Source organism: Amia ocellicauda, chromosome 6, assembly GCF_036373705.1.
Source record: "Amia ocellicauda isolate fAmiCal2 chromosome 6, fAmiCal2.hap1, whole genome shotgun sequence".
Taxonomy (NCBI): domain Eukaryota; kingdom Metazoa; phylum Chordata; class Actinopteri; order Amiiformes; family Amiidae; genus Amia; species Amia ocellicauda.
In genome coordinates, this window is record NC_089855.1 from 13781533 (window position 1) to 13852926 (window position 71394).

General features: G+C 37.6%; 6 protein-coding genes across 7 annotated transcripts; 3 read left to right on the forward strand and 3 right to left on the reverse strand.

Moving 5' to 3' along the window:
• Positions 1-5583: 5583 nt before the first annotated feature.
• On the reverse strand, positions 5584-8174 carry dleu7 (deleted in lymphocytic leukemia 7). The gene is made up of 2 exons (XM_066707561.1): positions 7784-8174; positions 5584-7460 (listed from the first exon to the last, which is right to left on the reverse strand). Exons 1-2 carry the CDS (start codon positions 8147-8149, stop codon positions 7254-7256), a joined length of 573 nt encoding a protein of 190 aa, XP_066563658.1. The 5' UTR covers positions 8150-8174; the 3' UTR covers positions 5584-7253.
• Positions 8175-10716: 2542 nt separating this feature from the next.
• LOC136751003 (ribonuclease H2 subunit B-like) lies at positions 10717-16679 on the forward strand. The gene is made up of 8 exons (XM_066706217.1): positions 10717-10884; positions 11713-11784; positions 12163-12270; positions 12548-12624; positions 12881-12995; positions 13401-13465; positions 13855-13960; positions 16578-16679. The coding sequence occupies exons 1-8, from the start codon at positions 10821-10823 to the stop codon at positions 16661-16663; spliced, it is 693 nt and encodes a 230-aa protein (XP_066562314.1). The 5' UTR covers positions 10717-10820; the 3' UTR covers positions 16664-16679.
• A 1428-nt stretch (positions 16680-18107) lies between these two features.
• LOC136751004 (ribonuclease H2 subunit B) lies at positions 18108-28205 on the forward strand. 2 transcript variants are annotated; one of them, XM_066706218.1, is made up of 11 exons: positions 18109-18276; positions 19105-19176; positions 19555-19662; positions 19940-20016; positions 20273-20387; positions 20793-20857; positions 21247-21352; positions 23970-24051; positions 24408-24450; positions 25194-25271; positions 25644-25798. In XM_066706218.1, the coding sequence occupies exons 1-11, from the start codon at positions 18213-18215 to the stop codon at positions 25752-25754; spliced, it is 921 nt and encodes a 306-aa protein (XP_066562315.1). In that variant the 5' UTR covers positions 18109-18212; the 3' UTR covers positions 25755-25798. The 2 variants fall into 2 exon arrangements, with proteins under 2 accessions (XP_066562316.1, XP_066562315.1); XM_066706219.1 differs by lacking the exons at positions 25194-25271; positions 25644-25798 and adding an exon at positions 27277-28205 and having other exon boundaries at positions 18108-18276.
• A 1547-nt stretch (positions 28206-29752) lies between these two features.
• Positions 29753-40668, reverse strand: gucy1b2 (guanylate cyclase 1, soluble, beta 2). The gene is made up of 15 exons (XM_066707591.1): positions 40633-40668; positions 39957-40030; positions 39286-39380; positions 38202-38362; positions 37389-37488; positions 37081-37274; positions 36603-36714; positions 36069-36172; positions 35391-35607; positions 34815-35135; positions 31905-32053; positions 31552-31698; positions 31121-31275; positions 30564-30751; positions 29753-29911 (listed from the first exon to the last, which is right to left on the reverse strand). Exons 1-15 carry the CDS (start codon positions 40666-40668, stop codon positions 29781-29783), a joined length of 2184 nt encoding a protein of 727 aa, XP_066563688.1. The 3' UTR covers positions 29753-29780.
• A 1648-nt stretch (positions 40669-42316) lies between these two features.
• Positions 42317-44440, reverse strand: c9h13orf42 (chromosome 9 C13orf42 homolog). The gene is made up of 3 exons (XM_066707563.1): positions 44039-44440; positions 43429-43570; positions 42317-42549 (listed from the first exon to the last, which is right to left on the reverse strand). Exons 1-3 carry the CDS (start codon positions 44438-44440, stop codon positions 42317-42319), a joined length of 777 nt encoding a protein of 258 aa, XP_066563660.1.
• A 2771-nt stretch (positions 44441-47211) lies between these two features.
• On the forward strand, positions 47212-50054 carry LOC136751783 (TLR adapter interacting with SLC15A4 on the lysosome). The gene is made up of 2 exons (XM_066707564.1): positions 47212-47322; positions 49077-50054. The coding sequence occupies exon 2, from the start codon at positions 49079-49081 to the stop codon at positions 49976-49978; it is 900 nt and encodes a 299-aa protein (XP_066563661.1). The 5' UTR covers positions 47212-47322; positions 49077-49078; the 3' UTR covers positions 49979-50054.
• Positions 50055-71394: the final 21340 nt, after the last annotated feature.

A 71394-nucleotide genomic window follows, 5' to 3' on the forward strand; every position in this document is an offset into this window, starting at 1 on the left:
CACTTGTTAGGAAGAATTTGAACAGAAACCAGAGGGCCTGGTATGCTTAGTAAGTTGGTATAGCCCCCCACGATGCGAGCGGCCTGTAAATTGTACAAAAATGACCACAATTTGATCTTTGAATTCTCAAACACCATGTGCAAATATAAGAATGAATGAATCTCGTAACATTTATTGAATGACACCTAGCCAGATATAAAAGCCAGGAGGCTGCCAGAATCTGTTTGTTTTCAATGGTTTAGTGGTTTTTGCATGCAATACGAAACCAAACTCTTTATGAGTTACGGCCAAGTAGTGGTGTGATTATAGTACCAAAATGTGGGTTTTCACAATCTTAAGCACATCAGAGGCAACTCATAAACAGCGAGGGGCAGCAGTAAGTGAAGGTTATAAAGCACAGTCACCACCAAATGCAATATGCGTACCTATACCTCAGCGTGTCAGCAAACATCAAGTCCTGTGTAATTTCAGTTTTCTAAGAAGTATTTTCTTAGTTCATTTCTGATAGCATGTCTGCTTATATTGCTTTACACAGATACACATATTAAATAACTGTGTTGGAATGGTGTGGGTCAGCATCCTAAATACACATCTACAATCCAGTGCAAGTGTTATCATGGCTTTTTTTTTTCAAACACATATATAATAGGTGGCTTTCAACTCTGTACCAATGACCCTGCCTGAAAACGAATCATTGTCAGTAGTCTGATCGGTTCTGGAAATGTTCTTTCCCGAGCAGATTTCTCATAGCTGACTGAAAGAAAATTTGGGAAGTTGGGAAGTACATCCTTATTTCCCATGCTTCAGTGCAACATGTCAGAAATGGGCTTCAGATGATGGTGAGAGCATCATGTTCTTCCCTCACCTTTCTTAGCTGTAGGGAGTATTTTCAGAAGCTCCTTGTGCTGCTCAGATAACAGCAAATAAAAACACAGACCATAATGTTAAAACTAGTAACAAATGCAACAACAGGAAAAATGCGGAGGATGTGAAGTTCTACTAAAAAGTTGTGACATAATGCTTAGAAAATGAAGACTCATAACAGCATCTGCAGGAAACCAATATAGATAAGTGACATCATTATCTATTGTTACTTGGAAGCAATTTGTCCGTGATCGGGCTCAGGCACTTTCCTCTTTTCCCTGTCTTCCAATGCACATGTGCTCCTCTGTCCATATCCCTGTCTGTACTAGATAAGTAACAGCACTGGCCAAACAGTCTTGATAAGCATTTGAATGCTGCTTTGACTTGGTGTTACATCACTTATATTCCTTTCAAAAGCTTTTAAGCTATTAATTTCATCATACGTAAGCTGGCAATAATACTGTTGCTTCCTATTATTTATGTTTTCTCTCAGCTTGCTGGTACATCATCTATCTATTTTCCACCATTTTAAATAATGTTTGGTTTCTCTAACAATTCACTAAGGTATTTGTTTTCAATAAGAAAGTTATTAAGATATACTAAAATTACATATTCAGAAAATATTTATTTTCCAATAACTTTTTAGTTAGTTGAGACATGAAAATATATACACTCAACAACAGACTTCTCAATCAAAAATACAAAAAATAAAGAAATGTGGCTGTGTGTTTTTCCTTTCCTTGTTCACTGTTTTATCCTACAAATAGAGGTGTTAAAGTTAAGACCAAGGGAGGAAAAGAAAAACATATGTGGTTTTCTTTTTTGGTTTGTCTGAGTGTGGCAGTAGTTCTCTGGGGAAAAGTGGAACATAAGAGAGTTTATATGAGGAGGGACAGACTTAATTGATCTTGAGAGGGACATTACTGAATCTTGCCAGAGCATCATTAGTTTGTGGTGACAGATATCGCTATTCACTAAAGTGCCTGGGTAAAGAGAGTCAGAACACAGTGCATGTGGACAGGCAGCCACTGTTCTGTCTGTAATGATAGGAGGTTCAGGCTCACGCCATGTACTCGCTCCCCTGAAAGAGATATTGTTTTGAAAAAAGGGAGAAAAAGACACGTGGGCTGCCAGTAAAACAAACAACACTGTATCAACAGAGGCAGCTAATTGTTCTGGCTGCCCCCCCTCCCCCCTCATGTCTGTCATTTACTAGTTTTGTTACACATGTTCACTACTCAATTGTAGTCCTTCACCTCATTCACGGTATGTTTTTAATCTAGCACAGCATTTTAATTCCACAGTTTTTTGCATAACAACTTTACAATGTGTTATAGTTACACTCTGTATCTCGTTACAGTTCCCTTTTTAGCCTAATATCCATTTGATTGCCATGATGTTGTGTACAGGGGAAGGAAAATAGCGTTGCACCACATTCAGCCATTCAGCATAACATGAATATACTTCCCCAGCCTGTTTCCTTTCATTCAGCATTGTGCAAAGTCTATTCAGCAGATATCTGGATAGGGGGAAATCGGTTCACCGTGAGATTCGGTATCCTGGGAAAACTTGTGATGAGCTCCAAATTCCCCTTCTAATACAGGAAGTTGCCTCGCCTAAGCAGAACAAGTTTATAAAAAAATGTGATAACATTCATGTTGTAAAACAACAGTAGATCAAACCTGCAGTCATCAGGTTAATGACTGAAGCATGTCTGTGGTAGAATAAACAGAGTGAAATAAAGGCTTATAGTCCTGGGCTCGGATGCACCCCCGTCATGGACTGACCGTCTTACAGTAGAAAGGCTGTGGCGATTACTCATCTGGCAGAGACCTTCGGTCGAAGACATGTTTGTACAGGCCCAGACAAAAGGATATGACACAACGGTTCTGTTCCAAGACGTCTAGGTTATTGCTTAGCCTTTCAAGCACACAGAGGTTATCGAGGTTGGAAATCAGACACAGTGAATGTTAAAATTGGATACCCATAAGAAATTTGTCATCAGTTATTTAAAGCTATACTGGATGTTAATGCCTGGAATGACAGATGATGGTGTCCTCATGATTGCCAGACATTTCTGAATTCTTCTAATCAATTGTTATTGTCTAGGTGAAACAGGCTGCCTCTGATATTTTACTTGGCTTATCAAACATATGCAACGCTCTTCATTTATTTACTTTATTGCTGCAACTTAAAATTAGAGTCCTGTTTCACATCTCAGATCAATTAATAATCCTAACACCATCTTTTCTGGCTTTACAGTGTACTTCTTACAAGTATTTATAATGTATGCCATAATGGATTCCTCTGTGAAACAAGCAAGATGATTTCAAACATTTTGCTGGACTTAAGAAATGGGTGGATTTTAATTTTTTTAGCATTGAAATGTTAATGAAACCAAAATGTGAAAAATCATGCATTTGGTGGGTAAACATACATTTTTTTATAGATTGACAGGTGTTAACCACCAAATGCGCGACTTTTCACATCTGCTTAGTAGAGCAGTATAAAGAAAGCAAAATCGTTTCTGACAATATAATTGGTTTTATTAACATTAAATTAATTTCAAAGCTAAAAAAATCCACCCATTCCTTACATCCAGCAAAATCACACAATCAAACCGAGGATACAGCAAATGGCTAACCAAACAACAAACCTAAAATATCAAAACTATATTTGATTGCAAGATGGGTCCTTTCATCGCTAAGTAAGCTGCTGCAGGACACATTTTGTCCCTTTGTTGTGGTTCTGTGGTCCAGCAGAATGGCAAACAGCTGACGAAGACAGTTCTCTCTGACAGACAAGATGGAGGATACATCTCGTGAGGAACCCGGTTGTGACAACAATGACTGTGCCATGTCATTTCATGAGAGTAACAAGATCTTTCTCTGTGTGCCTGTTTAGCCAATGTATGCCCAGGATGTGATAACTGAAGCGGCCATAACGCTGTGGAGCCGGATTAATCCAAACTGCACCTTCGTAAACCTCAGGTGTCCAAAATGTCTGTGTCTAAAAGAATGCCAAACAAGAACAGGTCTTTACCATAGCAGCTCAAAAGGGGATTTGACACAACGCAAAAAACTACATCAAGCACAACAATGATATTGGGGTCACAACTGAAAATTGGGAATACATGCATTTCATACTGGAAAAGTATGAGTATGAGTATCTTTACATAAAGATGAATACACAAACAGCAGGCTGTAATAAGCTGTAATAGTAGCATAATATATGGGTTCCTTGAAGACCGAACTGGATGAAATTCTAGGATTAATTACTACTTCTCCTGTTAGTCAGTGGAGGCCTTCTCTTGTATGTCACATTTGTTTTTTGTTATGTTCTAGGTAAAGTTTAAAATAATTTGAGATTAAATCAGTTTAAGTTACATATAGTGTACATGGAAAAAAAAAAATTGCAAAGTTTGAAAAGCTTCACGGAAAAGCTTAGAAGTAGTATGGGGGGCCAAACAGGCCATAATACATTGAATTGTGTGCATACTATATTGGTTCACAACTTTGCATGCATACTATATTGGTTTGCATGTGTACTATATTGGTCTGTGCGTGAAAGCATATGATATGATATACTTAGATTTTCAGAAAGCTTTTGGTAAGGTTCCACACCAAAGACTGATCCTCAAATTGGTATTCAGGGTAATGAAGTAGATGGATTATGAACTGGTTGATGTCTAGGAAACAGAGGGTATCCAGGAGTTGCCTCTAACTGGAGTGAGGTTGCTAGTGGAGTTCCACAGGGATCAGTACTAGGGCCTGTGCTTTTTCTAATCTATATTAATGATCTGGACTCTGGGATAGTTAGCAAACTTGCAGATGATACTAAAATAGGTGGCTCAGCAGATACAATCTCGGCAGCACAGGCTATTCAGAGGGACTTAGATAACATTCAGTTGTGGGTCGACACCTGGCGGATGAAATTCAATGTTCAAGGTATTACATGCAGGCAATAAAAATGTCCACTATAATTACACTATGGGAGGAATAGGACTAGATGAAGTAATGAATGAGAAAGACCTAGGAGTCTATGTGGACTCCTCACTTTCTCCATCCAAACAATGTGGGGAAGCAATAAATAGGCAAACACAATGTTAGGGTATATTGTCAAAAGTGTAGAATTGAGAACAAGGGCAGTGATGTTCAGACTGTACAATGCACTAGTTAGAGCTCATCTGGATACTGTGTACAGTTCTGGGCTCCACACTTCAAGAAAGATATCGCTGCTCTAGAGGCAGTTCAGAGGAGAGCAACCAGACTTATTCCAGGTCTGAAGGGAAAGTCCTACTGAGAGACTGAGGAACTGAACCTTTTCACCCTGGAACAGAGGAGACTACGTGGGGACTTGATACAAGTCTTCAAAATCATGAAAGGCATCGACCACATCAAACCAGAGGAGCTTTTCCAGATCAGCAGGGACACACGCACCCGGGGACACAAATGGAAATTGGGCTTCAAGGCATTCAAGACAGAAAACAGGAGACACTTCTTCACACAGAGTCGTCACAATCTGGAACAAACACCTCAGCTATGTGGTTGAATCTGAAAATTTGGGAACATTTAAAAATAGACTGGATAGGATCCTTGGATCACTTAGTTATTAATGGACACCATACAAGCACGATGGGTTGAATGGCCTCCTCTCGTTTGTAAACTTTCTTATGTTCTTATATACAGAAATCTTTAAATTAATGCGTATTTACAAGGCTCAAGTGACCTCTAGTGGGCATCTTAGGAACTCATAGGAACCTTTTAAAGAAAAAAAGTTGAATCTACAGTACAATATTGTTTAACCCTTTAGAAAACAAATATATTTTTATCTGACTCAAAAAAATACAACAGACATTGTACATTTGCACAAAAACAAAACAAAAAATAACACTTGTTATGACTGAGTACCCTGAGTATTCACCCTCCATTCATTACACTACATAAAACCAGCCTTTAAGGAACTTAGGAATGTTTTTACAAGAAAATGCAAAACATTATGCATCCTAAATCTCATAATGGTTGAATGAAAACTGACTTAATGAACAATAAAACAGATATCATATGTGATATGGAAATAGCCCCAAAGACTAATTAAACGGCTTTTAAATCATAGCTCCTTCAACATACTAGTAAATACTAGCTAAATAAGAACAAGACAGTAGTGGATGGGACAGACAAAATATCTTATGGGACATTATATCATTACATTTGACTTCTCATACATTGCAGAATCACAAAGAATATTAATAAAGCAGATCACCATCATCTAATTTAATTTTTGGTGTAACGTTTTAGCAAATTTCCTAAAAGGTCAGATTCAAGTTAACTGTTCTGTAGGTTTAGCATTTATTAGCCCAATGAATCCAAAGACAAAAAAGTTCCAAGGAAGGCAGAGCACCATGACCTAAAGTATTATGTCAAATTAACTAACAAGTATCTATCCAAGTCATATCTGGATAAACGGTTATGATAGATTTAAAAATATATCCCCTGGGGAACAGTACATATTCACAATACAAAAGTACATATATATCCTGCTCCATGGACAATTTAATGAATGTAAAGTTTGTTAAAAAAACTGAAGAACCACAAGAAAGATAATTCACTTTAAACCACTGAAGGAATATAAGATACATGGAATAAACATAATTATTTCAGACCCATTTCCTTTGTTCAAACTTCCTCTCACCAAAGTTTACTTTTCGCTAAACATTTCTGGATTAAATTATATTTAACTCTTGGGTGCCCCCCAGTGATATTCTCCTTGCATAACACCTTTTTCAAACTAACAACTCAAGGGAGGCACTTTCTTACCCTGTAGATTTCACAATGGAGTGCTACATAAATAAAGACATAATTAAAAAAATCATGGAAATTTAGTTTAAAATTTGGAACTTTGGAAACATTGCTGGTGCAAAATAATAATAATAATAATAAAAAAACAGTTTTTACTTGTAACAACACTTAAATTACTAAACACTTTGGTGTTTATCACAGATAGGAACAAGGAACTCAGTTATTTATGTATACTTGGGATAACCACAACATAACAGAAGACTATAGTTTGAAAACTGCAGATTAACGATTCAACAAGGGGTGGTGGGGGTCGGGGGGTGTATAAATGAAGAGTGCATTATGCATTATGTAACACAGCATTACCAACACCCAATAAAATATATTCAAATGTGTAAGTCAATAGAAGGATTACTTACCCTCCACCCCCCAATTTGAACATAACTGCTGATTCGGGCTTTTTAACTGAAAGTTCAGGATCAGGTTTTTCAAGTCTGGAGGGAAAGTTACATTGTATAATGGTGTAGTGAAAATGCCTATCTTGAAGTTACAAAACTAAATGGCATGCTGACATACTGCCAGGCTATGGATGTCTTAAAGGTCAGGAAAAGACCCACATATGCCTGTCAGTTTCCCTCTTGCCTGTGTATGTAACAGAGACTTGCAGATTCTCAGAGACAGAAGCAGGCTATCAACAATGGCTTTCAAACAGTCTCTGAGCTCCTTTAAGGCCATATCTGAGTGGCATCCCTCAGGGCTGGTAGCCATGCGCCGGCAGATGTTTCGCAACTCAATACTGTCCTGAGAGAGAGAGAGAGAGAGAGAGAGAGAGAGAGAGAGAGAGAGAGAGAGAGAGAGAGACACTAAGCTTGGCATAGTATTGAAACATGCAGTGGCAAAGCAAACCTGGTACTGCAGATTAAACATACATTAAACAATCTTCAGTAAAATATAAATAAGTGGGACTATAAAACTATACCTCTCGTGATCTCTATTTACACAAAACCATGCGTTGATCTAGGAGTTAAAAAAATCCAGTTTTATTCATGCAAAAATCAACAAAACATGCAACAATGTATGAACTAGATCTTTATATTGAATTGTGTGCATAGAGAGACTCTTACCTTGGGGTGCAATATCATGCCATCCTCCCGAGAGACAAAGCCACACATGTCCTGCTCCACTGAGATGAGCTGGGAAAGTATCTCATGTAACCTTGTGAAAGTACCCTCCCGAGCTTTCTGTGCCAGTGTGCGCACTTTCTTTCTGCTGTCCAGCCCAGAAACAAAGCCCAAACCCCCACTGAAAGCACGCCTTTCCTTTACAGGACAGTCCTGCTTAGAAATAAACATATTCCGGACGTCTGCTTGCCTTTCCAAACCACCCTGGCAATCAGTCTTCAGCCTTTCCTGTAAAGGCACCTGCTTGAGCAACGCCAACGCTTCAATCTGATGCGCAATGGACACGTTAAACAGAACAGACGAGCACATTTGAACACCCCGAAGCTTGCTGGAAAAAAACCCAAATGAGCAAAACAAAGAACCCCTCACCACTTACTGAACCGCTCACTATTAGCACAGCAGGCGTGAAAGAGCGCCTCCTAACCAGATTAAAACTTGAATGGCAAACATTTCTAATGCGCCAAGGCAACAGCAATAACTTTCAATTTGCGCATTTGCATCGGGGTTCGTTTAACAAGAAAGAGGTTTTCTTTGAAAGAAAATTGAGTCTAGCTTGTTTTGAATTACCTTGTCTATGTAGAATTACATTGATAAAGTGATATGAAAATACAACATAGATAATGTTTATCCAGAACGCAAGTGACACCTGTATTATACCGCTTTCTTTGTGGTTTTTAACTACATTAGTCAGTCAAATTTGTTACTATACTATTCCACCGAGTGTTTCTGGAGAAGGAGTTGGAGCATTTTGTGTGCCAACTTTCAACTACTGTGGCTGGGATAATGCAAATGTTTTTAACAGCCCTTGAAGATAAGCTACCACTGAAGTATTGTGAAAAAGGGTTTATTAGTGCTTTTCTAATTGAAACTATATATAAATACTGTACCAATGTGTGTCGGTTTGAATCATGCAATACGTATATTGTTTTCCAAATCAACATCCAATATCCAAATATATTGATATATTTGCATTTACAAAAAAAATGTCATAAGTGAAAATGCATCTGACCTTTGTAATTTACTTTCTGATGTGTTATGTGCTCCATCATAGGCTATATGTCCAATCAAATCTTCCTAATTTATTATTCATAATATTTCAAATAAGTTCCATACTTCCTGTCCTGAATGTAATTTCCTTGATATTTGAACACGTTTAATATTTTAATCCATCCAATGAAAATTGATTCACATCAGAAAATGTGTTATGGTGAGATTGGTAAATTACCTTTTTATTGTTAACTGTGATTGCTTTTCTTAATGTGTGTGTCCTATATCTGTGTATTTCATGTGTTTTATTGTTAAAATTAAAATTGTTAAAGGGCTCAAGTATAAAACAGTCCTAGGTCTCAGTTTTGATTTCCCTATATAAATAAAGGTCATTTTCATAAACCGAGTTTGTAGAAATTATAAACTTTCTCAACTTAAATAAGCATGTAAAGAAAGTTGCAGATTTTATTTTCCTTGCCAAGGAAGCTCTTATTATTGAAATGCAAAACTGATATTATAATGACATATGACTTAACATCTGTTGTGCGCCAACATAAATATAATCTCACATGCCAAAGTTGATATTTAGTTATTAAAGGCACAACAAAACCAGGCCTTAAGTAGATTTACACTATATTTAGACCGTAAACAACCATATGACATGGGTCTGGGTTAAGAGACCTTGCTGAATTTCACAGTGCTGTGTAACTGAACATTTTAATTCACAACCAGCTCTAAAATCATCAATGAAGTATGTGGAATGAACTTGCTGAAACTGCTTATCTGTGTAATATACAGTAATCTCTCAGTTTCATATATTGGCCCAATTTAAACTTGTAATTAATACCTCTTAATTTATTATAGGAAACCTATAATTTTACTCTGCAGAATTGTAGTTTATTGTATTTGAAATACACTTGTTCATAACGGATTCCTTGTCATAAGTTAACAATGCTCCCTTGTGTGCAATTCATAGGCAAGCCTTGATAATACTTATCTTCTTTTTGGAAGTCATATATTTGGCTATAAATGTTTGTTATTCAGTATGAAACTGATCTCTTTTATTATGCTTATTATTAGGATAACAAAAATGCGAGCTGCAGGGAATTCAATGGTTTATTTTTTCAGCCCTGACATTACTTTATGATGACACGACCACCTTTGTCTGAGGAATCCATATTTGTCTATTGCAATGTAGTTTATTTTTTAACAAGTATTTCTAGATATCTGTATAATAAACTTTCCCTTAATAATGTTGTTCTGGTGTTCATAAATATTAAGAAGAAAACTTCTGGCACCTTAGGACATTTGCTTTCATTGAGATGTCAATGCAAATACATACGCATAAATATAGATTTGAATGGATTAAAAAAACAAGGAAACTTTTTGCTGTTTTACTAAAAAACATGAATCAATTAGGGTTTACTAAGGAAGGCCTGCTAAAAAGTACTACGACTAAACACAAGTAGTATAATTGTTTTAATGGCATTGTTATTTTAAAAACATCCTGATATCACATGGTAATAAACATGTTTTAATATTTCTGCACCGCCCCACGAAGAAAAAGGAAATAAGTCATACTGTGATCTCTGTGCACTGCGCTTGTACCTACATCCCTTTTAGCAGATTGACATGATCTGTATGATGACGGCCCCTTTAAAATGACGTCAGTGGGACATACCAACTTTTAAGGGGATAGAATAAGCAGGGCAATCTTAAATATTTTTATATGAAATAGTATACACACACATAGCACACAGGTAGTCAAGTGAGCCCCTTTAGTATCCTTTTCAAAACGTTGAATATGTGTTTATTGATTCATAACGAACGATAAACAAAACCACTGCAAATATGGACCCCTGTGTAATGTAGAACATATTTTACCGCCATTTTTTTGTCTTGTGGTGAAGTTTCATAGAGGAGGAATACATTTGCAACACGTTGTGCAGCCTTTAGTTTTTTCCCCCAATAACGTTTCCTTCATCTGTCAAAAATGACGACAAGAAGAAAGCGTCGTACAAATGCACAGGCAGATCAGTGGGTTGTTATTGCTGCAGGTAAGACGCACACGGTATGCAATAATACGCCCTAGCAAAGTTGTTACTACATATGATAAACATTCATCATACACAAAGCGTATTTGCGTCGGTGTAGCTTAAAATAAAAGGTGTACTGGCTGTATCACGGAAATAGTTAAGTATGTATTTCAAGCATATTATTATTAGTATTATTTTTTGATTTGTAAACAGGGTGTATTGGAGACATTTAACACTTCTTGGCGTGTTATTGCGTCTGCTGGTGTGTCTTTCGAGAATGTGCGCATGCGCAAGAGTCATCCGTATTGGTGGCGTTCTTGTAGCGCAGATTTCCGCAGATTTGCAGAATCCCAGCGATCCCATTGGTGGAGCAACGCAGGCACACGCAGAACCGAGGACATCTGCGCGATTGAGCTTAATACACAAGGCATATGCTGATTGTATATGTTTGCAAAATAACAATTTAATTTAATGAATTATCCAATTGTTTTTTTTTCTTCATGTGTATAATATCAGAGGAATACCGGTCATGAAGGTACCATGAATTTTTAAATGCAGGATTTCAGTAGAATTCAGTCAAGGGCCAATTTGTTTAAATACTGTATGAAAAACTACATAGTGTACATCTCTATGCTAATGGTGAATTAAAACACGAATGATACGACTTCATACAGGTAGCTCAGATAATGGTAATTTGGTTTTGTTCATTTGATGCCTAATTTGTATGACATACTAAAGATTAGGTGTGCTCTTGTCAATATGTGAGTTAGGTCAGCTAGATCAGGCTTTTACTGAAACAGTGCAACGTTGCCTATTAGTTTAAGTTAAATGACTTTATTCTGCTTACAGATTCGGTACTCGATTCAACAGCGAAGAAAAGCAGCGATCCTGTCTTTGTCAGACTGCGGAATCCAACAACAGGTAAACCGGCAGCCCGTCTCTCAGAGGTGTGACTGTTATTTCAGTTCATAATCTCTGTCTGACTCCAGATTACACTTGTACACTAATAGACAGGGATGCAAAAGGTAGCTTTTAAGATCAATACACATGTCAGCTTCAAAACAGAAAACACCCCAAAGCAAGAAAGCGAAACAGATGTTAGCAAGTTCTAAAATCAGTGCATTTGTAAATGTTAAAGGCTGGCCACACCACTTCAGATTTTCTACCCATTAGTTACTGAGTTACATATTTATACCCTTTTTCAAATACTTTCTAATCCACAGAGGGCAACATGGTGAGCAGTTACATTAATATATCAACCACAAAGAGGGTATGACAGTGACTTTGTTTCCTTGTCAGGCGATGGTTCTCTGTACATGTTTGGGAGTGAACCGCTGCAGCTGTATGAGGTGAAAGCTTTTAATGAAGACTATCACTCTTGGTTCATCGGTCAAACAGTGCAGCAAGGTGAGTACCGTGTCCTCTGTCTGTTCTGGGTGCTTCTCAGTGTTGTGTGTCAGAGGTCAAAGGTGAGACACTTTGACCTGCCATACTGTGGCCTCCCTACCTTCAATAATACTCTCCTATTTGAGGAAACTAGTGATTTGCATATTTGCTGACGTGTCTTGTTGATTGAAATTTCTATGTGATTAGTAAAGTAGTAAATAAATCAAATCTGGATGAAATACCTTTTTAATACCCAAGTCTTTTACTAATGCATATAAATATAAACGTACATTTGTAGATGGGAGACTGTTGTATATCACACCAATGGATCCACTCTACCTTGTGATGCCCTACCTGTTAAAAGCTGCAAAAGAGGTAAGTTCAGAGGGAAGATGCATTTCATTTCTGATCAATCACATTTGTCATGCTTTGAAAATCATACAACACGATCCTATGTAGTTTTAAAGTGTAAATACACCAAGAAAAAATGCCAGCTTTGGCCTGAACTTGAGCTGCACATAAGGTCCCGCTGCTAATTTTGATTGTCATATATGTGTGTCATGACTAGTATGAATTAGGGAGAGCTTGTGTGCTGTGGCTCAGATTTGTGCATGTTGTGCATCTTCCTCAGGGCAAATTCCAGCCTGTGCAGCAGATCGTGGTGGATGAAGATTTCCCAAATTGCAGCAGACTGCTCAAATGCTCACATATACTCAAATCCCTTTGTCATGTCACAGAGGAGAAAGGTAATTGAAATCAGTTACTTGGAAAATTATGTGCAGTTATGAGAGGCTGTTTCTGCCAGCTCAGGTTCTGGAGCGGGGGTGATTTGGAAATATAGTTTTAAATATAGTTTTTTTTAGTTATTACATGATGTGTATTTAGATGTTTGAGATGAGTTATAGTTCCTTGATTATTTGGGCATCTAGCAGTTCAGCTGAAGATCAACATAGATACCAGAAGTAAATTAAAATGAAATAATTGGTTCTAGTGTTCTGAATGTTTTATCGCTGTAGAAATACTAATATAAACCAGAATATAATTTTACATTCTATAGATGTAACTATGTGATATACAACAATAGCAAAATAACATTTTAGTGTTAGCTAAAGAAATATGAAATATTGTGCCCATCCTTTGATTCCTCTCAGAAGTGGGAAGCCAGAAGTTTCATAGATACAGCCAGGAGAAGACAATGAAATGGTTAAATAAAAAGGTAAATGTTTATGATGGTTTATTAATGATAATTAAAGATGTTTTGGTAGAGTTAGGTATTTAACTGAGCTCTGAATTTTTATTTTTGGTTATTCATTAGGAAACCTGAAATGGCATATTACAACAAAGATGCTTTTAACTGTCCGTTCCCTTCACTAGAAATAATGCTTTGAATTCAAATGTGTGTACGGATTTATGCAACAAAAAGTATTTTTCTGCAAAATTGGTTGTACTTAGAAATGTGTCCTTATAAGTGGCTTGGTATTTGTGCTCAATGGCAGCTATAGTGGCTGCCATCAGACTCAATGTAGCTAGTAAACAATCAATATAATATCCCAAAGTCCACTGCTGCTGTGTAATCACTGAAGAATGGCTTCTTACTCTTTTTAGGTGGACAGGACAGTGAAAGCTCTAAAAAGTAGTCAAACTTGTGTGGGTGGAGGAGTGAAATCTTCCACATTTATCAGAACTACTCAACAGTCAGATGCACAAGAAGGTTGGATTTTTCAAGGCTTCTCAGTTGGTTTTGTTTAAAATATTTAAATGTGAACATGCAATTCTTTAACACAATCAACAGTTGAACCAGGAATTGTCTTCCATACAATGTATTATTATTATTTCTTTCTTTCTTTAATAGACACCCTGTCCAGGGCGACTTACAAAATATAAGAGCAATAATAGTGCAGTTCAAGGCATAATGCAATGTACAAATTCCAATGTACACAAGTGAAAATATACAAAGGAAGCGAGATATACAGTAAACAATATATAAGTCTTACATCCTAGATTGTAAAAACTAATAAGTGCAGACAAAAGTCACAGTTAAGAGCTAAGGGAAAGGGGGCATAGGGGAAATCAAAATAAACAATACGAGTACCTGTGTTGCAAAACCAAGAAGCATGACAAAACGTTGTGTAAGTGCAATTTTAGAGGAGAATAAATGACTAAATTACAAGTACATTCTGAAAAGATGCATCTTGCAATTGGGTGCATTTCCTCTTAACCTAAGAATCAGGCTTGCCGTATTCTTAGCCACTGTGAAAATGGTACTAGTGTCTATAATATATGCAAAATATTTTTTCTTGTGTCTCAACTAAATTAGCAACCACCATTTGAAGAATGAGAGTGGCCTTCGATGGACAGTGGGGGAAAAAAGTATTTGATCCCCTGCTGATTTTGTACGTCTGCCCACTGACAAAGAAATGATCAGTCTATAATTTTAATGGTAGGTGTATTTTAACAGTGAGAGACAGAATAACAGCAAAAAAATCCAGAAAAACGCATTTCAAAAAAGTTATAAATTGATTTGCATGTTAATGAGGGAAATAAGTATTTGATCCCCTATCAATCAGCAAGATTTCTGGCTCCCAGGTGTCTTTTATACAGGTAACGAGCTCAGATTAGGAGCTTCTAATATCAGCTCGTTACCTGTATAAAAGACACCTGTCCACAGAAGCAATCAATCAATCAGATTCCAAACTCTCCACCATGGCCAAGACCAAATAGCTGTCCAAGGATGTCAGGGACAAGATTGTAGACCTACACAAGGCTGGAATGGGCTACTAGACCATCGCCAAGCAGCTTGGTGAGATGGTGACAACAGTTGGTGCGATTATTCACAAATGGAAGAAACACTAAATAACTGTCAGTCTCCCTCGGTCTGGGGCTCCATGCAAGATCTCACCTCGTGGAGTTTCAATGATCATGAGAACGGTGAGGAATCAGCCCAGAACTACACGGGAGGATCTTGTTAATGATCTCAAGGCAGCTGGGACCATAGTCACCAAGAAAACAATTGGTAACACACTACGCCGTGAAGGACTGAAATCCTGCAGCGCCCGCAAGGTCCCCCTGCTCAAGAAAGCACATGTACAGGCCCGTCTGAAGATTGCCAATGAACATCTGAATGATTCAGAGGAGAACTGGATGAAAGTGTTGTGGTCAGATGAGACCAAAATCAAGCTCTTTGGCATCAACTCAACTCACCGTGTTTGGAGGAGGAGGAATGACCCCAAGAACACCATCCCCACCGTCAAACATGGAGGTGGAAACATGCTTTGGGGGTGTTTTTCTGCTAAGGGGACAGGACAACTGCACCGCATCAAAGGGACGATGGACGGGGCCATGTACCGTCAAATCTTGGGTGAGAACCTCCTTCCCTCAGCCAGGGCATTGAAAATGGGTCGTGGATGGGTATTCCAGCATGACAATGACCCAAAACACACAGCCAAGGCAACAAAGGAGTGGCTCAAGAAGAAGCACATTAAGGTCCTGGAGTGGCCTAGCCAGATAGAAAATCTGTGGAGGGAGTTGAAGGTTCGATTGCCAAACGTCAGCCTTGTAACCTTAATGACTTGGAGAGGATCTGCAAAGAGGAGTGGGACAAAATCCCTCCTGAGATGTGTGCAAACCTGGTGGCCAACTACAAGAAACGTGTGACCTCTGTGATTGCCAACAAGGGTTTTCCCACCAAGTACTAAGTCGAAGGGGTCAAATACTTATTTCCCTCATTAACATGCAAATCAATTTATAACTTTTTTGAAATGAATTTTTCTGGATTTTTTTGTTGTTATTCTGTCTCTCACTGTTAAAATACACCTACCATTAAAATTATAGACTGATCATTTCTTTGTCAGTGGGCAAACGTACAAAATCAGCAGGGGATCAAATACTTTTTTCCCCCACTGTATATTGCTAAAATGTCTGACTTGCCCTCTGCGTGTGGGTACTGTTGGAATTGGAGCTCTTGTTCTTTATAGGCTTTGTCTGAACTGTTGGACTTATTCTTCCTCAGTTCCCTTCTCTTGCTCTCACTGTTTGCCTGCAGGTCTGACCTCGGCCAGCAGAGTGCACCATAACTCTGAGATTCAAGTTTGCCCCCTTCCTTCACCTTCTGTTTTAATCACATTCAAATCACTGGAACTGCAAGCATTTTTTATGTATGTTTATATTTAAAACATATCTTGCACATATGAGACTTGCATTAATCTACAGCACATTGAAAATACAAATATAACCCCCATGTATGCATTTTGCATATTCAGCTTATTGTTTTACCCCTTGAAAGTGATGCCATACTCCCCAGTGACAGTTAATGTCTGCTTATTCTCCAGAGGATTACCTGCGATATGCTCATGGTTTAATATCGGAGTATATTCCTGAAGATCTGAGCAAAGACCTCCTCAAGGATCTACAGTAAGTGTATCCCTACATGAAAACACTTGGGGACAGACATGTCTCACTCCACCTCCCTAATCCCTACACCTGCAACCAGGACAATGTCTGTGCTGAAAGGCTAGGACACAGACAAGGGCTTTGGGTTACTAATCCACAGTTCCTCTTACGACTCTGATCCGCTTCTCACTGTGATGGGTTCTCTTCAGCTGTGGCATGTTTTAAATGTAACGCCAATCTCTAAAATTGGGACGACAGTTGTAAACCTGACTGACTGCAAAGTGTTTCTGTGTTTTCATATAAACAGACATGACTTTCGTATCCCTACCAGCATCAGGTTCAATTGTCAGTTTATTCAGTTAATCTGTGTAATATACAGTAATCTCTCAGTTTCATATATTGGCCCAATTTAAACTTGTAATTAATACCTCTTAATTTATTATAGGAAACCTATAATTTTACTCTGCAGAATTGTAGTTTATTGTATTTGAAATACACTTGTTCATAACGGATTCCTTGTCATAAGTTAACAATGCTCCCTTGTGTGCAATTCATAGGCAAGCCTTGATAATACTTATCTTCTTTTTGGAAGTCATATATTTGGCTATAAATGTTTGTTATTCAGTATGAAACTGATCTCTTTTATTATGCTTATTATTAGGATAACAAAAATGCGAGCTGCAGGGAATTCAATGGTTTATTTTTTCAGCCCTGACATTACTTTATGATGACACGACCACCTTTGTCTGAGGAATCCATATTTGTCTATTGCAATGTAGTTTATTTTTTAACAAGTATTTCTAGATATCTGTATAATAAACTTTCCCTTAATAATGTTGTTCTGGTGTTCATAAATATTAAGAAGAAAACTTCTGGCACCTTAGGACATTTGCTTTCATTGAGATGTCAATGCAAATACATACGCATAAATATAGATTTGAATGGATTAAAAAAACAAGGAAACTTTTTGCTGTTTTACTAAAAAACATGAATCAATTAGGGTTTACTAAGGAAGGCCTGCTAAAAAGTACTACGACTAAACACAAGTAGTATAATTGTTTTAATGGCATTGTTATTTTAAAAACATCCTGATATCACATGGTAATAAACATGTTTTAATATTTCTGCACCGCCCCACGAAGAAAAAGGAAATAAGTCATACTGTGATCTCTGTGCACTGCGCTTGTACCTACATCCCTTTTAGCAGATTGACATGATCTGTATGATGACGGCCCCTTTAAAATGACGTCAGTGGGACATACCAACTTTTAAGGGGATAGAATAAGCAGGGCAATCTTAAATATTTTTATATGAAATAGTATACACACACATAGCACACAGGTAGTCAAGTGAGCCCCTTTAGTATCCTTTTCAAAACGTTGAATATGTGTTTATTGATTCATAACGAACGATAAACAAAACCACTGCAAATATGGACCCCTGTGTAATGTAGAACATATTTTACCGCCATTTTTTTGTCTTGTGGTGAAGTTTCATAGAGGAGGAATACATTTGCAACACGTTGTGCAGCCTTTAGTTTTTTCCCCCAATAACGTTTCCTTCATCTGTCAAAAATGACGACAAGAAGAAAGCGTCGTACAAATGCACAGGCAGATCAGTGGGTTGTTATTGCTGCAGGTAAGACGCACACGGTATGCAATAATACGCCCTAGCAAAGTTGTTACTACATATGATAAACATTCATCATACACAAAGCGTATTTGCGTCGGTGTAGCTTAAAATAAAAGGTGTACTGGCTGTATCACGGAAATAGTTAAGTATGTATTTCAAGCATATTATTATTAGTATTATTTTTTGATTTGTAAACAGGGTGTATTGGAGACATTTAACACTTCTTGGCGTGTTATTGCGTCTGCTGGTGTGTCTTTCGAGAATGTGCGCATGCGCAAGAGTCATCCGTATTGGTGGCGTTCTTGTAGCGCAGATTTCCGCAGATTTGCAGAATCCCAGCGATCCCATTGGTGGAGCAACGCAGGCACACGCAGAACCGAGGACATCTGCGCGATTGAGCTTAATACACAAGGCATATGCTGATTGTATATGTTTGCAAAATAACAATTTAATTTAATGAATTATCCAATTGTTTTTTTTTCTTCATGTGTATAATATCAGAGGAATACCGGTCATGAAGGTACCATGAATTTTTAAATGCAGGATTTCAGTAGAATTCAGTCAAGGGCCAATTTGTTTAAATACTGTATGAAAAACTACATAGTGTACATCTCTATGCTAATGGTGAATTAAAACACGAATGATACGACTTCATACAGGTAGCTCAGATAATGGTAATTTGGTTTTGTTCATTTGATGCCTAATTTGTATGACATACTAAAGATTAGGTGTGCTCTTGTCAATATGTGAGTTAGGTCAGCTAGATCAGGCTTTTACTGAAACAGTGCAACGTTGCCTATTAGTTTAAGTTAAATGACTTTATTCTGCTTACAGATTCGGTACTCGATTCAACAGCGAAGAAAAGCAGCGATCCTGTCTTTGTCAGACTGCGGAATCCAACAACAGGTAAACCGGCAGCCCGTCTCTCAGAGGTGTGACTGTTATTTCAGTTCATAATCTCTGTCTGACTCCAGATTACACTTGTACACTAATAGACAGGGATGCAAAAGGTAGCTTTTAAGATCAATACACATGTCAGCTTCAAAACAGAAAACACCCCAAAGCAAGAAAGCGAAACAGATGTTAGCAAGTTCTAAAATCAGTGCATTTGTAAATGTTAAAGGCTGGCCACACCACTTCAGATTTTCTACCCATTAGTTACTGAGTTACATATTTATACCCTTTTTCAAATACTTTCTAATCCACAGAGGGCAACATGGTGAGCAGTTACATTAATATATCAACCACAAAGAGGGTATGACAGTGACTTTGTTTCCTTGTCAGGCGATGGTTCTCTGTACATGTTTGGGAGTGAACCGCTGCAGCTGTATGAGGTGAAAGCTTTTAATGAAGACTATCACTCTTGGTTCATCGGTCAAACAGTGCAGCAAGGTGAGTACCGTGTCCTCTGTCTGTTCTGGGTGCTTCTCAGTGTTGTGTGTCAGAGGTCAAAGGTGAGACACTTTGACCTGCCATACTGTGGCCTCCCTACCTTCAATAATACTCTCCTATTTGAGGAAACTAGTGATTTGCATATTTGCTGACGTGTCTTGTTGATTGAAATTTCTATGTGATTAGTAAAGTAGTAAATAAATCAAATCTGGATGAAATACCTTTTTAATACCCAAGTCTTTTACTAATGCATATAAATATAAACGTACATTTGTAGATGGGAGACTGTTGTATATCACACCAATGGATCCACTCTACCTTGTGATGCCCTACCTGTTAAAAGCTGCAAAAGAGGTAAGTTCAGAGGGAAGATGCATTTCATTTCTGATCAATCACATTTGTCATGCTTTGAAAATCATACAACACGATCCTATGTAGTTTTAAAGTGTAAATACACCAAGAAAAAATGCCAGCTTTGGCCTGAACTTGAGCTGCACATAAGGTCCCGCTGCTAATTTTGATTGTCATATATGTGTGTCATGACTAGTATGAATTAGGGAGAGCTTGTGTGCTGTGGCTCAGATTTGTGCATGTTGTGCATCTTCCTCAGGGCAAATTCCAGCCTGTGCAGCAGATCGTGGTGGATGAAGATTTCCCAAATTGCAGCAGACTGCTCAAATGCTCACATATACTCAAATCCCTTTGTCATGTCACAGAGGAGAAAGGTAATTGAAATCAGTTACTTGGAAAATTATGTGCAGTTATGAGAGGCTGTTTCTGCCAGCTCAGGTTCTGGAGCGGGGGTGATTTGGAAATATAGTTTTAAATATAGTTTTTTTTAGTTATTACATGATGTGTATTTAGATGTTTGAGATGAGTTATAGTTCCTTGATTATTTGGGCATCTAGCAGTTCAGCTGAAGATCAACATAGATACCAGAAGTAAATTAAAATGAAATAATTGGTTCTAGTGTTCTGAATGTTTTATCGCTGTAGAAATACTAATATAAACCAGAATATAATTTTACATTCTATAGATGTAACTATGTGATATACAACAATAGCAAAATAACATTTTAGTGTTAGCTAAAGAAATATGAAATATTGTGCCCATCCTTTGATTCCTCTCAGAAGTGGGAAGCCAGAAGTTTCATAGATACAGCCAGGAGAAGACAATGAAATGGTTAAATAAAAAGGTAAATGTTTATGATGGTTTATTAATGATAATTAAAGATGTTTTGGTAGAGTTAGGTATTTAACTGAGCTCTGAATTTTTATTTTTGGTTATTCATTAGGAAACCTGAAATGGCATATTACAACAAAGATGCTTTTAACTGTCCGTTCCCTTCACTAGAAATAATGCTTTGAATTCAAATGTGTGTACGGATTTATGCAACAAAAAGTATTTTTCTGCAAAATTGGTTGTACTTAGAAATGTGTCCTTATAAGTGGCTTGGTATTTGTGCTCAATGGCAGCTATAGTGGCTGCCATCAGACTCAATGTAGCTAGTAAACAATCAATATAATATCCCAAAGTCCACTGCTGCTGTGTAATCACTGAAGAATGGCTTCTTACTCTTTTTAGGTGGACAGGACAGTGAAAGCTCTAAAAAGTAGTCAAACTTGTGTGGGTGGAGGAGTGAAATCTTCCACATTTATCAGAACTACTCAACAGTCAGATGCACAAGAAGGTTGGATTTTTCAAGGCTTCTCAGTTGGTTTTGTTTAAAATATTTAAATGTGAACATGCAATTCTTTAACACAATCAACAGTTGAACCAGGAATTGTCTTCCATACAATGTATTATTATTATTTCTTTCTTTCTTTAATAGACACCCTGTCCAGGGCGACTTACAAAATATAAGAGCAATAATAGTGCAGTTCAAGGCATAATGCAATGTACAAATTCCAATGTACACAAGTGAAAATATACAAAGGAAGCGAGATATACAGTAAACAATATATAAGTCTTACATCCTAGATTGTAAAAACTAATAAGTGCAGACAAAAGTCACAGTTAAGAGCTAAGGGAAAGGGGGCATAGGGGAAATCAAAATAAACAATACGAGTACCTGTGTTGCAAAACCAAGAAGCATGACAAAACGTTGTGTAAGTGCAATTTTAGAGGAGAATAAATGACTAAATTACAAGTACATTCTGAAAAGATGCATCTTGCAATTGGGTGCATTTCCTCTTAACCTAAGAATCAGGCTTGCCGTATTCTTAGCCACTGTGAAAATGGTACTAGTGTCTATAATATATGCAAAATATTTTTTCTTGTGTCTCAACTAAATTAGCAACCACCATTTGAAGAATGAGAGTGGCCTTCGATGGACAGTGGGGGAAAAAAGTATTTGATCCCCTGCTGATTTTGTACGTCTGCCCACTGACAAAGAAATGATCAGTCTATAATTTTAATGGTAGGTGTATTTTAACAGTGAGAGACAGAATAACAGCAAAAAAATCCAGAAAAACGCATTTCAAAAAAGTTATAAATTGATTTGCATGTTAATGAGGGAAATAAGTATTTGATCCCCTATCAATCAGCAAGATTTCTGGCTCCCAGGTGTCTTTTATACAGGTAACGAGCTCAGATTAGGAGCTTCTAATATCAGCTCGTTACCTGTATAAAAGACACCTGTCCACAGAAGCAATCAATCAATCAGATTCCAAACTCTCCACCATGGCCAAGACCAAATAGCTGTCCAAGGATGTCAGGGACAAGATTGTAGACCTACACAAGGCTGGAATGGGCTACTAGACCATCGCCAAGCAGCTTGGTGAGATGGTGACAACAGTTGGTGCGATTATTCACAAATGGAAGAAACACTAAATAACTGTCAGTCTCCCTCGGTCTGGGGCTCCATGCAAGATCTCACCTCGTGGAGTTTCAATGATCATGAGAACGGTGAGGAATCAGCCCAGAACTACACGGGAGGATCTTGTTAATGATCTCAAGGCAGCTGGGACCATAGTCACCAAGAAAACAATTGGTAACACACTACGCCGTGAAGGACTGAAATCCTGCAGCGCCCGCAAGGTCCCCCTGCTCAAGAAAGCACATGTACAGGCCCGTCTGAAGATTGCCAATGAACATCTGAATGATTCAGAGGAGAACTGGATGAAAGTGTTGTGGTCAGATGAGACCAAAATCAAGCTCTTTGGCATCAACTCAACTCACCGTGTTTGGAGGAGGAGGAATGACCCCAAGAACACCATCCCCACCGTCAAACATGGAGGTGGAAACATGCTTTGGGGGTGTTTTTCTGCTAAGGGGACAGGACAACTGCACCGCATCAAAGGGACGATGGACGGGGCCATGTACCGTCAAATCTTGGGTGAGAACCTCCTTCCCTCAGCCAGGGCATTGAAAATGGGTCGTGGATGGGTATTCCAGCATGACAATGACCCAAAACACACAGCCAAGGCAACAAAGGAGTGGCTCAAGAAGAAGCACATTAAGGTCCTGGAGTGGCCTAGCCAGATAGAAAATCTGTGGAGGGAGTTGAAGGTTCGATTGCCAAACGTCAGCCTTGTAACCTTAATGACTTGGAGAGGATCTGCAAAGAGGAGTGGGACAAAATCCCTCCTGAGATGTGTGCAAACCTGGTGGCCAACTACAAGAAACGTGTGACCTCTGTGATTGCCAACAAGGGTTTTCCCACCAAGTACTAAGTCGAAGGGGTCAAATACTTATTTCCCTCATTAACATGCAAATCAATTTATAACTTTTTTGAAATGAATTTTTCTGGATTTTTTTGTTGTTATTCTGTCTCTCACTGTTAAAATACACCTACCATTAAAATTATAGACTGATCATTTCTTTGTCAGTGGGCAAACGTACAAAATCAGCAGGGGATCAAATACTTTTTTCCCCCACTGTATATTGCTAAAATGTCTGACTTGCCCTCTGCGTGTGGGTACTGTTGGAATTGGAGCTCTTGTTCTTTATAGGCTTTGTCTGAACTGTTGGACTTATTCTTCCTCAGTTCCCTTCTCTTGCTCTCACTGTTTGCCTGCAGGTCTGACCTCGGCCAGCAGAGTGCACCATAACTCTGAGATTCAAGTTTGCCCCCTTCCTTCACCTTCTGTTTTAATCACATTCAAATCACTGGAACTGCAAGCATTTTTTATGTATGTTTATATTTAAAACATATCTTGCACATATGAGACTTGCATTAATCTACAGCACATTGAAAATACAAATATAACCCCCATGTATGCATTTTGCATATTCAGCTTATTGTTTTACCCCTTGAAAGTGATGCCATACTCCCCAGTGACAGTTAATGTCTGCTTATTCTCCAGAGGATTACCTGCGATATGCTCATGGTTTAATATCGGAGTATATTCCTGAAGATCTGAGCAAAGACCTCCTCAAGGATCTACAGTAAGTGTATCCCTACATGAAAACACTTGGGGACAGACATGTCTCACTCCACCTCCCTAATCCCTACACCTGCAACCAGGACAATGTCTGTGCTGAAAGGCTAGGACACAGACAAGGGCTTTGGGTTACTAATCCACAGTTCCTCTTACGACTCTGATCCGCTTCTCACTGTGATGGGTTCTCTTCAGCTGTGGCATGTTTTAAATGTAACGCCAATCTCTAAAATTGGGACGACAGTTGTAAACCTGACTGACTGCAAAGTGTTTCTGTGTTTTCATATAAACAGACATGACTTTCGTATCCCTACCAGCATCAGGTTCAATTGTCAGTTTATTCAGTTTTATTTCTGTTTTAAGGCTGCCCGAGATTACAAGTCCAGGTGTGGAGCCACCAATGAAGGTATGTTCACTTCATTATTATTTAGTTGTAGCAAAACAACATCTCTGACAAAGTGTACTTTTTCTTTGAAAGTACAAAACGGTTTTGTTTTAGGTTAGTAATTAACAGACAGTTGGAATCAAGGTCTTTGCAAGCTTTTTATGTTTCTCTGGATTTTTAATGTTATTTAACCTCTGCCTGCACATCTTACAGATTTGGTTTTATGTAGTCAGAACTGACGAGCATTCTTTTATATAGTTATCCTTAGTTTCCATCAATGTCTTTTGTAATACCAATCTGATTGTTCATCACAAAAAAACAGCAATGATGCCAGCACATTCGTAAACATGATATTTAAATGCATATTTAAATATGGCATAGGAAATATTAATTTTAATGGAATTTCCTCTGTTAAAATGATAGTTTTTAAATGTTTTTTTCCCCTAACTTACCATCATATGTTTGTGTTTAATTACTGCATTGTTGAAACTAATGTATTAAAAAAGCACTGGTTGCTATATTTTTTTGTGTATCGCAAGCTGCATGTCTAAACCACATCATGCATGTTTTAAAAATGGGGTAAAAGTATACATTGTTGCCTGAACCTATGGAGCATGCATCAATCATCTCATATCCTCTTTAACATTTTGTTTTAGTACAAAGTAATTTGTTCTTACAACTAACAGCATCCAGCTTAGATCATAGTTTTGTATTCATGACCGTTAATTACTGACGGGCGGCGCTTCCTGACTCTCGTGTTACAGAAAAGGAAATTATCAGATAAACCTGTGGAAGCGGAAGAGGATTACACAAAGTTCAACAGTGGGGACCTCAACAAAAAAGTGAGTTCAAGTGCAATATAACTGTATACAGCCATCTTATATTTAGCAATTTAATCATATATTACATAAGGGCTTCACCTGGGATATCTAAAAAAAGCTGCATTGCAAAGCTGAGAACTGCACTGATCTGCATACTGTAAATTATTCTGCAAATATGAAGTGTTGATTCTTGAAGGAGATTTAAGGAAGAAGTGTAAATGACAGATTTTCAGGATAGCTGGTCTATAATGAAATACAGCATGGAAGTAAAATACAGCAGTATGTAATGCTGTAATGCAGTTGTTTCTTATCAAGATTAATTGAAGAATGCAGAGAAGACTGACTGTTTACAAATGATTCCCTGTTTTATATATTTGTTTCTTTCATTGATAGCCTGCAAAGAAGCTGACTGCAGCACAGAAAACTCTGGCCAAAGTGGACAAGACCGGCATGAAAAGCCTTTCTGCGTTCTTCTCCCCCAAAGTCAAAGCTGAGAAGAAATAAGTCTCCGTGTATATATTATGTTCAATAAAGTATTTTCTCTGTCAGCATGTGTTCACTTTGTATTTCTTTTCTTTTCTAAATAACACATTTATATTGTGATTTCCCTATATTATGAAGGAATTATATACATAAAACATACATATAATATTAGAGGTGCTATATGAGCTTAATTACAAATGCAAAAAGTGTGTGTTTATTTATTGATACTAATGGGACAATGATGTTACTTTAAGTAGAAGTCAGTGCATCTGAGGAATGTGGAGTCAAGCCTAGCAACTGAATTTCACTCTAATTGAAAACCGCTGCTCAACAGGGACAGACACGGCAATATTGCTAGACATTTGGTTCCTTAATGGGAAAGTCTGGGAAGAGTAATTGAATCTGCCAGTAGTAGACTAGTAAGTATCAGTATAGTGTTTGCTGAATGTAAAACAGCTAAGCCTAGATGTGTCCTTATAGTCCACACATTAGAATCCATAAATTTAAAGTGATTCATTTGGGTTATTACCATGTTCTCAAGGAGTAGCACTTTCTATGATGTAGCTCACATCGGAAGCTGCTTTCAATATCCAGCTACGTTTGCTGCTCTAATTAGCACTCGGAAGCCATTATCCTGACATCATTTTTATCAAATTCTAAAACTGAAAAATGTGATAGTAATTACTTTAATTAATCAGGTACATGGTATAAATTACTATCAATGGGTGTATGCCAACATTCAACTCTAAATTGCAGCACAACTAATTCTAGCTGAACAGTGGGACACCTCCATAATGGTCTTCGGAAATGAAATTTACCTCAAGTCTGCAAACGTAGTCCTTCTCAAACAACCCCAAAACTCAGGATTAAAACTCTATAGCTGAGCTGCTGTTGAATAACAATTAATACTAATAGTGCAAAAACATTCCTTTAAGGGTTTAGAAATAGCCTTTCCTTCATGTTTTGGTATACTTCACATTTCAATTACAAACACTTTGTTCAAAGAAATACCGCCAAGCCAGTAGTACACCTACTTAAAAACGTATCAATAGGAGACATGTGGCATTCAATAGTATGGATTCAAGATCAGATCAAGCTTATCATAGGGGGTCCATTTTTTGTTGAGCCTTTTGCCCTTTTGCTGTACAGTTGTATTTTTTGACCTAATTTGTAGCACGATTATGTTCAATAGGCCTACAAGAAAAGGTTATTTTTATTTTTAATTGCTTCCTCTGGGAAAAAAGGTATTGGTTTGAAAATGCTAAACTTTGACGTTTTGCTTCAAACGCTGTCAAAAGAGCACAATGGCCTGATCGTTAAACGTGTGCAAATCCGTCTGGCCTGTCAGACCCACGCATCTAACTACTTTCTCCACACGTGCAAACCCATGCTTCCACCAGTGCATCTCACCATTGACAAATGCATGAAAAAAACAAACTGAAGTTCAAACAAGCGCCAGTGCATTCGAAGCTTTACATTTGGAAAGTTAGTTAACAAACAGGGCGAGTGATTATTATATGTTTTGTATTTATTTTTTCCTCAGATAGTTCAGAAAAGGGGGAGAAAGATGAAAGACTTGCCAAAGGAGGGAAGCGGACGAACCAACATTATCTTACATATTATTATTGTTATATGCTGTTTTTTGCTGTGGTGTCTTATTCGCTAATGAAAATATATATTTGCTTAGACAATGCAATTGCTGACAACAATCTATTTAGCACAATAAACCAGGAACATGTAGGGGTCAGCAGTCATGATTTGGAGTTTGCTGCAATTGAGAACATGTTTAATCCAGACCTGGGGACTGTATGGAGGTTCTTGGTTCAAAGCACTTGGTGACAACTAACACTTCGTCAAGTTCTGAACCACAAGGTCATCCGCAGGTGCAATTGATCTATCATGTTGTACCTGCAGAAACTACAAAATGTTATATTAATTCTGTATTAGCAGCTGTGTCTATGGGATGTTCTTGTCATTTCTGTCTATTTTATATTCATTTTACGACTGCATTTTTGTAATGTTTAAATTGTACTTTGTATTGATTATATTACTGCACTGTTGTAATGCTTAAATTGAATTTTGTATTGATTTGTATGACTGCACTTTTGTAATGCTTCTATAAACTATTCGTTGCCAATGAAACGTGGATCTGCCCAGAAATAAATACTAATATTAATAATTCCAGTGATTCCAAGAATGGAGTTTAGAGGACCCTGGTGGTTTAAAGTGGTAGTGTAGTGCAAAAACAGCAATCAATGCTGAGCATGCTTAATATCAATACAATTTTTTATTTCATAAAAGCATTTTAATGTAAATAGATACACGCATAACAAAAACGTATATAAAAGCATTTTACCCTATTTGATTTTGCAGAATGTCTATAGTGATCTGAATGTTTTTGTAAGCACAAATGTACTGCTTTTGAAGCTTTGTGTCTGCAAATGTAAGCACAATTATACCTTTTGATAAGTGTGTTGTGTGTCTGTGCTCTCTCAATACAGGGTGTTTCAGACTCAGAAGATGAATACCTTTTACTCTGGGAGGCTGGGGATTAATCAGGTCTCAGTGTTCAGAAGGCTATTTTGTGTGAAGAATAGCTTCCTGATTGCCTAAGCCACCTTTTTTACTGGTTTGAAAAACTAAAAGGCGTGTACATGTTACATTGATACAAAATATTTCTCATATGCAAATCAGAACTTGGGTTCTCTCTAAATATGACAGAAGAGACTAAATAACATGAAGTTAACAATAATATTTTTAACATTAAGTCTAATGTTAAGTTTGATCAAATAAATGAAGTAACAGGTTTGAACAAAGTATTCCTGAACTGTATGCTTTCGACTTAACTGGAAGAAACATATATAGTTTATCCCTTAACTGTTCTCAAAGTAGTTACTATATCTAATGTAAATACAGCTGTATGCCCCCCCCCCCCCCCGACCACCCTTGACAAATTACTCTGACTTTGGTGGCTATGAAATAAGTCAACACCAGGCTTTGCTTTTTCATATTTAAATGATGCTTAAAAAGCAAGAGCGTCTTTAATGACTTGCTTTGTGACTTTGCCATCGCCCGGCAGACCTCATACTGCACGTCTGTAAATCTCTATTCATTCGATCTAATTACTTGATTACCATTTAAATGCTGAGTCACAGTTTTGTAGGATCACCTGGGCATCGTGGTAATGTCTGAGACGGACATGTCGGATGACATACAGCACAGTCTGAGCCCGTAAGCCAGCTGTCTGCATAAGACACAAATGTGTGGCCAGCAGGTGCAAATGAAATATCCTTTTAAAAACTGTGCTATGTAGCAGCATGGGTTTCATCCAGGACAGATGGTTCACTGCAGCAGCAAAGCTAGTTATAAAACAGTCAAAATCAACACAAGCTTATTTTGTAGCCTGAAGGGTTCAGAGCTACAGGTTGGAAGAACTCCTATATTTATAGTGTCTTTGTAATTAGTAACTACACAACCACAGTTTGAATTTTGAGTTCAGTTTGAGGATCATAGTACAATATCCTCTCCCACAAAACAAAAGGTTCTGGATGTTTGGATAAAAATATCGAATTATGTCACGGATATAATGGTGTTCTTAGACTTAAAAAAACAACAACTGCTTGTAGCTCTTCTCGTTTGCTGTATTTGTTATGTCCTTAATAAGAAACACACAGAAAAACAAGACTACTGCAATGACTGCTCTACAATCATTTTATCTGTGCCAAATGTATCTTCATTTCATCAAAAGCTACGTTCCTCTGAGAGAATTTGCAATCACTTCCTTGTTCTATCTTAGCTATGTCAATGCAATTAAGAAACGACTTAATAAACGATGAGTCTATATGAGATAAGTAACTATTATTTCGAATTATCTTTAATCATAAAACGATGTGACAGGATGTTTACACTGTCAAACATCTGGACATAATAGAAATGTCCTGTTCTATTAGAGAACTAGAACAAATAAGTTAAATACTAGGTACAGACTGTTTAGAGAGTATATAATAGCTAATGTCAGAGAATTTATGTGCAGTTTTCAATAAATGTCTAAAATAAATTACAAAATCTGGAGTTTGTAGCTTCATGGGTGAGATGACCACCAGGTGGCAGCATTGTCTCTTGGTTTGCTCCCTGCAAAGAGGCTCTTTCCATTTTCTCTCTTTCAAAGTCTTCACCATCTGTATGTGTGGAAACATTATACAAACGGACTAGTTAAAGACATGCATATCTTCCAAACTTTAGCTTGTCAATATTCTGTAATTGTAAAGGTAAGATCGGCGGAAATCTAAACTTGTGCTGGATTAATCACTTATTATTGAAATAGACCTATCCATCCATACATCATCATTTACCGCTTCATCCAGTATGCAAATTTTATTTTAAAATCAATTAATCAAGTCTTTTAGCAAAAAACTGTAAAATATACAAATGTATGTACTGAATTAATTTTACAAATCAAAGAGTTAAAATTAAGAGAATTTTGTAAATAAAAAATAAATTTCACCATTACATAATAGCAATAATAATAAACAATCCAGCCTTAAATGCCACTTTCAGAAAGATTTATGGCTTTCATTAAATACATTCCCGTGATAAAGGCCACAAATTTGTGTTTAACAGGATGTTGAACCAGCATACGATGAAGACATATTATGCTTATATATTTCCTGAGGTACAGGTCGTTCTATCATTTGTGACTCATTGGGGAGTCCATTCAGTGGAATTAATCAAACTACTCTGGTATTGTGGGCTGTTCACTGCAATGTTTTAAGCTTTAGTTATGGATTTTTGTATGGATTTTTTTGTATGGATATACTGTATGCGTCTTACCTTTTCTGTTACTTACAGCCCCCTCCTCACCCTCTGTCTTCAGGGGTGATTCTTTACTATGTCTGTCCATGATCTCATCCTCAGAGAGCTGCAGATTCTGGATCAGAAAGTAAGTAATCATCCTCCCTTTGCCTTTCACCTCGATTTCTCCCCTTTCAGTGATCTCAAATCCTTTATTTTCAAGGGCTCTGCGCAAAGATTTGATGTTAGTAGTTAAGAGACACAAAGAACCAAAACTTCCTCTATTCCCACTTTTGGCAAAATCTGTGATAATTAACAAGTGGGTTCTGCACTAGTCTTGTCCCTACAGGAACCCCCAGGGGGGGGGGGGGAGATATGTAAAATGTGTTTTAAATAAGTTTCAACATGTTGTAAAACTGGAGGGAGTCCACAGCTACATTGACAAACACTACAATTCTACAGTCCCAGGGCAAAATAAACCATTGACTTACCAACATAGGTTTCAGATTATGTCTATGTATAAAAGGGTACGCTCCCTGTATTATGATTTATATAAAAAATATCACTGTGACATTTTAGAATTGACATCTTTGTACCTGTACGATGTGGGGCTAAGATGGATGTGGTTGGGCACTCCGTGACTCTCCATTCTGGATGCAGTGTTGACAGTGTCTCCAAATAAGCAGTATCTTGGCATCTTGTCTCCCACCACCCCTGCTAGTACTGGTCCAGTGTGAAGACCCACCCTGATCTAGGGGACACACAAAAAACTCTTTAGCCTGCAAAAGACAGCATGTAAAATAAAGAGATTCCTCAGAAAAAATAGTTTCCCTAAAACAAATTATGGTCAAAGTAATTTATTTTACTGTAAGATCAGAAAATATATTATTATTATTATTATTATTATTATTATTATTATTATTATTATTATTATTATTATTATTTATTAGCAACACCATTTTATAAATACGACTAAACATACTAGATGTAGAGAAAGCCTTGCGTTAGGACAAGACACTCTGTGTACCTGGATTGGATGCCCTGTGACAGGATTGGTGACCTCTCTGCTCGCAATTCTCATGCCCAGGGCAAAATTGGCCACTCGCTCTGCATGATTGTCCGCTGGGATTGGCACACCTCCAACCACCATGTAGGCATCCCCTATAGTTTCAACCTGGAAAAAGAAGATATAAGGATTGGTCGATCAAAATGCAATAGGCCTATTATTTGGAATGCTAGCATGGCACTAACCAAGTTTGGTAAATCATGCAGAGGTTTCAATGTTGATTTTACGTAATCTTCTGTTCAAGAATTTTGATGTGCAATTAATTACTGCACTAAATCATATCTTATATCGTATATATCACACAACTGTCTCACCTTGTACACATCGTGGACATTGGTCAGCCGGTCAAATTTAGAGTACATGGAATTCAACATATTGACAATGTGTATGGGCTCACACGCTGCACAGATGTTTGTGAAAGTCACCACGTCACTGAAGAGGATGGTGCACTCCTTGAACTCCCCTGTGGGAAGGAAAAGAAAAGAAAAGCCTTTGCTAAAACATGCAATCTCAGGACAGAAATGAGGGAGTTACAGTATCCACCGATCAGCCATAATAACATTATGACCACTGACAGGTGAAGTGAATAACACTGATAATCTCGTTATCATGGCACCTGTCCGTGGGTGGGATATATTAGGCAGCAAGTGAACATTTTGTGCTCAAAGTTGATGTGTTAGAAGCAGGAAAAATGGGCAAGTGTGAGGATCTGAACGACTTTGACAAGGGCCAAATTGTGATGGCTAGAGGACTGGATCAGAGCATCTCCAAAACTGCAGCTCTTGTGGGGTGTTCCCGGTCTGCAGTGGTCAGTACCTATCAAAAGTGGTCCAAGGAAGGAAAAGCGGTGAACCGGTGACAGAGTCATGGGCGGGCAAGGCTCATTGATGCACGTGGGGAGCGAAGGCTGGCCCGTGTGGTCTGATCCAACAGACGAGCTACTGTAGCTCAAATTGCTGAAAAAGTGAATGTTGGTTCTGATACAGTGAGGGAAAAAACTTTTTGATCCCCTGCTGATTTTGTACATTTGCCCACTGACAATTTTAATGGTAGGTGTATTTTTACAGTGAGAGACAGAATAACAACAAAAAAATCCCAAAAAAACGCATTTCAAAAAAGTTATAAATTGATTTGCATGTTAATGAGGGAAATAAGTATTTGATCCCCTATCAATCAGCAAGATTTCTGGCTCCCAGGTGTCTTTTATACAGGTAACGAGCTAAGATTAGGAGCACTCTCTTAAAGGGAGTGCTCCTAATCTCAGCTCGTTACCTGTATAAAAGACACCTGTCCACAGAAGCAATCAATCAATCAGATTCCAAACTCTCCACCATGGCCAAGACCAAAGAGCTGTCCAAGGATGTCAGGGACAAGATTGTAGACCTACACAAGGCTGGAATGGGCTACAAGAGCATTGCCAAGCAGCTTGGTGAGAAGGTGACAACAGTTGGTGCGATTATTCGCAAATAGAAGAAACACAAAATAACTGTCAGTCTCCCTCGGTCTGGGGCTCCATGCAAGATCTCACCTCGTGGAGTTTCAATGATCATGAGAACGGTGAGGAATCAGCCCAGAACTACACGGGAGGATCTTGTTAATGATCTCAAGGCAGCTGGGACCATAGTCACCAAGAAAACAATTGGTAACACACTACGCTGTGAAGGATTGAAATCCTGCAGCGCCTGCAAGGTCCCCCTGCTCAAGAAAGCACATGTACAGGCCCGTCTGAAGATTGCCAATGAACATCTGAATGATTCAGAGGAGAACTGGGTGAAAGTGTTGTGGTCAGATGAGACCAAAATCGAGCTCTTTGGCATCAACTCAACTCGCCGTGTTTGGAGGAGGAGGAATGACCCCAAGAACACCATCCCCACCGTCAAACATGGAGGTGGAAACATTATGCTTTGGGGGTGTTTTTCTGCTAAGGGGACAGGACAACTCCACCGCATCAAAGGGACGATGGACGGGGCCATGTACCGTCAAATCTTGGGTGAGAACCTCCTTCCCTCAGCCAGGGCATTGAAAATGGGTCGTGGATGGGTATTCCAGCATGACAATGACCCAAAACACACAGCCAAGGCAACAAAGGAGTGGCTTAAGAAGAAGCACATTAAGGTCCTGGAGTGGCCTAGCCAGATAGAAAATCTGTGGAGGGAGTTGAAGGTTTGAGTTGCCAAACGTCAGCCTCGAAATCTTAATGACTTGGAGAGGATCTGCAAAGAGGAGTGGGACAAAATCCCTCCTGAGATATGTGCAAACCTGGTGGCCAACTACAAGAAACGTGTGACCTCTGTGATTGCCAACAAGGGTTTTGCCACCAAGTACTAAGTCGAAGGGGTCAAATACTTATTTCCCTCATTAACATGCAAATCAATTCATAACTTTTTTGAAATGCGTTTTTCTGGATTGTTTTGTTGTTATTCTGTCTCTCACTGTTAAAATACACCTACCATTACAATTATAGACTGATCATTTCTTTGTCAGTGGGCAAACGTACAAAATCAACAGGGGATCAAATACTTTTTCCCTCACTGTAGAAAGGTGTCAGAACACACAGTGCATCACAGTTTGTTGCGTATGGGGCTGCGTAGCTGCAGACCAGTCAGTGTGCCCATGCTGACCCCTGTCCACAGCGGAAAGCGCCTACATTGGACACGTGAGCATCAGAACTGGACCACGGAGCAATGGAAGAAGGTGGCCTGGTCTGATGAATCACGAGTTCAAGGTGTTGACTTGGCCTCCAAATTCCCCAGATCTCAGTCCAATCGAGCATCTGTGGGATGTGCTGGACAAACAAGTCTGATCCATGGAGGCCCCACCTCGCAACTTACAGGACTTAAAGGATCTGCTGCTAACGTCTTGGTGCCAGATCCACAGCACACCTTCAGAGGTCTAGTGGAGTCCATGCCATGACGGGTCAGGGCTGTTTTGGTGGCAAAAGGGGGACCTACACAATATTAGGCAGGTGGTCATAATGTTATGGCTGATCGGTGTATTTGTAAATTAAATTGTATACAAGGATCTAACTATTAATAAAAGGACAAATCATGTATATATTTAATTGTCCTTCCCACCATTACAGTACTTTATTTCCAGTAAAATCAATGTATGTAGTAATTCAACACAACACTGGTGTACTATTTAAGTAGGTTAAGAGGAACCCAAAACCACATTGATGAACCTCCAAATGAAAGTTTGATCACACAAACTCTGATGAACTCTACCTGCTTCCACTTTCTTCCCCTCCTTGAGCTTGTTGGCCACGTGTCTGGGAAGCATGGCGTACAGCAGGGTCTCAGTCTTCTTCTTCTCCACCTCCAGGTTCCTAGACAGGATGCGCAGCTCCTCCTTCTTGCGCTCCAGCTGGTTAGAGAGCTCGATCTCGGCCAGCCGCTGCTGGTTGAGCAGGATGAGGTCACGCGTGGTGTCGTGCTGGGCGATGTCGGCGATGTGCATGCCCCGCTCCTCCAGCTCGCCAAGGCTGCGCAGCTTCGGGGAGCAGAGGTACACCATGCAGCCCAGCGTGTCCATCCACACCATCTGCCCTGCACCACACACACACACACATACTTTAGCCATCTGCTGTTGTGCCAATAAAACTCCTGGCAGCAGTCCGACATATTCCTGCAGGACCCCATCATTGTCACCTCCAGCATTATTTAGCGTTTGTCAAGCTTACACAGTGAAGCCTGAGACAAAACAAGTCCCAGAAAATGACTGAACCTTTTATAAAGTGTACACATGATGTCAAACGCCAGCCATCACCAATCCTACTCAACCCACTTTGATGTCTAAAGTACCTCTGAGTTTGAGCATAGGCAGATCCTTTGAGGCCTCTGGCATCATCTCTCTTCGAGTCTTCAGGACAAACTGGCTGTTGATGAACTTTCTGATGCTGTCGATGGTGAAGGTGACCTGGGGGTGCGTGATGCTGAAGTATTCATCCACCTGGATGTCCATGGTCTGCAGGCCGGGAACAAACTTCTGAATGTTGACCCCGGTCTGCTTCACCTTCAGCTAAGCACATTGAAGAGACAGTAAAATGCCAAGAATTAAACTGGCTTAAAACATATCATATTTATTCAAATAGAAAGTGTAGATTAGGTTTCTGAACACAAAGTTACTGTACACACTCATCGCTCAATCAAACAGGCTGATGCGCAACAGGAACTATCTTTATCAGGTGTAAGAGAAGATTATGAATACTCTATATTATAAGGTGAGAAGTGAGAGTAATGACATTGTAGATACAAAACATACAGACATTATTAATGTCTCATATTACATGTGAAAGCCCTTTTATATAGAAATCCCCTGACACTAAGTTGTAAGACTACACGGAATTAAATATATACATGATTTGACTTTAGGTTTGGAAATGAGACAAATTATCAGTACAAATAACTATCAATATTCATGCAATATTAAAATAGGACATCAAACCAAGAAAAGCACATAAGAGGCTTAGAAAGTCTTACTGCCCCGTCGAAAACAATGTGGAAAGGGAACACATTGCAGAATGTGGTCTCCTCCATCCACAACTTTTCGGGGTAACATGGCCTGAATGTATTTAACAAGTTGCCTGGAAAAGTAAAAGAAGAACCGCAGTGAACTTGAATTTCCTTCAGTCGACTCATCTAAGAAATTGTTTTACCACATACTGAGGGAGGATTTTGTTCACAGTGGAGAGAAATCTTTGAGGCGCTTTCAATGACAAAACTGCATGCATCAGCACATCTTTTATTCAGATTACATTAAGGGATATAGTTTGCTCCCTGTTGGGATAATAACTGAAACACATTCATCTTAATGATGTAACTATTGCCAACTAAAAGGTTGTCAACTATTGCACCTAAAAGGAATCAGAAACTTGTTTTTGCCAGTATATAATCCATACTATTGTCTGACCATAACAACAATGCTTCTTTTATGACTGAGTATATTGTTACAATAGCCCATGTCAATTCTTTCTCTTCTCTACAGACGCACTGTAGATGAGTGATAAGCTTCACCTTGTCCAAACCTGACAATGCTCCTCACAATCTCCCAGTGTGATCTTCTCCCAGGGCAGGGAGGGAGAGCAGCATACGTTGCCTTCATTTTCCTCAAGGTTTCCTCCATCGCCTAATTGTGGACCAGAATTACGATATTACAGTGAGAAAAAATCCCTGTAGGCCCGAATTATAAATATATATTATATACACAAAAGTGCAAAATGGTGTGGTGGTGTGGGACAAAGGTAAAGATTTGACAAGACTTAATACATTGTGATGAATCTGTTATAAGAGGTGCATTTTTTTTTAGTTTACTCTATTTTTAATGTGCATATATCTCTATATAAACACACCATTCACAGTTTCCTAATCAGTATAACCATGTGTGCTGTAATATATTTAAATTTCTGTATGCATGCCTAATTTGAAAAAGCCTGATTGGAAATTCAATCTCCTCCATCATATGAACCTAAACATTACAATACAAATAATGCACCTCCTTATCCCGCTTTTTGTTGTAGTTGGCTCCCCCGTCTGAACGCGCTTTTCTTTTGACTATGTTTGATTTCTGAATGACCAGAAACACCACGTGCTCCTTCTTCCCCGTCCGCTCTTCCTCCTCAGATTGGTTGAGGATGGTCATGTGCACTTGACTGTTGAAAAAGTCTTTGGCCACAGCTTCTATTATCCCTGTAGCAAAGTACAATGCAGATGTACTCAATTAAAGGAGGAGGTTAGGTTGTTTTAATTTTCCCGTGACTGTTTACCTGTGCCGATTCAACTACTGCTGTACTCAACCCTTACCTGGCACAATATGACAGAGGCCTCTCCTGTCAGAGTAGTAGTGAAGCAGCATTTCCCCATCCTTCCTCCTCTCCACTCGAAAAGAGGGGGCATTCATTTCCTCCACAAGGAAAAAAAATAAACCACAGCTTTATTGCTCTGTGGATTTAAAAACATCTTACAAAAATAGATAAATCGATAATTAAAATTCAGCCATCTGTGGGAGGAATAAAACAGACTTATGGCTTATCGTTTTTACAAGCTGAGCCTGAAGGAAGATTTACTCAGTGGGGCCTCTCAAGCTCAAAAGAGCAACTCATTTGACCTGATTTTAAGATCCCTTTGCATCAAGCTTGATAGAACATAATCCTTACAGGCAGTTAGCTTTCTTGCCATTGATAATGTATTCCATGCAATACACAATATATAAAGTGTGCTGTACACTGTTGTGGACTTAAATTGCCCTTATAAATCTATCAGTAACAGTTACCAGAGACAGTAGTCATAAAAACTCCTTATCAGACTGAAGGCATGGGTTTATTAGCACATTTCTGAGAGGGAAGTTTGAGTTTGCAGAGAAGTGAATGATAATTAATTTCCCTTTTTTAATTATTGTTTTCTGCAGAAAGGTAGTTCCTTTTGATGATTTTAAGTCTCAGTAATGATTGGGAGGTAACAGATTTTATTAACAAAATTCAGGCAAGAGGAGAATAATAAATGTTTAGTATTTGGTCTTCTGTAACACTAACCAAAATACAAGTCTGTATGTTTATACTGTTTATTCTATTTAGGTTTCCATATACTTTTGTGGTTGAGTGTTTGACACTGTGGTACCTGATAAGAAAGTGCAAGGTAGCTATGGAGAGCATCGAGGTTCTCAATGAACTCCATCAAATTTCCGCCCAGCGTCCGCAGCATCCTGTCATACCCTGACTCCTTGCAAAAGCTGAAGAAATACTCCCCGAAGAGCTTCAGGACCACTTCAGAAGACACGTCTGGTTTGAGAATGATAACATAGCAAAACATAGGAATCCAACTACCAACACTGGCACCATAGGATATTTTTACAGACGATTTATCTGTAGCTTTGACAGTCTGTTGGGTAAGCATACCCATGTGTTGCCATGGGATAATATCCACTGAGACAGATCAATGTTAGAAATTAATTAAAGGAGGGCAGTTCATTGGGGGCATTGTTAACACCTGTAGTCTCAGAGGTTCAGTGAGAATGTAGGTTTGACCAGGTATCTCACATAACTGGATGAATTCAGGGATTTCAGAGAGCAAGGTACTACAAATCAGGTGTTATTCAATTTGTAAATAAAATAGCTACGTGAAAACATAGCAGGTAATGTTCAAATTGTACCATTAAACAGGAAGACCCTGTTACTAATACCATGTTTGCTTAAGATCTACTCGCTGCATAAAGGATATTTATGCACATTTATGATGTGAAAAGATTGAGTGGAAATGTCGGAATAATATAAGTAACGAGAGGTATATCCTACAAGGACATATTATAAGGAGTGTGTCCTTAAAACTAGAAGATTTGAGTAACACGCCGAGTTGTTCAAATTGCTGAAAGGGAGTCAACTCAAACACGGAGAACAAAAGAACACAAATGAAAGAGCCAAAGACACAACAAACAGTACATTGAAATACATGCACAAATTTGACCAACAGTGTGTATTATTATATAATATTAATAATATAGCCTTATTGTCGGCTATGGAATTTAAACCTTTTTTTGTTTGCATATTTCCAATGTATGAAATCAATGATAAATCTTCAACGTGCAGCTGGTGCACTACATACATATTTTCTGTCCTTTTCTTTCTTTCTTTCCATTTTTCTTTCCATCCTTCTTTCTCTCTCTCTCTCATACCCTCTAGTTCTCTAGATTTTGACATTCACTTACTGAGCATCTTGCAGGCCTCGTTCACCAGTCTCAAAGTGATGACATCGTCATATACTTCGTATGTCATGAAAGTATCCTGAACCTCGGCCTGGATCCTGAAATATAAAAACAGCAGCGATGTGCTGCAGTACCACTGTACTGTGCTTGTATTTCATTTGTGATACAGGTCATTGTTTGTGATTATTTAAGGGTTTTTTAATTGTCAAAATATTTAAACACATTAATCCCACAATTTAATGTAAACAATTACCAACATTTACATGTAGTAACTATGTAATGATAATGTCCTGTAGAGATATTGCACTAAACTCTAATATCATTAAATGCCACAGCACATGCATATCTTATCAGATTTTATAGATTTTATGCCACCTGTACATAGTGTTTGTATGACGAATATCTGACGTCTGGCATCACATTCATTCTACCAGTGCACATCATTGTAAGCTCCAATTATATAAACATGGAAATGGTAATAAAAACATATTACACACACAAGGAAAATACATTAAATCACACAGTTGTTGAGGCTGAAATATATTTTATTTGTCTTTCACAGTGGTTCTCAAATTAAGTGAGTGAGAAAACTCAAGTGAAAGAGCAAGTCAATAATTTCAAGGAAAACCACCCTTTTCTTACCTTCCCTAGTATTTAATGGCAGTAATACACACCTTAGTTTTTCCCATGTTTCCTCCCCAAATTTTTCAACAACCAGAGACTTAAGGCAGGTATTTATGAACCCATACTGCAAAGAAAAAGTAGGTTGTATTACTCTTCTAATTGAAATACAATGTTGTTGTGAAGATGGGAATTCACAATCTGTCGTATATATGAAAACAGGCATAACTGGTCATAACATTATCTTGTGCTTTTAAGTTTTATCTTGATTTTGATCTCTAGAAAACAAATCACCAAATGACACAATAATTATAATAATAATAATTCATTTTTATTTAGGTTAAGAGGATGTTTCACAAAACCACCTGTATAGAATTGCCATATTGTATAACAATTGGTAGAAGTTTAATTAAGAAGAGGGATAAAACATTTCATATTATGACTTTAAATGTACCATTATTGTACATAAAACGTATTTCCTAATACATTTGTGTGATGTTTAGAAAAAATAAGAACCACTGCAAGTTTGAACATTAAAAAAAAAATACTTTTTACAATGGCAATTTGAAAAACATATCTGAATTTTATTGAAACATCATCACTCACCATCCTTCTAGGCCTCTCCTGTTCACTCTTCTATTTCCTCGTCTTGTTCTTTCTGTTGCTCTGTTGTTCTTTCATCCTTGATCTGACTTCAATCAGCTTGTTTTCTCAAAGGCAAAAATATACCCCATGGACTGTCCACACCCTCCAATGGGAACTCATGTATTCTAGTGTCCAGACAAGCGGTGTCGTTTCAGTCTTTGGTGACTTTAACCAGCCCTCTGTGAGGGGATTGGCAGATACGCAGGTTCCACACAACAGTAAATTGATTTTATAATTTCTCACATCATATGGCAGATGCCATCCTTGTCAACAAAATCTGCTACAAACACCATGACATTTTACACGCTGTTAGTCTTTCAGTACATCAGTGGATAGACTTTTCAGGGATTAATTTGTAAAGCAACTTTATGAATTGTTCAAGGTTAGAAAAACAATGGTTGGAATCAAAACATGAATTTCAAAAAGAGACAAATGGTATACACAAAATTTTAGATTTTGGAATACATTAGTCTGTTCACATAGGTTGAGGTAGAACAATTTCTTATTTTAGTTGCTGTTTTTATTTTGAAGAATGTAACAATTTATTTTTGATTTAAGATGGCATCTCTTATTAAACACTTTGTAACATATATGAAGCACAATGATTATAAATATAATGTTGTGATAATACTTGGAGGCTGAAATACTTTTGATTATATATACGTCTCATATTACCATATATATTAGATGAATAGAGACATGAGGAGAAATCTCTTTATGCAGCATACACAATCTATAATGAGGGTTAATCCACAGGTTTGATACACATAGAAACTAGAATTGAATCTATTTACATTTGATTCAATGCTATGTAATGCCAAACGTCACTTGTGTTGTTCAACTGAAAGCTTAATTTTGAGAGAACTATCACTCCAAAAACTAAAACCAATTTTGTCCACTCATCGGTAGGCTGGTAAATGGGGGTGTGCTGCCATCTTGTGGTTAATACTCAGCATTACTGGGAATGTCTACAGGCTACATTTCAACAAAGACCAGATTCTTACCATTGAGGGGCACAAGCTAATTCTGTACTTGTGTGTCACAGGAAAATGAAACGCATCGTACAGACATTAATAAAAACACATCACAAATATACAGACAATAGATCATGTACATTTTAATACTATAAGCAGCTGTAGTAAATATACACAATACAATTATTTGTTATTATAAAATCAATACAAAATTATTAGTTTTCAGATTATTCTCAAAAGAAAAAAAAAACTGTTTCTTAAGCTAATAACAAGCACCTTTTGGGAGTTATGTGAGTTTTGTATTTAAACTAAAACAGTGGTTTTCTACCTATTAAATGTGAATTGATATAATGTGGGACACTGTTGGAAATTTTAATAAATATAAAACCTTTCCAAGTTTCAAGTCCAACTCAATCACTTTGAAATACTTTCTGTACAATGATCTAGTGCTTCTTCTTTATTTATCAAAGTGTTACTCAGTTATCATAACAGATTACAAAATATTACTCCCATACCTGTTTAAGAGACTTGGAATGAAGCTGTAACAGATACCCCCTGAAATAGATATCTGTGGGCCAGGTGAACTGTTTATTATTTATAAGAAACTAAGGATGAGAAAAGCTCTTGTCAGGAGGCCAGAAAATAGACTTAACATTGGACAAGAAGAGCACTGTATTTTACTCTATGCTTTGTTAGAGATTGGCGCATCAATACAATAATTACGGCGACTACAATGTAGCACTATCCAGAGTAATTCGATATTGCTCATGAGTAATATTTAAAACTTACTTATGTTACTTCTTCTCTTTTGGTTTAAATCTAAGTGTTTGAAAGGCACTTTCCACCACTTTGGGTAGATGTATGGGATTTCTTTGCAGTCTTTTTTTGCTGCTGACTGTTCCACTCTCACTCTTCCTCTGCAATTTGCTGTCAGACTTTTTTAGCTTTGACTCATCCATTGAGAATCTCCTTGGATCTCGAAGCACCCAGTTTGAATGCAAGTCATGTTCACTGGTGCTGGTGGCAACTAGAAACAAAAAAATGGACACATATATAGTTGGACTGATGGTGGTTTTGCATTTGAGAGCACAATGTATGCATTTATTTTACTCTTTGCTCTAAACAACTGACTCAGGTACCAATACATAAAATAACAAGTGAAAGAGAATTTATTAATCAAATAACTTAATTTACTGACTCAGCAGTAATGGTCAATATTCATCACTTGTTTGAATGTGGGATATATATTATAGCCAGGTCTGACTGAGATACCCCACAGAGCCCTGCTAAACATGTATGGACTTGAAATCTGCCAGGATTTCCTTGACTCGTACACACCAGTGACGTCTGTGCCTTATGCTTCACATTGATAACCCCGCAGTGCCCGTAGGTTTGCAGTGTTGTCAGTAAGAACTGAATTAATGCTTCCCACCTCACCATCCCTGTGTGACAATTAGGGCATTTTATACAGGAATGTGCGTAATCAGTCAATTTGGAAGATATAAACAATAATAATAAAACTATTGTTAATTGTAAATAAAAAAAATAATTACAAAAAGGGGGAAAAGTGAATGTACTAAAGGACAACTGGTGGGTGTTTAGACTACTTTATCCTCCATTTTTCTCCCAACTGTTCTGTATATCAGGATGCAAAACACTGGAAACTTGGGATAAAAAGCAAATCTCCCAGCATAAATCAATGGGTTTTCAAGATGGATATTTTGAGGAAAAGGTATTTTTTTTATCTAAGAGTTATCTATACTTCACATATTTTGGGAAATGTTAAACATCAGAGAGGTACTTTCTCACTACACTGTACTACTACTTGAGAAAGATTAGGTATGCTTTTTATGTTAATCTTTTACAATTTAAAACAAACAGTTATAAACAAGGTCTGAAGACCTACCAATGAAATCAACATCTGCATGTCCATTGTCCACGTGAGGCTTGCTTTCCTTCTCTGAGTCACAACTAGCGATGATGGCATCAAAGTACTCCAGAGTGTTGACTTCATCGGGAATGGCAGGAGCCTGGGCTTTTGGTTTTATCTGTCAGTTATCAAATACATCAGGCGATAGATCTTATCAGCAAGGAAAAAATTCATATAGAAAAATAACCATATGAATAAACATTAACCAACAAACATAGCATAACTGACTGAAGCTCATGTTTAATGTACATATTTTAACAGTAACTATAGTACGCTTTGTGTGGGCTGGGTATGAGTAACAATGTTAAAGAAGATAATGTGATACATTAAAGGGTTTATTTATTTAGTCTTAGCAACATTAAAAGCTTTGCACTTATTTTACTTATTATCACTGACATGATAATTGCACTTCAAAACATTGCTGGTTGATGCCTTGGTTTAAATAACGCCAATAAGAGAAGTTTGCATGTTTAACCATTTAAAACGTCTTGGGTAACTAGGCTTAAACAAAGTACAGCAGAAAGGACAATGAGTCTTTTAAATTGGATCTCCAGTATGATCCCCTACAGACACTTCATCAGCTTACCTTGGTGTCTTTGGTGGGGGGTGCAGGGGGAACCGGCCTGGCCTGGGAAGAAGGGTTGTTTTTTCTCCCGTTGTTTTTCAGGTTGTTGACACTGTTGATATATTGCTTTCTCAAAGCCATCAAATCCTCCAGATACTGAAGGCAGTCCTGAGTCCTGGAATACAACCAGATCCGGTCCTCTTGTCTGTAGTAGTAAAATGACGTCGACTCGATACTTATGGAGCTTTTGCTCCTCTTTAAGGAAGCTTCACTGGTCTTTTGACGACTCTCCCCTACGATGAGCATCGAGGTGCTCCTCACCAGCTTCACTGCACATGCTTTCTGATGGCCGTTAGTTTTGTAGCCATCCCCACTTTTCTGTCCTTGGTTGGGCCGGAAAACGGCATTGATTTTCTTAAACATCGTACGCTATGATGTAGGCCATTCATGGAACCATTGTAATTATTATTATTATTATTATTATTATTATTATTATTATTATTATTATTATTATTATATTGTTATGTGAATGTATTAATCTAGTTAAGTACTTGATTATTCCAGTGGTCTAAATATATAATATATATGTAGTTACATTTTACTGCCATTTGCTTCCTGTAGTAGTAGTAAAGTTATTTATAGCTTTAGTATTCAATTGTAGGCCTAGTCGAAGTTCCACTAACGTTGTCCATGGTCCTGGAAAAGAAATAGTGTTGCTACACGCAATTATAAATACCTTCTTCTCTGGAGACAATTTAGTGTTACTCTTGGCAGCTCCTTCATGAGAGTATAGAATAGAAAAACTGCAAAGGGTTTCATCTGTTCTTGTCCGGTCTTTTCTGCACTCATGTTTTCATCTCTCATCTAAGCTGCTCCTGTGGTGCTGTATGTGTTTTTTCTACTATGGCAACGGCCCCCGAAATCCTATAGGCCTATCTTGCAACATCATTATTATTGAAGTACTAGGCTCAGGTGTCCTTCCTCACAACCTCCCAGTCTTTACACACAAACACACAGGTGATGTTGATGGAGTAGTAGTGTTATCCAACTTCGAAGCTCTAATCTGCGGTACATAAACCACCCAGAATCCTTCATTCATTTCCTTGTAGTCTCTGGAAAAATAAACTTGTATTTCTTCATGCAGATTTTCTTCTGAAAAAACTACTCCAATAGATGCATTATGGTCAGCCATATAGTGCAGCTTATAAACTGATAAAGGATTCTTGTAAATTGGTTAGTATAGGAAGTCTCCTCAACAAATAAATGATTAATTAACTATATCATGTTACTGTGAGGTATTCATCTGCATTGGTGCGTTACAATGAAAATTGCTCATCTACAGACAGGGGAAGCATTTCATGTACTTAACATTGTTTTTTTAACAAGGTGATGGACAACTGAAAATGTTCGTGACGTATGAAGAATGACAGGGACTGAAAAATGCATGAACATTTTCCACAAGCATACTGATGTACTTTACTTCCATTGACTGATGTACCAGTTACACACTCTTATAGTAAATAATCCCAGAAATGTGCTCCTCAATACAAAGATCCTGGATATACAACATTGACTTACATAGTTTGCTGTAGTGCTGAAGGGTACAAATAAAGTTGACAAAATTGTCTATTAAACCATTAAACAATATCTATGATTTGTTTGTATGCAAGCTAATTACGCTCAGGACAATTATGTTTGTAGAATCTAATATATGTTTGTAGAATCTAGATTAATCTTGGAAAAGAAGAATACAGAGTTATCATGTGTTAATTTCCATATGCACATACTCTACTTCCTTTTAATGTTAAATATATCTGTAACTCTTAAAATCAAAACTCAGTAGGTTCGGTGTGCATTTGTTTAAACTTCGGCGTCCAGCTGAAAGACTTTCACTTCCACCAGTGGAAGTTTATTCTTGTATTAGTTCTGCTTTGTGTAGCATAACCCTATGCCAAAAAATATATAAAAAGTCACCACAATTGACAAGTACAGAAATGGATTGCCCAAGTGCTGTACAGACAGTACACCTGTTCGAGACTCATATCTAGTCCTGCTTGGCATTTTATTAGGTTTACATGTATTGTATGTATAGCAAATTGACCTTTGAATTTCGAAATATTTTTTAATTCAATTATTTGAAAGCATCATTACTTATTTAGATTTTTTTTTGCTCCAGTGTGACACAAACAGGTTGAAGGAACATTACTTTGTTTGTAGGTCTGGTTGGTTTGTTGAGGAAGACAAACATGGAGAATATCCAGCATGGGAATAATATTCTCAGGTTTCCCCTTATAACAGAGGCTCTTCAACTAAAATCAGATCTATGACTGACAATGTTTCTGAAGATTTGCAGTGAACTATTTCCATTGTTGAAAATGAGATGATAATGTGTCCGATGTATTGTTCAGTCAGTGAAGCTACGCAAGACAGAAACCAGGTATGAAAGAGTTGGGAGGAATAATCTTCTACTGAGATGTAGGGTCAAGGGCAGCTTGTCTTAACCATGTGTTGATGTCAGATATTGAGAACATGATCCTATATCCAGAAATATATATAAGCAGAAGCAGAAATATACAATAACACAATAATTGTTAAGTTAAATTTAATCACACAAAGGTTTCCAGTCCTCGATGTAGATGTAAAACATGCCCACAGATGGAAATCTAAATGCAGAAAAAATGAGTCAAAGGGGATTTCCTCTGGAAGAATTTTAAAAACTGTGTTCATATCTATGCAAGGCACTCTGAACCCGATACACGGTAAGAAAATATATCTTCATATGTATTTACCTATACTATCAATAAAGTTTTTTGTTTTTAGTTGCACAGACATTTTCTTCTCTAGTAATATGTCATTGGAGAAGATGATCTTATCATTTTAAGAACCCCATCATACCATTACTATAGCTTTGATAGCATATATTTCTTTAGGTATTAATCCATGAACACACGGTAAAATATATAGTGGGTATGAACCTTGCCATACAATTGTAAACAAACAGTGAAGAATTCGGAGGGCTTCCAAATTCTTCAAGGACCACAATTACCAAAAAAAAAGAACATCCTTGTAACAAAATGAGGAACAAAAGGATTTTCATGTTTCTGTCTCAAACTGTGGACAATTAATCCAGTGGCATTTCACAATATTGTTTCTTAATCCTGCTTGGTTTTTCACAGATGTTAAAGGATCTTTTTTAAATTCACTCAGTTTATTCAAGACAACCAACTCACCCATTCAAAGGTCCATTCAAGACCCTGTACCTGAAGGACTGATCTGCTCAGAGCACAGGAGAAACTCGACTCCAAGTGAGGAATTAAGGCATTTTTAATTTTATTATGATATTTGTTTTAGCAATGAGCTATTTATACATTTATATACTGAAAGGTATTGTTGAAAATGTTATGGAACTGAAAATGAAGGGTACAACAAGCTAGTAAAGATAAAGAATAAACCTATGTAGAAGTTAAGACAGAGAAACAGTTTTAAGACACTGCAACTGTTTTGGGCTACCCAGGGGCGGATTAAATCAAAACTTTTACCCACATGCTAACAGAAAACTACAGAACTGTACTCAGTTGCGGCTTCATTTTTAGTAAGATGCCACTTTCTTCTAATCAGAAATGTAACCTCTATGATGTACAGTTCTGTAGTTTACTATTAGCGGGTGGGTCAAATTTGGATTTAATCCGACCCCCAGTCTGCTTAATGTGGAATGCCAAAAAAGTGTTTGTAAATAGTATAATGTTCTTTCTTGTGTTTTGACAAAGACAAAGACATATGAATGAGTTTAAAACTGGCCACAGTATAAATGATTCTGATTCATATCTATAATTCAGTCATTATATCTTTTGATAAATAACATATACAGGTTCATTTCCAGACTTATTATATTATAGTTATTATTAGACCTGATAAAAATAGAAATGAAAATAATTTACTCCAGGTTGCATACCTGAGCATTTACTTCCAAATGTGCTGAAATATTTTAATCATTATTTGTTTGGATGTCATGATAAAAAAGAATTAGCGAAAAACTGTTTAAATGGCCTTTATACAGGAACAATATCTGGAGATGTACTTAACTATTGCTACACTTTCAGCTGAAGAACAAACTACAATTTAAATATTGAGTTTCAACTCACAAGCTGCTCTTTATTTACCATGAATCTATACTGTCACCTACCCCCCCAACCATTCATTCCGACAGTGGCAAATTAGTGCCATGTTGTAAAATAAATGTGTTGTGCTTCAGTAAGGTCTATAATTGCAGTCATTATTTACAAGCTCAAATAACAACATGTGTGTGTATGCTTCAGAGCAGAATGAATCAAGTAAGTAACTGCTTAAAATAATAGAGGAGAGTGTATTGTATATGTGATTTTGGTAACACTTTACAATAGGTCTTAATAGGTATTAACATAGTAGGTACTCAGTAACTACATCTTAGTTACTTATACGAACAGTGTAATAATGGATTTGTTAACATTAACGTAATGTGTGAAAATGATTAATGGTATATGTAAGTACACATTTGTTTGGTAAGGATGCCTTTGGAGCTATACTGGGCATTGTCCACTTTCTACACAGTTAGTACATGTTAACAAATGCATAATAACACTTTTCTTATGAGTAACTAAGATGTAGTTACAGAGTACCTACTATGTTAATACACTGTGATTAGGGAGACCTATTGTAAACTGTTAACATTATTTTAAAATCTGCCAAGGTGCCCTGTAACAACTTGTTGCAAAATAAACTAAACAATTATGGACTGATTGATTGATTCAAAGGCAATCAGTAAATTAATAAAATTACCAACCATTTGCATTGAATGTACTTATTTTATATATTGTTTATAGTTTGTAAAAGTATGCTACTGCTATAGTTTTACTTTGGCAAAGTCTTCACCGAAATATATTACATTAATTATTATTATGTATATAAAGGTTCAATATATTTTAGCTATTTGTTCAAATATATATTAAGAGTTTATTGAAGGACATTGTTTGTTTGAAGTTTAAATAAAAAGTAATGTTATACTTGCATTTTTGACCTGCAGAGATGTTGTGTGAGAGTTTTCTTTGGACCATCCCCTATGGCAGTGACTGTGAGACACAGGTTCCTAGCAGTGCAAAGGAGGAGAAAGACTGTGGTCGTTCTGATATTACTTCAGTCATCAACCATGCATTACAAAGCACAGCGGACGAGGTTCTGAACGAGCCCCCACTGGAGACATGGAAGAGCACGGGGCAGTTCGAGAACAAGAGTCCGTTTTGGAACAAGAGGCCGCTCAGGAAAAGTGGGTCTAGAAAGGCTGCCCAGTACAACAGGCAGATCTCACCTGTGGTTGACATCCCAGGACAGTCGAGGTCCAACAAAGAGACATACCTGGTTCCTTCATCATGTAAGAGCATCTGCAAAGACTACAATGACCTGCACATCGCAGGGGACCAGGTGATGCCCATCAGTTCCAGCACTGTTGATTTGACCATTGACAGCGCTGTGGAGTTGGCAGAGGGTCCCTTTCTTCACTCTTCTGAGATTCCTCCTGCTATGGAGAGTCCCAGACCGTCCCCGGAGTTTGCCCAAAAGCGCAAAGTCGACTCCTCCTGCTGGAGAGTGGGGAGCGCGAAGGACAAGAGCTTCCTACAGCACTGCCGTCCACTGTCCAACTCCATGCTCAACGAATACCTGGAGCAGAAGATCATGGACCTGTATAAGCAGTACATGGTGGAGAGTATGCTCAACAGCAATTCTCCCACCACCATCTTGGCATCAGAACTCATCCTCAACAATGTAGACCAGATAACCCAGCAGCTCTCCCGGGAGCAGAACATGGAGACCACCAAGGCCAAGGACATGGTAATCAGCTGTCTGTTGAGGGTGGCCAGTGGTCTACAGTCTAGTGAGCTCAGCACCCCTCAGTTACAGATCTCTAGTAATGTTAGAATTAACTGTTAGAAGAAAAACGTATCTATCTTTCTATGCTGTCTTCTTTCATGGCTTTGTAGAAGAGCTTGTCTGAAGTACTTCAAGTAGTCAACACAATGTTGTGTGCTTTAATATGTAATTGTATTCTTCAGTTTCATTCCATTTACATATCATTTAATGTCCAAAACAATCAGGTTTCAGATTGCTCTGTTTTGCATTCTTCAATAAAATAATTACATGGAAACTCCCCTGTTGTATTCTTTAAAAGAGTGTCAACAGGAAGACATATAAATTGCTATTTTCTTGACAACATAAGTATTTTAAAAGCTGTATATGAAACTGTTTCTCTATCTATGTATCTGTCTATCTATCTATCTATCTATCTATCTATCTATCTATCTATCTATCTATCTATCTATCTATCTATCTATAAAACAATGAGCATAGTTCCAAAGTGGGAGGAAATAAAGCTGAAGCAGTGCCCACCAATGCCACTCTCCTAGATACAGGAAATAAAAGCAGGCAAGAATCAGATAATGCTGTGAAGGAAAGTAATAAGTTAGAAGTTCAGAGTTTATCAGGATCAATGTTGTGGAGCACTTGAATGTGACTAGAGAGCTGCTACTATAGACAAGCTTGTGCAATCATGCTGCTTGCACCAGGTACATCGAGCACAACAAGAGTATTAATTAGCACAGCACTGATAAATATCCAAGTGGTTATAGGTGAGCAATTTTACATCTCCAAAATGTCTGGGAAGCGTTTAAAAAAAACAAAAAACAGATGAGATGACAGTCAAAAAAAAAAGTGTAAATACCACACAGCAGACCAACACACATCATGGGCCAGATTAAATCAAAACTTTGACCCACCCGCTAATAGCAAACTACAACCCTGTACATCATAGCGGTTACATTTATGATTAGAAGAAAGTGGTATCTTACTAAAAATGCAGCCGCAACGAGTACAGTGTTGTAGTTTTCTATTAGCAGGTAGGTCAAACTTTTGATTTAATCTGGCCCCATGTTTAAAGTAATATCAAAATGTTTACATGTGAAAGGCAGTGCGTTGACTTGTATATGTGAACTACACAGGATGACCTCTAAGATACACACATTGCAAATTTAGGTGTTGACTTAACTCTTCCTTTGTCAACATAAAATGTAAAGATAAAGTAAAATCACTGTGTCTTTCGACCTGTACATGTTTGAGTATTCCTATGAAATCACAATGTTCTATATATGCTCTGTGCTGCTCATACTAATAAGACCATCCATAGGTTAATCAACGATCCCTTTGCCGTGTTTAACCCCGCAATGAGCAGGTCGGTAACATCCTTGTCATTAATGGCCACTTAGAGCTATTAAATTCTATAGCTTGTTTGATTAATCTCGCTATACATCTCAATTACAAGATTACATTTTCTACAATAAAAACCTCTCTGTGTTTTGGCTATATTTGTACAAATCTCTGGAGTGCTACTTTTTGTGGGTCAGGTACAAAGACAACTAGAATTTCAAACCATTTTCTACAGTTCTGATGATTCTAAACAGCAACAATCTGTTTCTGTTTGGTATGCAATTAATGCTGCAGTGAAGCTTTAATGGCACATATAACAGTAATGAACAGATTATGGCAGAAAATATCAGTGGTACAAATGCTGATTCCACGCTCACTAATGGACACACGTTCATCCTGAACTACAGGAGGAAATCAGATTGAAGCAACATGTCATACATTCAGCTCTATAACCCAACAAGAGCAAGATGACTTTAAACCAAATGATAGTGGGTGTGCAACAAGGAAGAGCCATACTAAATACCTTCCATTTTGGACTGTATAATTTTTCTAAATCACATAACCACTTTTTAGTGTACACTCACCTAAAGGATTATTAGGAACACCATACTAATACTGTGTTTGACCCCCTTTCGCCTTCAGAACTGCCTTAATTCTACGTGGCATTGATTCAACAAGGTGCTGAAAGCATTCTTTAGAAATGTTGGCCCATACTGATAGGATAGCATCTTGCAGTTGATGGAGATGTGTGGGATGCACATCCAGGGCACGAAGCTCCCGTTCCACCACATCCCAAAGATGCTCTATTGGGTTGAGATCTGGTGACTGTGGGGGCCAGTTTAGTACAGTGAACTCATTGTCATGTTCAAGAAAGCAATTTTAAATGATTCGACCTTTGTGACATGGTGCATTATCCTGCTGGAAGTAGCCATCAGAGGATGGGTACATGGTGGTCATAAAGGGATGGACATGGTCAGAAACAATGCTCAGGTAGGCCGTGGCATTTAAACGATGCCCAATTGGCTCTAAGGGGCCTAAAGTGTGCCAAGAAAACATCCCCCACACCATTACACCACCACCACCAGCCTGCACAGTGGTAACAAGGCATGATGGATCCATGTTCTCATTCTGTTTACACCAAATTCTGACTCTACCATCTGAATGTCTCAACAGAAATCGAGACTCATCAGACCAGGCAACATTATTCCAGTCTTCAACTGTCCAATTTTGGTGAGCTTGTGCAAATTGTAGCCTCTTTTTCCTATTTGTAGTGGAGATGAGTGGTACCCGGTGGGGTCTTCTGCTGTTGTAGCCCATCTGTCTCAAGGTTGTACGTGTTGTGGCTTCACAAATGCTTTGCTGCATACCTCGGTTGTAACGAGTGGTTATTTCAGTCAAAGTTGCTCTTCTATCAGCTTGAATCAGTCGGCCCATTCTCCTCTGACCTCTAGCATCAACAAGGCATTTTCGCCCACAGGACTGCCGCATACTGGATGTTTTTCCCTTTTCACACCATTCTTTGTAAACCCTAGAAATGGTTGTGCGTGAAAATCCCAGTAACTGAGCAGATTGTGAAATACTCAGACTGGCCCATCTGGCACCAACAACCATGCCACGCTCAAAATTGCTTAAATCACCTTTCTTTCCCATTCAGACATTCAGTTTGGAGTTCAGGAGATTGTCTTGACCAGGACCACACCCCTAAATGCATTGAAGCAACTGCCATGTGATTGGTTGGTTAGATAATTGCATTAATGAGAAATTGAACAGGTGTTCCTAATAATCCTTTAGGTGAGTGTATATTATACTTTTGATTGTACTGTTACCCAAGTTTCAGAAAAGTACTCAAATACCATGAATGATTCAGTGTATTTATCAGTGAGTTATGATCCGCCTGACTGACTGATAAATACACTGACTTGGTGCCTGTGTCGCCTGTCCAGGAGTTTTACTCGTCTGCACATGACAAAAAAACAAAATTCTGGTCTCTTTCAGGATGTGAATTATACATATTATTCTGTTTGGTCAATCTCTTTCTACTTTCTTTTGCACCAGATATACAAAACTTGATACAGTGATTCTTTTTCATTCCCACCAGGTTGCTCAATCTTTTTTTTAATGTTTTTTGGTAACCCCCTGGACCAGTTCTAATTGGTAGCTGTTAGCATGATTAATATCAAAATATTAGTAAGTAAGTATGTAAGTAAGTACTGTTAAGAGCATCTTGCATTGAGTACCAGTAGCATGTAAGACCTGCTCTAGGCTTTCCCAGCACACTGTACAGAGGTCACCCATTCTAAGACACTACTGAGACACACAATACACAATTTTATATTGAAGCACTTTAAGCTTCAGTTTTAGAACATTAGAAAGTAAGAACATATTAAAAGTATGATTAAGCATAAGGTATTTATCCTTACACTGCACACCACACTATCAGATTGTAACCTGCACTAACTACTATTACCAGTACTAACCTACATACTGTAGTACAACTGCTTCTGGCATACACATACTAACTTACATTGTACCATGCATTTATACAACCTCTACACTATCACTGATGCATACTTCTCTTCTAAATAAATAGTACTGCTTCAACTAACCTACAAAACATCAACAATTCTAACCTGTATACCATGAAGATATGTCATACTCGGTACTATATTATGTGAAAAGTATTGTCAAGTACAGACAAAGTATCTGCAGAAACTTGATAAAAATTCAGTTGGTCATGTGATTTCACATCATGACTCTTGTAGCAGCACCACAACAGGTGCATCCTATTAATACACCCACATACTAGACTGCAGTTTCTTCTTTTACTTTCTTCTTTGTATTACAAAAAAATCATTTTCAACTCCTACAGAGCACCGCATTTCAAGTGAAAAACATTTTACAGTTGAGCAAAATAATAGGCCTAGTAACCAACAGCAGGGCTGGAATGAAAACCTGAAGACACAAATGTCACAATGATCAGGAATGGGAAGGCCTGTATCAGTCACTGATTGGAACTCTTCCTGCTGAGGCCAAAGTCTGGTTGTCTCTGTCCGCAGGAACATCTCCCAAACATTCCTCGTCGATGTACATGTGAAAACCACAAATGAAATGGAATAATGGACAATTGTTAAACCGAGAACACTGGAAATCATCACACTTGAGCCCTTTGTGGTCCTCACTGTACCTTCACCAGGGTTCAGCGAGCTGAACTAAGGGCTAGCTGGCACAATCTGTTAGAACACTAAGCCAGCTACACAGGCAGTCATCAGCAACAAACAAAAACAAACTGTCTTTCCCCTAAGGGTTACAGTTAAATCTGATCCTAAGTGGACTCTCGTTTAATATGAAAAATAGGAACACATTACATAATAACTTGGGGGAATAAAACAAATTATTCTTATTTTGCCTTGAAACTGATTTTCCTCATATATATATATATATGAGGAAAACCAAAAACTGTTTTCTTACAAAGTGACTGTCTTGATTTACATTTGGACAGCCAGTCCATAGAAACAAATCATTTCAAATAAAGGGTGTAAATATGACTAAAACTGTATATGAAGTTTAATAATACATTTTCTCACATTTGCTCTTCACTTATTTCACCAGCAGAGGACGACAGAAAGCAGCACAGCAACAGACATCTGCAGGTAGCCTTAGACGAGACAAGAATCCTTAGACACTAGTGGCAGGGGACAGTTTTTAATTAAAAATCTCCAGGGAGATTGTGAATACAGCAGCAACAAAGTGAGAGCACTGCAACTATTAAAAGCAGTCAATTTCTTTCATAGATTTTTACTATGCTAATTAATTAGGATGCAAAATGAACACAGATTTCTTCTGTTCCTTTAATGAACCATGATCACAAGTATTCAAAGCATTATTAAAAAAAGATTAAATATTATGTGTACTATTATCAAACTCTTAAAAACAAAGGTTTAATAAGCCATTTAAAAGCCAGCAGTTGACAGAGAAAGAAACGTGTCAACAGTTACAAAAGGGATTAAGAATTGCTTTAACAAAAGACTTGGATTGTGATGGAGTTTGTCTGGTAATTTCAAGGCTGTGGACCATTGAAACAAGAAAGCTTTTTCAGTCCTAATTTGCATTGAAAGCTTGGTACATGGTAACCTTGGGTTTTGTGCACACTACCAAGCCTAATTAAATGGACTGTTTTTTGACAGTCACAGTAATTGGTCTATTTTGAGCAGCAGAGTAGCAATTTAATGCCTTGCTTAAATTCCTGAAGGATTTATGCCTAGTAAAATCATCCTAATCCCAATTTAGTGTATGAATGTCAAATTTCAGTGAAGCAAAACTTATTCCAAGTAATCTGTTTATTTCAAAGGTCACCCTGTACAGACCCATGAGTATTAATATACATTTAGGTATGAACAAAATGTTAGTAGGAAAACCTTTCAACTGACAGCATTATACATTGACAAACACAGGGGGGGCTGGGTGGATTTAAACCATTTGTTTTCAGTATTAACTCTATTGCAAAAATTACTATTTCTCAGTTGGACCCTGCCCTTTTAATATCCTGTACATGTTGTTAATTGTTTTGCTAGTTGGTTCATTTTAATACAGCTTATATGTATTAAGGCATTATATACTGGTAGTCAAAATTATAGGTCATTACATACTTGCACAAAAGTTTATTTTACATTTTTTTTTTTTTTTAAAGCAATGTTTGCTCCCATAAAATAAAGATTGCAAAATAAATCACCAAGGTTCCAGGGACAGAAATAAAATGATTAGTCTGTAGAAGGTAGAGTATTTCATTTAAATTGATCTGATAATATATATTTGTACATTGGTTTAGGTAGTTTCTGAAATTGTAAAGACGTTATGAAGGCCACATATGCTGCTGCGTTTTATTCAGATATCTGAGCTCTGGAGATCTCCAGTTTGTGAAGAATTTAAATGCTCAGTTTTACCTTCACCTCATCCCTGAAACCGACACGCGACGGCAGCAGATTGAAGCAGATGAGTGCTCACAGACCTTAACCCAGTCAGTGAACCCAATCAGCAGACGCGACTGAGCCCAGGAGCACAGTGTTCAACCTCCGATATCCGTCTGAAATCTCTGGGATCATAGATGCTTTCCTCAGTGGTCCTTAGGCATCCTGGATTTACAGTGCAGGGGTTGAATGAGACAATTTTCAATTCTAGTCCAGTACCCCACTAGAGAGCACTATGTCTGTGTTGTAACTGGAAAATAACAATCTTTATATCTGTTACTGTCACTCTCTCTACTGTAGAGACTCACAAAATGAGTCACATATGAACACACTGCTATTGTATGTTTGGTGGAATGTTTTTAATGAAAGCAATCAGTGTTTAAGATGGAGTCTAAATTATGTTAAAAGATATAAACAAAGCCCAGACTGGGTTTGACTTTAAATTAGCTCTTTAATCAGAAAATTCAGTCATACATTAAAGCTTACCATAAATAGATTAGAACAGGATGTAAGTGAGAGTCCTTTTCTTACTTCTGATTGGGTAACAATTGAATAGTTTCTCTTAACAGTTGGAACCCATTTGAAAATATTGGAGAAGGTGAAAGCTATCATTATGGCCCATGAATATGATCTGATTGGGCTGAAGGACCAAATCACATTCAGAGTTATTGTTCTGTATATTCCATTGTAGAGTAGGAGCTCTTAAGGTTTTGATTTGGTACATCCACAGAAAATTGGTCAGGCAGTGGAAGGCTTCTGTATTTAATGGCTGTGACATTATTTCAGAATTCTCCATCTCTGATATGTAGCCATGCTCTATGTATTTAAAAGGAATTTTGTTTAGACATTTTTTTTAAATTAGATTTACTAAATAATACAGTCAAACGGATTTAACACCAACTGCAAAGACTATGCCACGCTGCAGACGTGTTGAAAACAGTGATTGCGGGAGCAATACCTGGGTGCTGCAACCTGGTTCTGTCAAAAACAGACCTGCTGACCAAAGTTGCTGTTAAAGCAGTTTAATTGCTTTGCTTAAGAACATCTGTGAATGTTTAATGATATTTAAGGGAAAAATTACCTTGTTTCCTATATATAAAACTGAAAAAAAGGAAGTATCTCACCTAAATAATAATAATTAACAAAAAAACTGAATTCACTGGACCATAAAATAATTAATTTAATTCCCTGAATAATGTTTTTCCATATCTGAAAAACAATGGTGCTAATGACACTTGTAAGTACTGGTAAATTGATTTTCTTTGTGTAATCAAATGGTAGCCTTGGTTATGGTGTACTTTTATACTAAATGTTCAAGGGCTGTCTCTGAAGTGACAGTAAACATAAGAGCTCTAAGTTTATGCATTTAACCACAAAATTCCATGGGATTCAGTAACACTAAATTAACAAATATGTTTTCATAATCATGAATAAATAAAATCTAATTAACGAGAAAGCTTAATTTATTATGAAGTGTATATTTCGTAAGTTGAAAAGCAAAACAAAACAATAATAACAAGCCACTCGATAAAACTAATATCTTGAAAGGCAATACTGAGCCTCCTATAAAACCTAGTTAAGATACACCAGATACACAGTGATCTGTACAGATTTCAATGTAAAAACATAAAGAACTACACCTATGTCAGAACAGGTAACAGTGATGACAGATGGGAGTAGGATCCAGTTGTGGTGTAGAGGAAACAGACTTTGCAAACACGAGTCTGGCGAGCAGAACAAAGAGAGCTAGGCAAAAGGAGTAGTCAGGGTCACAGAAGGAAGGTCGATCGATCGGGCAAACCAGGCAAAGAAGGAATATCCGGAGACACAGGATGAAGGCTTGAGTTGAAACACAAATACACAGGGTACACTAGGAAAGACTGCTCAGTAATGCTGCACTAAGGCAAAATAGACTTTGCATCTTGTGAAGGGAACAAAGTAGTATATATGCAAGGGTTGATGAGTGGGGGAAACAAGAGACAGGTGGAAAGGGTAAACTGGGAATCAGGGGTGATGATTAAATGACTGATTGGGAGCTGATCAAAGTCTGGAAGGGGATCTGAGGAAAGTGTGTCTCAGATGACCTGTGGTGGCGATACAGGAAATAATCAGGCTGTATCAGTTACAACCAAACTAGAAGTTGCATGCAACTTTTCAGATTCCAAGCTTCATCTGCAGGTTACAGATTTTAGTATGCATTTGTAGTTTGCATGCTTGTGGTATTCAAGTTTTGCAATTCAAGTCAATGTATTTCAGCATATATTTGCAGTTTGCATGCTTGTATTATTCAAAACGTGGAATTACATTTCAAAAGTTGGCCACATGATGGCCATAGAGGTCTATAATGTACTATATAAAGAATGATTTAATGTGTCTCAATATGAAAAGTTGACATTACGATTGGTGTAGAGTAGCCATAATTTGTATTGCAACAGCTTGGCTAGAACAACTTTGAAAATGTGAGAAATCTAGGACTTACGGTTCTGGAGAAGACATCGACAGAAATAACATGGCTGCCAAACCGTGTGACAGATTGACTTCAATTGAAAATTGGACATGAGGCAATAATATACACAAAGTTTTACATATACCCTGGAAGTGGTTTTGGAGAAGATGATCTCTAACATTAGCAAAAACACTGTATATGGAAACACAATATGGTGACCCTACCATGTGACCAAACCGTGAAAGCTATGAAAGTAGTTTCAGCTCTTAGGTGTAGTCTATATTAATATGAATTGTTAAATTAAGCATCATGAGTTGGACATAATTCTGCTGAGAAATTGTACAATGTATGTATGCAATGCAATGCGTGACACTGGCAGTGAGAGATAACCACCAGTAACCACGACTACACCACTCCCTATTTACTTTAAAGTGAGGAGGGAGAGACTCACTAAACCCCTCTCTCCCCACACAGATTTGGCAGACAATCCAAGATAAACACAGCACGAACACCAGTAACAGAGTTACAGGTTTAACCCCCCTTTAAAACTGCCTTTAATACCCGGGCAATTTGTACATAAAAAAAGGGGAAAAGGAAAACTGTAGGTCCACCCAACCTCTAATCTAAAACTAATAAAACCTAATTAAAACCAAACTAACTAAAACCTAAACTGATCCTATCCCCATGGGTGGTTTCTTATCTAAAAACAGGAGTCTAATATACACCAAGTGCAGGAAGAGAACAAAACATATACTGCCTGGTCTCCTGTGCTTGGGCTGACAAAAAGACGTCGGGTTCCTCTGTCTGTGTCCAAGAGTCCAGAGTCCCTCCCAGCCTGGTGCAATGTGTCCAAAGTGGTGGTACCACGACCCTCAAGTGTAATGTACATCCCTCGGCTCTCCTTTCTCCCAGCCTGTCTCCCTCCTGCAGGCACGACGTCCTGGGCCCGGTCTTGCCACCAGCGCTGCTCCGCGGAGCCCACCCATCTCTACCAACCCTGTAAGATAAGACAGACAGTGGCAGTCTCCAAAATAATAACTCTCCTGTGGTTACATTATTTTTGGAGACGAACAGGGCAAAACTCCGACCCAGCAGCCTACAGAAGCCACTCAATGCATTCCTAATAAGTCTGAGATCAATCCGAATACTCAACTTATATGCATGCCATCCATATCAGTCCAATTCTGCAGATCATTTCAGTCACGCCACTGATCCTACCCACTCGGGCTTTGGTGCCGGGTCCTGTCCTCCTGCTTGCTCTATTCCTGGCCCTGCTTTGAAAATGCAGACTGGCTGCTTTTAAAGCCAAATTCATGGTCCGGAGCAGGGAGGTGATTGGTTGATGGGTGTTTGGCCGATTGCTCATGTCGATATTGTCCAATAAGGAGAGGTGTGCTGGATTGTGCGAATACCACAGTAAGGACTGTGCACAGTGAGTACAAACGTGCACAATAAAAGTAGAAGAAAGTAACATATACAAATATAAAGTTACAATCATAGCGAAAACAACAACTAATAAGTGAAGAAAAAGCAAGCTAATAATAAACCAAACAAATAAATCAAATAATCAATATAAAAGGAAACCTACACACACCCACATTGCACCGCACCCCCTACAACAAAATACATAAATTTGCTGTAGCAAAATAGTCACTGTAGCAATGTTTTTTACTGGAGCAATTTGCCATGATGAAGTACCATATAAGTGTCAAGTATGGAAAATTGTAGCACAATGGTTGTGGAGACACATGGCACAATATGACCAACATACTGTGTGACTAATAGACTTACAGTATAAGGGAACTATACACATTAGGTTTTGGATCGGTAGAGCAAGTAGTTTCAGAAATACAAGGCTTTCACAAATTCTGCACATAACACAATATTTCTGCAGCACAGCATCACCAAAACTCACCACAAACAAAGGATACCATAGCCCTTTGGAATCGCACACATTTTCCGGAGTTTTTTAAATATTTTTTTTTGAAAAAAAACACAACATGATGTGTTATTATGCAGTAATAACATTTCTTTATCTTTCAGTATATTGTATCTGATTAAACCAATCAATCTAAATCACAAACTGATGTAGCCAATTTTAGTATACCACTGTATATTTTGGTATGCATGTAAACTCGTTTTCCTCGTTATCCTTCTAGATACATTTATATTTCCTTTGCATATGACCTCAGGTGCTTGTTTGTAATACAGAGATGAGCTCTCTGACATTAGAAATTCCTTGCTATAGTCATTAAAATGGATATAAGGACTCCCATTCATTCACATTAATATTCATCTGTTACAATTCAACATCTGATGAAGGAAATTCTATAATAAAATGTTGTGATTAATCTAAAATGATTGATCATGCATTTGTAAAGCGCTGTAGTCCATATGGAAAAGCATCTCAAAACCAATGACTATTTACATTCCCATTCTGAGAATGAAATGTAGGGACCTGCTTAACATCTGTTTAATATTTATTTTAACTGAACACCACAGCAGAGTTTTCTTTCAAGAGATCAGTTTTTAGTGGACACCAAATAAGAAAAAGATTAACAAATATAATTATGTTCATCTTCTATCAATCTTTAAAGTCATTCATAGTGAGAATACCTCATCATTTAAATAATTAAAACCTGATGAAGAGTTGTAATGTTCCTCAGGGAACTTGACAGAGCTTAAAGTTCAATCAGAATCAAATATTACCAAATCTTTGTGTGCAAAGTCCCAACAGACTCACAGTTGCCAAAGGTGAGTCTGTAATTTAAGAGGTAAAGATATAATTGCTAGCAAAGGTGCTTCCACCAAGTATTAACTCAGGGGGGTTGAGACATATGAAATTCTGAAATTTAATTTGTATTGTTAATATATATATATATATATATATATATATATATATATATATATATATATATATATATATATTTTTTTTTTTTTTTTTTTCACAATAAACACTCTTCCCCCCTAAACAGTGTGGAGTATGGTGTGTAGATAAGTTGAAAAAAGCCTAATTTAAATGCATGAAACTCTGAGGCGCTGACACAACTGAAAAAGTTATATACTTTCTATAAGCATTGTATATACAGAGACAGAGAGTGAAAAAGAGAAACAGCGATAGATGAAGAGAAAGAGGGGAAAAGACAGATGTGAGAGAAATGCTGTTGGGCAACAATTGAAGAGGATAATTAAAAAACTAGTACCTTTAGTTGTGAGATTTAATTATTCTGGATGCAAGTAGAAGTGTCTGAATGTATTATATTGATATTTTTCTTCCCTTTGTGAAGCAACCTCCATTAACAACCTTCCATTTTATTAAGCATTAGATCCTGTCATCATGTAAGAGGAGTTCAACGTTTCCTGTTTTGCTGGCTCTCAAGGTCGGGTGCAAACTTTTTCTTTTGTGACACTGTCATTTTCAGAATCATAATGTTTTAACAATAGTGCTCTGATTTTCCAAAAGGGGCAAAAGTAGACGTTGTTTGCAAAGTAATTTCTAAAAATTCTGATCACTTAATAAACTCCTTTCAATGTGCAAATATAAAAAAGCAGCATACAGTGAGGGAAAAAAGTATTTGATCCCCTGCTGATTTTGTACGTTTGCCCACTGACAAAGAAATGATCAGTCTATAATTTTAATGGTAGGTGTATTTTAACAGTGAGAGACAGAATAACAACAAAAAAATCCAGAAAAACGCATTTCAAAAAAGTTATAAATTGATTTGCATGTTAATGAGGGAAATAAGTATTTGATCCCCTATCAATCAGCAAGATTTCTGGCTCCCAGGTGTCTTTTATACAGGTAACGAGCTGAGATTAGGAGCACTCTCTTAAAGGGATTGCTCCTAATCTCAGCTCGTTACCTGTATAAAAGACACCTGTCCACAGAAGCAATCAATCAATCAGATTCCAAACTCTCCACCATGGCCAAGACCAAAGAGCTGTCCAAGGATGTCAGGGACAAGATTGTAGACCTACACAAGGCTGGAATGGGCTACAAGAGCATCGCCAAGCAGCTTGGTGAGAATGTGACAACAGTTGGTGCGATTATTCGCAAATGGAAGAAACACAAAATAACTGTCAGTCTCCCTTGGTCTGGGGCTCCATGCAAGATCTCACCTCGTGGAGTTTCAATGATCATGAGAACGGTGAGGAATCAGCCCAGAACTACACGGGAGGATCTTGGTGACTATGGTCCCAGCTGCCTTGAGATCATTAACAAGAAAACAATTGGTAACACACTGCGCCGTGAAGGACTGAAATCCTGCAGCACCCGCAAGGTCCCCCTGCTCAAGAAAGCACATGTACAGGCCCGTCTGATGTTTGCCAATGAACATCTGAATGATTCAGAGAACTGGGTGAAAGTGTTGTGGTCAGATGAGACCAAAATCAAGCTCTTTGGCATCAACTCAACTCGCCGTGTTCGGAGGAGGAGGAATGACCCCAAGAACACCATCCCCACCGTCAAACATGGAGGTGAAAACATTATGCTTTGGGGATGTTTTTCTGCTAAGGGGACAGGACAACTGCACCGCATCAAAGGGACGATGGACGGGGCCATGTACCGTCAAATCCTGGGTGAGAACCTCCTTCCCTCAGCCAGGGCATTGAAAATGGGTCGTGGATGGGTATTCCAGCATGACAATGACCCAAAACACACAGCCAAGGCAACAAAGGAGTGGCTCAAGAAGAAGCACATTAAGGTCCTGGAGTGGCCTAGCCAGTCTCCAGACCTTTATCCCATAGAAAATCTGTGGAGGGAGCTGAAGGTTCGAGTTGCCAAATGTCAGCCTCGAAACCTTAATGACTTGGAGAGGATCTGCAAAGAGGAGTGGGACAAAATCCCTCCTGAGATGTGTGCAAACCTGGTGGCCAACTACAAGAAACGTCTGACCTCTGTGATTGCCAACAAGGGTTTTGCCACCAAGTACTAAGTCGAAAGGGTCAGCTGCAGCTTTAAAAACATAAATTAAGTTAGTTACTTCAATCAGGTCTTTATTAAAATAATTTTGCAAGCACTTTTCTTATTTTACTCCTTTTGGAAATGTCACTCATAATGGATGGTTTTCTCTCATTAACTATGTAATTTATGTAAGAGATGTAATTTATTTTGATGTGCTTGTTGATTTGTGCACATTTTAAGGTTGCAGGTGACCTTGGTTAGGGGTCATTTATTTTTATGAGTATAGATCACCTTGGATGAGGACAAATCCAAAATTGGTGGGCAGCATCTATGGTGTTCATTACAGCCTTGGGGAACCTAATTCTTTATTAATAGATCGAGTGTGAATGGCAGTGGTCATAAATGACTTCTATAAAATGGAATTAGACTGATTTCAGAAATGTGTGGCTTTTTGACAGAAGACATGACGTCCTGCTTCTGAAAAAAAAAAATCCTTCTGCCTATACAATTGATATAATTTCATGAAAGACATATTAAAAGGAAACACTATCTAAAATTATGGTTCTATGCTTCTTTAAGTGTTGCTGCAGTGTATAGTGTGATTCTATCATATAAGCAACTTTAAAAACATGTAAAAACAATAATGGTGATAGTCAAAAGCAGGGTGCGTCAGGTCATAACTTCCTGGATAGCAGAAACACTGTGGAAAAACTACCAAAAAATAAATGGATCTGTCTTCCACACGGTAACTCAAGACATATTATCAAGTTAACTCAGTGTAAGCACTTCACTAAATGTAGTGTCCACATTCACCTTAAATATTTAGAAACTTGCAATGGCTGTTTTAATACCATTTGCAATACTACAAATTCAACCTCTGATGAGAAGTGTTCAGCATGATCTGACATTACACCTTTGTTTGAATTCCTTTTAGGATGGATGTTGGATGTTGTGTAGCCTTCAGCCTGGAAAAATGGCTGCATATTTGTGGAGTGTCCTGGCAATATAACAACGTACTTAAAGTTAATTTAAGAGTAAATATATGATCTTTTCATTGGACAATATCCACCAAGGCAGTACAGATACTGAGTGAGTTGACACAATCAAACCTGCCCCCATTCCTACTTCATTGATGCTTCAAGATGATTAATCTACAGGTAAATACTGGAATGATGAGTCTTTGAACCTTATTTTCATATTTGCCAATCAAGCCGGGAGGAAAAAGACTATATGTGCGTTATCACATTTTAGTGGGACATTTCAGTCTTGATACCACTGCAAGTATGTCCCTTGCAAATCTGGACTGGCAAAGTGAAATTAATCATAACCTATGTTTTGATACTGACCCTTTTCTAATGGACTTCAATCTGAGGCTGCCAGTTCTGATTTAACCTAAAGAAATGAAAAGGATTGAATGAAAAGTCACTGATGGTGAGGCATTCAAAGACTGTGAACTAAATGACATCTCATCTTTCACCAAGACCCACATGCTTTGGAGTTCTAGACTCAGGAGGTTAGGTCCCTTTTCAACAGTTACATGACTGTGGTCATCTCAGGAAAGATGTTACTGAAAAAAAACTGGAATCAGTCAGAGCCACAATGTCTGCATTATAAAACAAAAAATATGTTTTAATTATTAAGACATCCTGAGGGCAGACAGGCCACACAGTATGGGTTTGTAAATTTAAAGAGGAAGGCTGAAGGACAAATAGAAAATAAGACTCACAGGAAGATTCAGAAGGAAAAACTTTAGCTCTTTTATGAAAACAGACATCCACTTGCAAGTGTCTTTCATTAGTTTTGAAAGTAAGTCTGAGTTCCTGAATACCACTTCTGAGAAGGTCACCATGTACAAACAGAGAAAACTTACATTTTGTGTCTCTTAACATTAAAATTAGCATTGCGAGTTATCAGTTAATTGAGTCAAGGTTAAGCCATCTTCTAATTTAATTCTTCCATGTTTGTTTGTGTGCCTGTATAATAGTGTTTTACATTTAATGTCTAGGTTCTGCTTCACTTTTCCATCCATTTAATTAATGAAGCCAATCTGACACTTTTCCGTGCAAAAATGAAAACTGTCAAAGGGGGTTCCAAGTGTCATGTTTGCTACTGCTTTGATATTATCAGTCATCACATACCCCTAGGAGGATAAATTCAGGTTGCTTTGTTAAAACTTAATTAGCGAGTGGAGAAAACGTTGGGCAGAAAGGGAAAGAAAGAAGTGTCTTGAAGAATATATCTGTGTACATTTTTAAGACTAGAAAGCTATATTATTTCAGACAGCCCATCAGCTAAGTCCAATATGTACATAATCTTTGAATCCTAAACTCATAAACCACAGAAACTGACTGCCTGTTTAACTCAAGAGAAAGTTATTCATTGTGGGTTTTGCCCTATTTCTATCACACAAATTCTGCTAATGATGCACAGAAAAAAGACAAAATACTCTCCACCTGTAAGGTTTTTCTCCAGCCTGATCCTATATAATTAATTAGCATTATTATTATGTTATTATTACTCAATCAGGGAGGTGGGAGGTGTAGGGAAAATTAGATTTTGTCTGTTAGTAAGTTAGGGTTTTAAAACACAATCATAGATTTACATAACTTGACTTCACTCCAGCACACAGATATACAGCGTATAGTAACAATTGTATTTAAGGAACCACCAGCTGCAAGATTTTTCATTTAAATATGATAAGCTGCACTGTAGTTCTAGTTGTATTTATTAATGGCAGCAGTGGCTGTAATATTAAGATCTACATACAACTGAAGATCCTTAGGAAACCTGAATAGTCAATTATTTGTTTTACCATGACCCAAGGTCTGGCACATCACTGCTGATTTACCTGGGTAGAATAGTAATTTTATCGGTTGTGTATGATCTATTAAATCATTTGTAATACTGTGGAGTGCTTCATCAGTCTTGCTTTCCACTCTATCAGAGTAACACATAATAGGGGCCACAGTATCACTGCTTCACCTTAGGATTTACCTCTGTAATGTATTGGCAGTTTTCCATTAATTTCCATAAAAACACAACATCAGAATGGTGCGTTTTGTCAGATGCATGAATAACTGAATGTTACCAGAAAGTAACGAGTAGCGGAAAATCTTTGAATTCACCCCGACCCAATTGATTAATCCGATATGTAGGAGCAGGATGAAGGAGCTTTGAGGCTGATCTATTGACATGTTCATGCTCAAAGGAAATATGAAAGAGTGATGCATGAAAGAGTTCATAATAGGCACTGTGAGAATGCACAATGTATCAGTCACAATCAGGGAGTCACATCGTACACAGAAAGGAAAAAAAAATAGAGAGAGTGAATACAAGTTTTTTCTGAATCTTAACATATATTTTAACTTGTCTGTAAAATAAATGATCACAACTGCATTTTTTAACAACGGTCAAGATCCTAATTCATAAAACTGTTCTGTCTCACTCTGAGAGATAAGCTGTGAGTCTTATGTTGGAAACATTGGTGGGGGACAAATGTTTGTCTTCCAATGTGCAGGCAATGTTTTTAACTCCAATTAACTCCAATTTATACTGGAAAACAGCTCCATTCTTTCATGTGGCAGTGGATGACAGTTAACCGAGAACGGTGATATTTCCCAAACTCTTTAGGGCCAGTGCAGACAACAAGAATAATAACCTCAGAAAGGTGCCATAAAGCTGCCTTTCCACTTACATTGTGTACATGTGAAGGTCTCATTTTATAACACTCTTATTTTCCCTTGAATAAGAAAAAATCTGTCTGGACTCAGGTAAATGTATAAGCTGCAAGGACACAATATTTAATTAAATGACAATTCGCATCTGAGATTTGCAGTTTTGTTATGGCCTTGAGCAAGACAGTTGTTTGTAATTACATTAGTAAAAGACACAGCATTCTGCAGAGTGAATTCAGAGCTGTACAGTATTTCAGTGATTGACATTGAGAGCTGCAGGAATAAAGCGTATACTTTCCCAGTCAATGAGACCCTCAAGGTCTCTGCGCTGCCTACTAAATGACCTTCGCTCAGAAAGCTTACAGATGGAAACCTTGAAAGTGGGATCAACGAGATTTCATCCTGACATAAAACAGGTTCTGAAAAAAAGTAAATAATATATATTCACATTTCTCTGAAGCCAAAGTGCAGGTATTTTTCAATACATATCCAAAGTTGATTTTATTCTTCTGTAGTAGTTGCATAGCAGAAAGTATCAAACATTTTAATATACTTATTTCTAATTATATTCCATCACAGTATTAAACCATTTTGTGACTTGAATGGAGGTTAAGAAACCCATTTTAAATTATCTGAGTTACAATGTTTAAAATTATTATTCAAATGTTATTATGTATTACATTTCTACCGGCTAAAGGAATTACATTAGTAACAACACATCTGTAGCATATCTAATGTATTATCAATATGCTATTTTAGTCACATCAAATTCAACTCTTAAGTATTCCTATTATACCACAGGAATCTCCAACAATAATCACAAAGTCAAACTTCCTGTTTTCTTGGTTTACTTTCCAAATGATACTGATTATTGTTTTTGTTTTAATTATTCCCACACTGTATTTAAAGTTAATCTAATCAAGGTATTGAAAAAAGGATATATTACAATCCACTTATTTCTTAAGTTTCTGTAATAGAATCAGTCTCTGTTTGAGAAAATGTGCCAGCATTTCTGTGCAATTTGTCAGAAAATATCCAAATCTGGCATTAACACATATTTGGTGTGCTAGGCTATTTGGGTCTGTCCATTATTTAAACAGGACAAAACAAGGATGACAAGAACAACATCATGAGGAGAAAACAATACATGAGATACATTGCTCTAATAGCAAACAAAACTGAAAGAAAAAATAAATTACAGCTTCACTGTTCTGCAAGATTCTCGGTTTATTTATCTCTAATAGCTATTGGTAGTTGGCAGTTACTTCTTTAGCCAATGTTTTTATCTGCAAGACTTGCATAAAAACAAACAATAACAAATACACACACACACACACACACACACACACACACACACACACACACACACACACACACACACACACAACTGTACTATTAACTTAACAAGGAGCTATGTTATACTGTAGAATAATGCAGCAAATCATGTAGAACAACAGAATGCAATTAATCCAGTACAATACACTGGTAAGAAATAAGGTAGTCAGGGGGGATAGTGCCAAGTCCTGAGGAAGCTGGTTTCACCACAACGAGCAAAAGAGTAGAGGAAGAAGGTACTGCTAAGAAGAGACCTGGGAGGGTGAGATAAGGTGTAAGGAGAGACATTAGACTGATTAGACTGATTAGCAAAAGCGTCAGAGTGTCGAAATGAGCAGCACACAAAGAAAATGATCGTTAATTGTATGTTAGCAAAGGCACATGAGCAAACTTTTACAGATGTTTATATTTAAAAGTGGTCAATCATTCATTTCCACTCAGTATATATGTTAATGCTTGACTTGTGACTGTTCACATAGAATGCATAAATACTGAGGGTAATGCACTGAAATAATTGATTTGCCATGTGAGTATCAATTTGGATAATATAAGTTGTATAAGGCAGGAACATTAAAAAATCTTAATGATAGGGGACATTTATGATATTAAAGACTAACTGTATGCTACATTTTAAAATATATCAAACGTGTTTTGTACCTGGTGGTCTCTTTCTTACTTATTCAAAGGTTCAGGCACAGGCTAAGAATGCAATAAGCAACATTTCAGTGTCTGTTTTAAAAGCTTCTATTTGCGTAATAATATCTTGTCTAAAAGACTTGCATGGTGTGAGCGTGGAGGCTGACAGGTTCTAACAATCATCACTGTAAAGTGTCTGTATTGAAGTATTTTTATGGACGTACATCAATGGTCACAATGTTCCATTTCCCCCGTGGCTGTTTTTGCCCTGGGAACACAATTAGGCTCATAATTTAGACTCTTATGCAAACATGATCTCTTTCTTTTGCCTGTTGAAGGCAACTTATTCATGCGGCATGCAGGTGAAGCTCATAAAATGTGATGAAAAGGACATAAATTAGACTGAAATCCATTTCATTTCCTACACTATGCCAGGGCTGGCTTCCTATTCAATGAAAGATTCACAGAACATAAATTAATATGTATAATCTATGTGGTGCTTGTATCTCAGTAACAAGGGTGCTTCCATCATTTTTATGGGAGAAGCCAAGTCTAGATTGTGAGTGATGAAGAAAAGCGCCAGGAATTTTGATTTAATGGGCCTGTGGCTTCTTCACTGAGCGGCGCCCTGCCCACCTTTTATGAGGATGAAATGAACAATTATTCAAGAAACAAAATCATCAGTCTAATGTAAGGAGTGTTTTTATAAGGGCAGTAAACCTAGATACGGACGTAGCAGTAGACAGATCAGTGAATTACACAGATGTCCTTGACAAAATGGACCCTACTGTTTGTCACAAGTGATTCCAGTTAATTAGGTTTGATCTCAGAAGGAAAATATATGTGTTTATCAAGGACACTACTTCACAAGGTTTAAAACCCTTCTATTTTCAATTTTTATAACCAGTAATATAAGTGCTGCTGAAAACGCCTGTGTTCACACCGTAAATGCTACATTCTGATATCATCATGGCAAATTGGTTTAATATATTTTTAAATGCCTTCACAGAAAACACACACACAGGCCAGAAAAATAGAAACCGAGTGCTCAAATGGGTTTCAGCATTTCCTAAATGTTTGAAAAAAACTGGCTTGCCACACAGATGTCAGTCATTTTCAAGATGAGGAAAGACAGAAGTGTTCTACACTGCCAGCAGGGCTATATTGTTGGGGAAAGCCAAAAAGGAGCAACCATTACAGGGATGATGGCCAGACACAGGACTTTTTCAGATGACCATTTCATGGGTGTGAAAGGCAAGGTTGTGGATGGAAGAATTACACTAAGGAAGAGAAACTTAACCGGGCAGAGAAAAAATGTTGCCTAATGATCGTGAGTGTTTTATACCAAGAGGAGCATTCTAGGTGTACTACAGATTGGCTCTTTCATCACTATACATTACCACCAATACACATCAGAGAGATGAGAGAAGGGTAGGTAGATGTTTGAAGGAAGCAAAATGGGGGTACATCTCAGTTACAAATAGAAAGCGATTTAAAAAGAGTACAGAATTGAACTATGGACTGAAACATGCCTTCTGAAGAGCTTCTGAAATAGTGATCAGGAGTAGATTTTAATATAGTTATAGTTTATGCGTGGTACTTATGTACGGTCAATGTCAATCTACCTTCTGCAGTTTTGTAAGTATCTTTAAACCCCCACCAACTTACAACCTGTAAATAATTGTGTTCAGTTCCATAAAACAAATACATTGTTTGACTAAGTAATTGCCTTAGACAAAGATGTCAGCCAAATAAAATAATAACCCAGTGAAATGATTAAGCATTATCACATTAACATACTGCTGAAGAAAGGATGTCAACAAGCTATGAATGCAGCTGAGTCAATCACATGCTCCCTTAAGAAAGCTATGTAAAGTGCTTGTTGTGTGTAAGAATGTAGCATTCAAACAGCTTCATGTCAAGATTTGGCTGTGCTGGTCCCCTACCCCCAAACTTTCATTTCCACATCTGCAGGCAAAGGCCTACAAGTTGTTCCAATCAAGTCCTCAAGGTCCCGAACACTTCTGTTTTTTGTTCCACTTGAGTTCTTAATTAGTTAATTGAACTAATTCATCACTTGACTGAATCCAGCTGAATCCCTGTTCTAGGTCAAACGCAGGTGATGATTTAAAGAGATTTAAAAAAAACTGCTGGATGGTGGACTGGATTTGGAGAACACTGGTCTACAC

What these genes read in the sequence shown, in the direction of transcription:
- LOC136751783 (XM_066707564.1), top strand. Translation starts at nt 49,079, where the DNA reads ATGTTGTGTGAGAGTTTTCTTTGGACCATCCCCTATGGCAGTGACTGT.
- LOC136751003 (XM_066706217.1), top strand. Translation starts at nt 10,821, where the DNA reads ATGACGACAAGAAGAAAGCGTCGTACAAATGCACAGGCAGATCAGTGG. An exon ending in GTGGGTTGTTATTGCTGCAG is followed by an intron (nt 10,885 to 11,712) that starts GTAAGACGCACA and finishes TTCTGCTTACAG; the next exon opens with ATTCGGTACTCGATTCAACA. An exon ending in ACTGCGGAATCCAACAACAG is followed by an intron (nt 11,785 to 12,162) that starts GTAAACCGGCAG and finishes TTTCCTTGTCAG; the next exon opens with GCGATGGTTCTCTGTACATG.
- LOC136751004 (XM_066706218.1), top strand. Translation starts at nt 18,213, where the DNA reads ATGACGACAAGAAGAAAGCGTCGTACAAATGCACAGGCAGATCAGTGG. An exon ending in ACTGCGGAATCCAACAACAG is followed by an intron (nt 19,177 to 19,554) that starts GTAAACCGGCAG and finishes TTTCCTTGTCAG; the next exon opens with GCGATGGTTCTCTGTACATG. An exon ending in ACAGTCAGATGCACAAGAAG is followed by an intron (nt 21,353 to 23,969) that starts GTTGGATTTTTC and finishes CTTATTCTCCAG; the next exon opens with AGGATTACCTGCGATATGCT.
- c9h13orf42 (XM_066707563.1), bottom strand. Translation starts at nt 44,440, where the DNA reads ATGTTTAAGAAAATCAATGCCGTTTTCCGGCCCAACCAAGGACAGAAA. An exon ending in CCCCCACCAAAGACACCAAG is followed by an intron (nt 43,571 to 44,038) that starts GTAAGCTGATGA and finishes GATAACTGACAG; the next exon opens with ATAAAACCAAAAGCCCAGGC. An exon ending in TGCAGATGTTGATTTCATTG is followed by an intron (nt 42,550 to 43,428) that starts GTAGGTCTTCAG and finishes TTTTGTTTCTAG; the next exon opens with TTGCCACCAGCACCAGTGAA.
- gucy1b2 (XM_066707591.1), bottom strand. Translation starts at nt 40,668, where the DNA reads ATGAGTTCCCATTGGAGGGTGTGGACAGTCCATGGG. An exon ending in GAAACATGGGAAAAACTAAG is followed by an intron (nt 39,381 to 39,956) that starts GTGTGTATTACT and finishes TTTATATTTCAG; the next exon opens with GATCCAGGCCGAGGTTCAGG. An exon ending in ATGTCCACGATGTGTACAAG is followed by an intron (nt 31,699 to 31,904) that starts GTGAGACAGTTG and finishes TTCTTTTTCCAG; the next exon opens with GTTGAAACTATAGGGGATGC.
- dleu7 (XM_066707561.1), bottom strand. Translation starts at nt 8,149, where the DNA reads ATGTGCTCGTCTGTTCTGTTTAACGTGTCCATTGCGCATCAGATTGAA. An exon ending in GCATGATATTGCACCCCAAG is followed by an intron (nt 7,461 to 7,783) that starts GTAAGAGTCTCT and finishes TCTCTCTCTCAG; the next exon opens with GACAGTATTGAGTTGCGAAA.